Below are 72,089 nucleotides of genomic sequence, written 5' to 3'. Positions count from 1 at the left end.
ACCGTCTCTGGGACTTCCGGAGGGAAGTCAAAGCTCGGACTGGCTAAGGGTTCGGATCTGGCCTATCTTTTAAAAAGGTAGAAAAGAAGCATTCCTAAGCAGTTTTCTACTGCCTCTGTTTAGGGACTTGTTCTGTATCTCGACACAAGTGAAACTGATTTGTTGGTATTTTGTGGTATAAATGTGGCATGTACCTCGAAGTTCTTAATGGGGAATGTATCTAGTTATCGTGCCTATTTAGTCTTGATTTCCTTGTTCAATATGAGTACCGTTTCTATCTGGATGAGACATAGGTCAAGAATCCTGTCCTGGGATGTGGGAAAGGGAGGCCCCCACATCTGTTCCTGTCAGGCCCCCATCAGGGGACTTGGGTGGTGTTCCTGTTATCTGCTCAAGATCCCAAGACTGTAAAGGTACTTGTTCACTGAAAGGGTGTAAGTGTAAGTATTTATTTGATGTTTGTATGTCTACTTGGATATAATTATTTGTTCATGTAAGTGTGGAAGTCTGTGGGAAAAAAAAGGCAACACGCTTGCCCCAAGAGCGCTTGCTCTCTGTCAGAGGTGGAATCTGCCCGCCTAACTAGTAAACATCTCTGTCTGTTTGTTTGCTGGGAACTTTGATTTGCTCTGGGTTGGGATTTTGGAATTCTGGGGTAGATTTAAAAGGTATTTGTGGCTTTTCTAGTCTGATTGGGACATTTAAGGGTGGGGCTCACAGTTCCTCAGGGCAGAGATTCCATGTGCCCTTCCCCCTGCCTGTGCTGAATTAAATAATACAGGCCAGTGTTATTTGGCTTGCTGGTTAAAGGAAGACAATGGGCCTTAGAATCTGTAAAGGTGAGCAGGAATGAAGCTGGTCAAATGTACTGCAAGGGTTTGGTACCTGTTGCTGCTAGCAAAGGAGGGGCTGATACCCACTTCTAACGCACTCCCTTGAATGAGGCCTGGTTGCTGCTCTGCCACAAAGGGAACTGATAGAAAGGCCAAAAAAAGCAGATGGCTGTAGCTGATAAACAGTGTTACCTAGAAGCCATCAGGACTTTGAAGTTCTCCAAGAGAGGAGGAATCTGACTCGGAGACTGGCGAGGACTGGGTGGCTTTTCTTTAACAATCTCTTTCCTTGAGAGGGCTCCAAAGGGTGCACGAGGACATTTGGCCGCGCCTCCGCACCATCTACGAGACCAGCCCAACCCCAACTCCTCATTAGCACAGACCAGGAGATTGGGTCCACGTCAGAAGGCACCACCAGGAGATCCTAGAGCCACGTTGGAAGGGTCCCTACACTGTGGTGCTGACGACCCCCACCGCTCTCAAGGTAGACGGCATCGCGACCTGGGTCCATCTGGAAAGACTTCATCACCAAATGGAGCATCGATCGAGATCAACGCAACCCGCTCAAGCTCAAGCTACGGCGTGCTCGACCTGCCTGATGCCGGTAACATGACTTGGGATCACTCCTGTCACCAGGAGCCCCCACAATACTGTGTAATAATGCCTGCATCTTCATGGACATGGATCCAAAGAGACAAGGACAATTTATGGGATCACATGTTTAGTAGCAGAAGATTTGGCTGCCTGAAGCAGCCATGATGCCAATATTATGTTTCATTGTATTGATATGTTATATTAACCTTTGATTCTTTTGCAGGTTTGAATGTATGTTGGCTGTCCTGGAAGGGAGCTGTGTGGGGTGACCCCCAAAAGTAAAGGGTGCCTAGCTGCCAAGAGGGCAGGTGCCCAGCTGGGCAGGGAAGGGTGCCCATCAGGTTTTGGTCTCTGTTGAGAGACAGCTAACAGTTGGCAGCCTGTAATACTGTCTTGCAGACCTGAGTCACCATGTCAGGGTTAGTAAAGCTGGAAAAAGCCTGTTTAGAATAGAAGGTCTGAGGCATAGTTATGCATAGAAAGAAGGTTTTATACCAACAGTTACTGTTTTGTTTTAAATCCATGAAAAGGAATTAGCAAGGAAAGTCAGAAAATCTTAGAGCAGATCAGTATGTTTTTCTCCTTATGTAATTCCTCCGAAATCTGGCAATGCTAAATAAGTCATGGCAAATATCAGGCTTTGCGTAGATACAATAAGACTGATTCCTAATAGTGGTTTTATTAACGGAAAACTTTGACTGGAGTATCATGTTTTAAAGAGCCCTGTCTGAACTCTAAAGATTTGAAGCCACTAAGAATGCCACGAAGAAAGCCTGGTATCCTGCTTGGGAGCCCTGAAGATGGCTGGCGCTGGAGCGTCAGGCCCATGCCCTACCATCACTGGCAGTTGGTAAGAGTAGAAGGGGAGCAGTAAAGATGCCTCTGCATCCCTGCGGAACCCCCACACACTCTGGGCCGCAACAAGTAGGAGGGCTACTGAGATGGGCCTTAAAGCCTGGAGCGTGGGCTCAGGTGGAGTTGCTACAGGTGAGGGATTCACCTAACTCAGCAGATACTGCAGGCAGGCCTGATGGCAGCTGGATGGCTTGGCTTCCTGGCCCTACGGGGCACATTAAGGTTCAACCATGAAATTCCAGCAAAGGTAGTCAGTTACCATTCTTGTTGTGTTTATGCAAACATCAGGAATCTTGATTTGGCTTTTTGATAGTCATGGAGGAATTTTAAGAAGAAAAATCCTGTTTCAATAGAAGTTGTTAAATCTAAAATGGTTTCTTTCCCTTCCACCGGGCCATTTGTTAAGCTTATAGGGATAGTTCAGTTGATAGTTCTGTGTGCCCAGTATGGGCCTCTAGCAATGGTGGAATAGAAATGCAGTCCGTCTCATGATTGAGCCGGAAGTTCCAAGACAAGGGGGGAATGAAAGGGCGAGGAGTACGCCCTCCACCTTGCCCCAGGGTAAGGGCTATGCCCTTCATCTTAACTTGGCCATGTGCTCAGCAAGCTTCTTCCCAGAAGATAGTCAAGGGAAGTGCACGCCATCACTATGACCACATCCTGTGTACTCACGCCTGGCCAATCGGCAGGGCCCACAGTCCTTTCTCCTCCCCTTACCCCAAACCCCTATAAAACCTCTCTCCACACAGAGTTCTCTCTCTCTCGGCCACTGGAGCTTACCGTTGCATCGGTGAGTGTGGCAGGGGAGCCAAACCTAGGTTTGAAATGAATGACTCTTTGCTTTTGCATCGGACTCGCTGGCTCCCTGTGGGTTCTTGGGAATCATGAAATCTGGGCACAACAATATCAAAAATAAGGAATCACATGATAAACATTTTTGAAACAGACAGAAGTTAGTTTGAAACTAAATAGTCTTTGGGAAGTCATTTAATCTCTGTGAGCTTGTTTCCTCACTGTAGAGTGAGGATATTGCCTCACTTGCAAGGCAGGTAAGATGATCAACTGAGCATCTGTCCTGCTGGAAACCCAGCAAGTATTGTTTCCTCCATTAATGTTCATCCTACAGTCACTTCCTCCCTCCACTGCTGGGAGCAGTAGGGGCAGTGCCAAACGTGGGGCTTGGGAGGGGGCTGGTGCAGAAGCTTGATGCTTCCCTGTTGTTGCTGCCCATCCTGTGGTCACTAATCCTATGGTCATCACCAGTTCCGTCATCCCCTTGCCATTTTCTTGGGTCAAATTCCAACCTTCTTGGGTCATCATTCCAACCGAAACTAATGGGTGTAATACAGGCCACAAGTCACAGGCAACAATGGAAAGCTCTTAGTTCCACCAGAATGACAGTATAAAGCCAGGCAAAACAAAACCGAGCCTTTCTAAAGGGATAAGACCAAAGCAAAAGCCTGAAATCCAACATCTTGAAGTTCAATTTTCCAAAGCGTGTTTCTCCTTTTAATTTAAGAATCTTAAACCAAAACAAACAAAAAGCAGTTAATGGTCTCCTTGAAAGGATGAAGGAGTGTCTGTTTTAAGAAAAAATGACTGCTAATAACTATCTTGGGAGTGATTCAGGCACAAAGTAGAAGAAGAAGAAAGGAGAATAATCACTTTTTCAACTTTATAGTCCAATAAACAAATCCCACGCTAGGGCAACAAAATCACCCCAAATTAAACTTCTGGCTCAATTATGTTCACCTTTCCCATGACTTAGAATTATGTTTGTTTTATTCCCTAACAGCCTTTTTTTTTTTCTATTCCAGTTTAGCCAGTAGGAAGAATGGCCTACCATGGCCTTGCCTGCTTTTTTGATGTTTGGTTCTGAAAAACTCAAGCACATTTCCAGAGAAAATGCTAAAATCATACTTTATCAAAAATATTTTGGGATCATTTGCTTCTGTATATTTTGATTTGTACTTTATCATATCCATTTTGCTTAACTGCAGTACATGTGTCTACCATACACAAAAGAGAAAAAACAAAGTTTCTCTAAGCTTTTATTTTTACAAGGTATTTCTCCTTTCTGAGAAGAGAAATTCAAAAGTTATAGAATGTTAGTGCTATAAAGATGGAGAAACTGAGGCCTAAGGAAGTAAAATGCCTTGTCCACAGCCACACAGCCTCTCCACAGTTCTTGCCAGAGGATAGCTGTCGGTTTGTTTTGGATTCTGTATGAAGATCATTCAGCTTTCCTGAGTTAATGGATTATTGATTACTGTTTAGAAAAATGCACAAAGGAGATTTTTATGTTCCCCACTATGGGAACTTCTTTTTTTCCCTCTTGGTGGGAATGCTAAGAGCATTTGGGACAGGACAATTCTTTGTTATGTGTAGAGGTCCTAAGAGTTTCAGGATGTCAGCATCTTCAGTCCAATAATTGCAGCCAGAGTAATAGCAGTAATGCCCTCAGGCAAACACCTCCTAGGAGGGCAGTAGTGTTCTAAATTGATGCCCATAGCACCTGATGGGAATTCTAAGACCAAAATGATGAGAAGTCCTCCCCCTCCCCCTTACCCTGCCCCAGGGTCTTCTTTAATACTGTCCTCACTAAATAATCATTCATTTTGTCTTTGCAAGGTTTCTTGATCATCCAGGAATAGCCACTAGTAATGTTTATCTATTCACCAGCTTCAGGCATATGGTGCAACATGAAGCAAGAGGCAACTAAGCCCAATGTTCTCAGAACTCACAAAACCCAAATAGCTACTTACTTGTGGACGTGCAAGAACGTGCTCAACATTCTCCTTGCTTTCTAGTAATGTACTATCCAATAGGGTTCCTGGCAGGGGCAATCTATATGTATAGGATCCTTTCAGATCATCTAGCCCAAGAGCTTCCTTTGAAAACCAGAGCCTATATCCTAGGTCAGTGGTTCTCAAAACTTAAGAGTACATCAGAATTATCTGGAAGCCTTGTAAAAACATAGATTGCTGCACACACCTCCCCTCCCTTCCCTTCCATTTGTCTGGGTTGGGACCCAAGAATGTGTGTTTCTAGCAAGTTCCCAGGTGGTGCTGATGTTACTGGTCTGGCTACACACTCTGAGAACCACTGTTCAGGGGTGGCTTCAGTACTAGCATACATCCTCAGAGATTTTAATTCAATCAGTCTTGGGTAAGAACCAGGTCTCTGTATTTTTAAAAACATTTCCCAGGTGATCCTAACATGAAGCCAGGGCCAAGAACCACTATTAGAATCTGTTATGTCTCCCTCCCTTTTTTCTTAAAAGGTTCCTTGAGCTAGTCATATTTTGATTAATCTTTATGACCCAACCTGAATATTCCCTTCCTTTAAAACCAGGATTCTCAAATTTTACTTTACTTTAGAATTTCATGTAACTTTTAAAAGTCTCAATGTCTAGGTAGCACTACAGGCCAAGTAAATTAGAACCTAGGATGCAATCCAAGGATTTTAAAAAATTCCTCAGGTGATTCCAAAGTGCAGCCAAGTTTGAGAATGGGTGCATTACAACCGCCTTACTGATCTTCCCACAGTATGCATTTCTAAATTAAAAAACAATCTTTCCCATGGTAATTCCCAAGGTTTTCCTTTTAATACTGAAAAATGCACAAGATATTTTAACTTGGAATCTTTCCATCTTCTCTATCTACTCCCACTTACATCTGCATTCATGCCTCAATTGTATAATCGTCCTTTAGAGAGACAAAATTTTGCCACATTTGCCACTAAGCATTTTTTATACAAGAAAGTGAGGAACTTTTGGTGAGGAAAGGGTTAAGATGATAGCCTAGTTGCATGCTGGGAAGTGTAGTTCAATAGCAGTGCCTAACTAGTGAAGCACTGTGGGCATCCAAAGAGGTACCCAGTTCTCCACATCCCATCCCACACAGCCTTTTGGAGAGGCAGTGACCAGTAGTGGCTAATACCATGGACATCAGAGTCAGAATGCCAGGGTCAGATCCCAGAGCCACTCCTCACTGCAGCACCCTGAGCAAACTACCTAACCTCCTGGGCCTAAGTTTCCTTTCCTATAAATAGAGAGGAAATAATAATACACATATCTAGACCTTGGGGTTATTATGAGAATTAAATGAATATATATATTGCTTAGAACAGCAGCTGGCACACAATATGCATTCCGTAAGTGTCAGCTTTCATTATTATTGCCTTCACAACTTCTCTCTTGGCCAAAGTCCTATTCTCTTGGACCATAAGAATTGAAAATCCCCTGATTCACAGTCAGGACATAGGAGTTTAGCTGTTCTATGAGAAATTATATCTATTTGTCTTAATGGTCCTCTGGTCATTTCTCTTTAAAATCCTGAGGCTGGGTTTAAGGTGATAGGCTGGGGCGGAGGTCAAACATATTAGCTAACAGATCCTGGCATATATCCCATACTGAGTGTCCCTTGGTTTTGCTTGTCCAGCATCCATCCTCTCTGCTTCTGGTAGGAGCACCGAAGTTTCCTTTGGGGAGCCACCCCTCTCTCATCATGTGCTCTCTTGGTGGAATTGCCACCAAGGTGCTCTGCCTCCCCATGGCAAATAGGCGGGCACTGGACCCAGCTCAGTCCATTGGGCTCTCTCCTCTGGGGAGGAACATGGGGATGAGAACTGACTGGAGAGGATTCACCTGAGGAGACTGCCCATTAGTTCCTGCCACCTAGATCCCCAAGCTCCCACAAGTTTCTCCATTGCTGAAGCCTGGTTGGACAGCCCTTCCCTGAGTTCTGCCAGTCATTCTATTACCAAGGCAATAAGACTCTTTTATGTTTAGGTTGGAAGAGTCCATGTCTGTCACTTACTACCAAAGCGTCCTAAGTGACACCCTCCTCCCTCCCTCCCTCCCTCCCTCCCTCCCTTCCTTCCTCTCTTCCTTTTTTTTCATAAACGGATTGTAAGAAATATTTTACATCACACACACGTGTACACACACACACAGACACAGAGAGAGACACAACAGAAACAAAGGTTTCACAAGGCAATAGTTACTTTTTTTAAAGTATTTTTATTTCTTGATTTGAGAGAGAGAGAGAGAGAGAAATAGCAATTGTTCCACTTATTTATGCATTCATAGGTTGCTTTTTGTATGTACCCTGACTTGGGGTTGAACATACAACCTTGGCATATAGGGACAACACTTTGACCAACTGAGCTACCCGGCCAGGGCCAAAACTATTTCATTCTTTAAAATTCTGCTTATACAATCTGCTTATACTAGATTGATTTTGCAACTCACTAACGCATCTGAAGTGTAGCTTCGAAAACCCTGCTCTATTGAGAAAGCTGCTTAAGCTGACACCCGTTTGCATGTCTGAGTGTTTGCAAAAGGAGGCAGGGCCAAGATGGATCTTTCAAGTCTCATAATAACGATTTGTTTACTTGTACAAAGTGTGTTTCCTAGGCCACACCAGCCTGAGGGGAAAACTGAGATCAGAATCACGGCACAGGCTGTTCCTCTCTCTTTCTCTTTCTCTCTCTGCTCTCATTGGCTCTCGCAGAATCGCCCAACCCTCCACAGAGACCCCTTTCAGTTTCTGAGGATGCCTAGGGAACACTGCACATGTGCCCCCAAACATACACTCTATCCTTCATTTTCCTTCTCTTCTGCTCCAGCTGCCTCACGGATCATTCCCCAGTCCCTCTGATGTCTGTGGGGCTATCACTGCTGCTTGGCCACTAAGGAGGAGCTGCTTTTGGTGGAAAATCCAGTGACTTTGGTGATGTGTGAGCTGAGGGCCTGGAGAGGGATGCTGTTGGTCTCATATCCTACAGCATCTTTGGTGCTACAGCTCTGTAAGTAGTTCCTCCTGTCCTCAAAGGCAATGCCACGGTGCCCACCAAACTGGAGAGAACTCCTTTTACTACAAGAATCCCAAAGTGGATCTCTCTTACTTTCTCTAACTTACACATGTTCAAGGGCAGGGGGCAGGACACAATCTCTACCTTGCACTCAGACCACCTTCTCTTTCTCCAGCTCCAGACCTGTCCTTGGACTAAGATTGGATGTTGCTACTCTCATCCAAACTGGTGAGTTCTTTCTTTCCCAGGAGACTCCTTGGTTCCTCCATGCAAATAGATTCTTGGCAAGGCCACAGTCTGTCATCCTGCCCAGAAGTGCCTGCTTTCTAGAGTGAGCATAGATTTGAGCTAAACCCATTTTAATTTGAGAGCTTTGCTTCCCAGGTATCAGGAGTCACACGTTCAGCAATCAAATCCTGTTGCGATGATGATGATGATGATGATGATGACGACGACGACAAGCATGACAAATCTTTCCTGGGTATCAGACCCCTTGCTAAGCACATTAGATACATTACTGTATTCATTTCCTCAAGAATTCTGTGTGGCATATACTAGTATTATCCTCATTTTACACAGGAGAAAACTGTGGCCCAGAAAGGTTAAGTAGCTAGCCCATGGTCCATGGCTGGCCGTGAAGAGCCAGCCCTGGACCCGCTCAGCCACTCCTCTATCGCTGGGACTGGGCACTGAGCTGCCTTGGCCAAGGCCTTCAGCCTCCCTGGGCCTCCTTCCAGCTCTGTTTTCCTCCTTTCGAGGGCCCTCTCCCAAAGCTCCAGGTGGGTGCCAAACCTTATCCAAAGGTCTTCAAATGGGTGGAAATTCCTACGCTTCCACCCTCCCACTTCCCACAGCCCCTCTGGGCCTGGCCAGGGCTTCTAAAGGAGGACTGGTCAGGAAAGGAAGGCTCATCAGCAATAGACCCCACCCCAGACCCCTCAGGGCTTTAGTGTAGCAACTTGCCCTCCTCTCGGTAGTCCCCTCCTCAGACCCAATTCTGGAGGCAGGAGTGGTTTCTCCTCCCTAAATGGCCATCAGCATTCTGCATTACAGTTAAAATTCTGCCCGATCTTAGTTGAATAGGGAATTCAAGTCTGGGCTTAAATGCCATAGAAAAAGAAAAAGTTACTGTCTTTTCAGAATGCCCATTGTAACTTGTCCTTAGGGTCCCCCTTTCCCCCGCCCCTTTCTCCCCCCTCCTCCCCCCAATCACGGTCTTTTTCCACTTAAACTGACCAAATGAACCGCCAGAGAAATACAGCTGCACAGTGAATAGTTATGGGTATGATTTCTTTCCCTCATTCATTTGCCCTCCCAGCTTAACCAAGTCAGAGAGTTTGAAAGACCACTCACCGTTTCTTTGATTATGTCCACAGAGTACGAAGCCAAGGGCTGATGAAGCAATCTTGATAACTTGACACATTTGAAAGTGGAACATGGGGAGTGAATTATCCTGACTGACTATATCCACCAGTTTAACCAAGTATCTGCCAGTGTCACCCCATGCAGAGTGGTGGCTCTGCCACTCGCCATCTGTGTGACCTCTTAGTACCTCAGTTTACCCATCTGTAACATATGGGGATTGGATCTGAGAATTCTAAGGTCCTTCAAGTTCTCAGAGTCTTTATTTTATAGCTACAAAATACATCCTTTACAAGTGAGATAAGTTAGGGGGGATGTGATTGTTTGAATAAAAATGATCCTCTCTATAAAACTTTCACCACATAATTATTTTATAGAGCACGTTTTCACTGTGTACTTGATGCAGGATCCAATTTACAAAATACTGACTTTCGGCCAATTTTTTAAATGACACTTTTACTGTTGCAAGTGGGACTTGCCCGTAAGTCACAGTTTCTAAAAACACTATGATAACTCCCTCCCTCCAGGGAATCCTTGACAGTGAAAGCAGTAGAATCCATTCTAAAATCATTACTTCTCTTGGACGGTGTTTTTCTTTTCTTTTCTATAAAAATTATATTTATAAACCTTCAAAAACTGGCTTAATTATAATAATCTATTGGTCCTTTTGAAGCACAAAGCAGATATATCACTTTCCTGCCTAAAGCACTCCAGAGGTCTCCCATTGTTCTCCAGGGCCCTGGCCAGGTGGTGGCCAGGCCTCTGCATGTGCTGTTCCCTCCACCTGGAATGTTCTCTCCAACTCTCTCATCCCCCCTACCTTGGAACTCTGCTCTCTCATTACTTCTTCAGGGAGTTGTCAGATCCCTTTATGGTAACTCTGAGGTGCGATCTGACGTTTCCCGGGATGAGCACATCCTGACCAGTAGAGCCTTTCCACTCTATGGTTGCTCATGAAGGCACATGGGTGGCTCACTGCATGGACGACACTGTCCAGGCACTGACTCACAGCAGGATCTCTACCTTCATGGAGTCACCTGTCTTCCAGGTAAACAGTCGAGTACAAGAATGAACACGACTACCAACCACTGCTCTCTCCTCACAGAGCTTACAGAGAATTAAATGAGTGATTAGAGTCATTGTGGGCATGCTATGAGAGGAAATGGGTAGACTGTCCATGCTTCAGGTTCCCATGTAGGATGAATTTATGTCCTAATCACACATTTGCTCAAACAACCCTTTTACTACTTTCAATCTAAGCAGCTGAGAGAGAAAGATCATGGGTTGCCATCCCTGGGCCAGCATGGTAAGGGGAGCCAGGATCTATTTACCTCTCTCCATCCTATAAGTCTTCCCAAGCTCTTGGACTACACCGCCCTGCCCCAATGCCAGCACCTCATTTGTTTCTTCTTTAAATGAATTTCTGTTCCAAAGGTGCATACCCTTTCCCAAATATGACAGTAGTCCAGCCTACCATTTTGATTTCATGTTCATAATATTTATAGAACATCGATATCATCCCCACTTGAATAGATCCGGAGATGTGGGCTAGATCATGGCAGAACTGGGACCTCAAAGCGAGTCTCCGGCTCTTGGGCCAGTGTTTCCCCCACCCTGTCTCTGCCTCCTGGGCTAAGCCAGGCCTTTTTCAGAGCCCTGAGAAGCCCAAGTTGGCTGCCTCCTGCTGGCAGAGAGTTCCTGCCAGGCGTTGGGTGCTACTGCTAAAGAAGAAGGAGTTCCAGAAGCAAGAAAGGTGGATTATGCACAGAGCCAGTCTCTGCTTCTATTTTCCTCCCTCATCATGGGAGGAGGGAATGGCTGGCACATTGGAGGTGGGGGTGGGGGACTATGAAAACCAATAATTCATGACAATTGATAAATGTCAGAAAAGTACTTACTCACATTCATTCCCTGAAAGTCTCATTCTCCGTGTGTTCTTATCTGTCTTTCAACGGTGGCATTAGTCAGGTGAATTCAGCAAGAAAGACCAACGTTTTAGCCAAATGCTGTGGAGAGAGGGAGTTTGATTTAACTTCATTTTTCCAGCCAGGGCTGGGTCCAAAGCCAGTTTTTCTGACTGGGTTGTTTGCCACACGAAAAGCAAATTCCCAGAGGTTTCTGAGACTGCCGAGCTCCGATGCAAGATGACTGCTGCCACCCACCCGCCCACCCACTCACTAATAAGACAGAACGCCGTCCTATTTTTGGTAACAATTACAGGGCCTCCCGGTGCAAGCAGAAAGCTGTTTATTTTCTGTTACATCACTTCACTTTGCCTTCGAAGGCTGGTCTGCGCTCAGTGTTTTCCTGGTGATGCAAGTCGGCTCTCTCCTCTGGCAGTTGGATCCCTCCCATCTCGCAGCACCTCACAGGTCTCTTCCCCGAGCAGTGCATTGCTGGATCGAGGAGCAGCTCACGAATCAGCTGCAGGTCCCCGTTTTGAAAAGCAGAGATACAGAGGCAAAGGGAAAGGGTGGACTCCTATGTGACCTGATCTCAGAGCAAGACAATCACCAGCTGAATTCCAGAAGCCCTGTTCATGTTTGGGGAGATTTTTCCGACTGCGTGGAATCAGAGAGAAGCCAAAGGATGGGAAATGCCTGCATCCCCCTGAAAAGAATTGCTTATTTCCTATGTCTCTTATCTGCGCTCTTGCTGACTGAGGGGAAGAAACCAGCGAAGCCAAAATGCCCTGCCGTGTGTACTTGTACCAAAGATAATGCTTTATGTGAGAATGCCAGATCCATTCCACGCACCGTGCCTCCTGATGTTATCTCATTGTAAGGCCCGTAAGCATTTGCTATCTAATTTACGATTTAAAAATTCCAGCCAGTGTATTTGGGGCTTTGTATGTACTGGTAGAAGGGCATGGAGAGAGAGATTCCTCTCGCACACTTGGCCATTTGACAGTGCTAACATTTTGCTGCATTTAGAGATTTTGATTTTGATTAGCTGCTACGGAACATGCTTAGGAACCCCCCACCCTTGAACATTATTATGAGGAACCTGTAGCAGATTCGTTTCTCCTACTTCACCTGGGAAGGAGCAGTATGGTACTTCATAAAATAGTGTCAGAATAGTGACTTGTTTTTGCTAAACTGGATTAACACAAGGTTTGTTCTGTGTGTGTGTCTCTTTGTGTGCGTCTGTCTGTTTGTTTTCTTTCAGATCCTTTGTGAGATCTGGTTTTACTGAAATCTCAGAAGGGAGTTTTTTATTCACACCATCGCTGCAGCTCTTGTGAGAAATATTTATATCATAACTATTTTTAATATAGCATATATTTGGATAAGCCCTCTAGTAAAACAATCTTGATATTAATTTTGTTGAATGTGATTATATTTCTGGAGAGAAAAAGATTATCAGTAAAGTGAGAGGTCCAGGGGTTTGTTTGCAGCGTGACACCAACGGTGCAGGTTGATTCTTGCAATGGGAAATTTGCTAACCTGTAATGCTGTCTACTTTCATGGCTATGTATGAAGTTGTGGGAACGTTGCCACAATGATTCCAATTTCATTCCACTATTTTACTTTCATTTTTGACTTGGGAACTTTGGTTATTTTGCCCTGGAGTTTTTGAATTAGTCAATACAGAACCCAGCATAACATATGTGCTCAAGATGTTGTCTCCCAGGGATCTGGGGCAGGCTGCTACTCTGTGTGATTTACCATGGGGGTGGCGGGGGGGGGGGGGGGGGGGGGGGACGGAGGACTTGGTTCTTTCTAGGTAATTCTGTAAAAGATTCATTCTGGAAAGATTGTTTTCTAATCTTATCTAATTTATAATTAGTTCCCTTGCAAGAAGGGAAAGAAAATAATATAGGGTAGTGCAAAGGATTCATCTCTGCTGTTGTGTTTTGAGTTAGCCACGAGGGAACTACATATTCAGTCTATGTCTCAAAATAGTCAAAAAATAATATTTGACTCAGGTCTCTCCACAGGCATAATGTCACATGTACAATTTTTTTTTCTAACGTGTAATGTTTGGCTATCGAAGTGCTAGTTCTCAGAGTAGGACCATGTGGAAGTCAAAAGGTCCCCCGTGCTTAGATGTCAGGCAACATATCGGGCTGTCGTTAACATGCTTCAGGAGGGAATTGTCGACTAACTGAGTTTTGGTTATCTTAACTGCATGATTGAGGACCCAAGATTTTTTTTTTCTCTCTCCTTAACTAGCCATTTTGGCTGTGTGAGGTTATACACAGAGAGGCAAACAGCATGGTTTTGAAATTAGAGAGATCTGTGTGTAAATTTTATCACCACTTACTAGAAACTAGATTTGTAATCTTGTGCAAATGACTAAATCTCTCTGAGCCTCAGTCTCCTCATCTGTAAAATGGAAGTGATAACACATTAAAATATTGTTATCAGAGATAAATAGGATTTTAGTAGATAAAATGTTTGGCATAGGGTCAAATGGTTACACATTTTTAAAAAATCTTTATTGTTCAGATTATTTGGTTACACATTTTATAAATGGTAGGGTTTTAAATGTTTACATAAAGCTAAAAAATCCCTTGATCTATTGTTTTGTCTATATGAAATGCCAAAACTGGTTTGATTACTTTATTAATTCACAGATATGATCAGGTGTTTTGATATTATGTAACCGTGTTGGCTAATGCCCTTCTACTAGCTAATGTCTTTGAATGATTAACAATTAGTAGAATATTCCTAAGGGATTTATGTGTTTGATTAATGGCTAGTGATATGATTAGGGGAAGCGTTAGCATATTGAACAAACCCCAAAAAGATAGTTTTTAGCACTTAAAGTATCAAAGTCTCCAATGCTGAGATCCTTCCATACAATAAGAATTGATTGTATCTGAGAAAGTGATAAATTGTGCTGTTGTTCATTTTTTAAATAAATAAATGGCTCATTTAAAAAGCATCCTTTTTGCCCAGGCTGCGTGTGGCCCATTGGTTGAGTGTTGACCTTTGAACTAGGAGATCACAGTTTGATTCCCAGTCAGGGCACATGCCCAGATTGCAGGCTCAATCCCCAGTAGGGGATGTGCAGGAGATAGCTGATCAATGATTCTCTCTCATTATTGATGTTTCCATCTCTCTCCCTTCCTCTCTGAAATCAATAAAAATATATTAAAATTAATAATTTTTTTAAGTAAAAAGCATCCTTTTGATGAGCTAGGGCACCTCTCCCCCCATCCCTCCCACCTCCCTGGATAGTTAAATAGATAAGTCTTTAAAATTCAAGAGGTGTCAGTCAACACATACTCCTGATATTCCTACACTAGATGGACTTCAGCTCTGACACCGAAAGCCTGAATTGATCAACCTAATCAGTGAGCACATCTCCACTCTGCTTTTGCTGGGTGGACCAGCCTCGGCAAGCACAGATGCTGGACAACGTTATAGAAATAGTTCCCGGCTGCTGCAGGGTAATGTGATTACACGTATTTAGAATCACAGAGGGAGGCCAAGGAACTGGTTTTTAAATAGCCCACACAGAGTGTGTGCCATGCCCCTGTGTCCCATGCTCCGAGTTCCTATGGAACATTCCAGCCCTTATTTCTGAAAGCAGTTCAGGTTTCAGAAATAACAAAAGGGAGAGTAATTCCTACCCTGTAGGTCCTTACTTAACTCACATTGGCTAACTTCCACATGACAGATTTATGCTGGGACTGATCTTATGCAGAATGGCCAGGGGTCAAAGTCTGTCTCTAATCTCCAGGACCCTGTTTCTGAAAGATTTTGCTCCCATTCTTCCTGCCCGGCGTCCTCTGCTTCCTCCCATCTTTCCTGAGGAAATAGTAAGTTCATTTTCACTGAAGAAATAAATGCTAAGGCTCCAAATGTGAACTGCGCCGTAATCATAGCAGTGGTGGATATGGATAGTTCACAGACAAAGAGAGTTCTTCTGTGACACAGAGCCATCTAGTGCTCTGAAAACCCGCTATGGGCTGCCACCCCCATTAGGACAAGATGACCAATGGGCCCTAATTTACCTTTGCATGACTTTTGCAATGAATTCTAATAGCATTTGTAACAGATTACCAAACTGGCCTGTCATATCCTGCAAAGTGACAAACCTCAGAATCAATTCTGCTTGATTGACATACAAAGTCAATTGGTTTCTTGCCTGTTGTTGAGCAGGGAAATGTCCCATTCCCATCACCCACTCTAACAATCTGATAAATTCATTATGGCCCCAAATGCTTTTTCAGACCTTCTGTAGAGACATGATGAGAAGTACTTTTGGAAATGTCAGCCTGGGATACTGAGGGAAACAGACATGGCTTCTCCTTAAATTACACACAGTGTCTGGGGAAAAGATCCTGATAGGCCGTGGCTGACAGTGTGTGTGGGAGAATAACAACAACAAAAAGCCGACACTTAGTAGAGAGAGGAGAGAAGGAATAAAATTATCCAATAAAAATTTATCAGGTTAGTTGTATAAAACATATATTTTTTAAAATATCTAATTTATTATTTTAAACAACCTTTTCCAAGAAAATGCAATTCCATTGATGTTTTCCACAGGTCAGGTTGTGAAACATATCCAGTGAGAACAATTATTCATCCTAGTTTGCTTTTCGTGATAGGGAGTGATGCTTGTAATGAATGCAATTTACAGAAATGAATGTCTTTTCACAATTACAGTCCTGTTCTTCTCAACTACAGACTGAAATCCCCAATGATACATACTCATTACAGAAGTAAAATTCAAATTTAAGAGTATAAAATGTGGCCACTTTGCCATTTGTTTATAACATTTTTAGTAACATAAATGCCTCCAACTCTTAAGAGACTTCTAGCCCTAGCTGGTTTGGCTCAGTGGATAGAACATTGGCGTGTGGACTGAAGGGTTCTGGGTTCAATTCCAGTTAACCTGGGCATATGCGTGGGTTGCAGGCTCGATCCCCAGTAAGGGGCCTACAGGAGGCAGCCGATAAATGATTCTCTCTCATCATTGATATTTCTATCTCTCTCTCTCCCTCTCCCTTCCTCTCTGAAATCAATTAAAATATATATATATATAAATTTAATAAAAGAAACATTTTTTAAAAGAGAGAGAGGGTTCTATTTGCAGGAAGTAAATTACAGGGCTGGTGCTGGTAAGATGCTTAAAAAAAATCTGCACATAAAAATTCAGTGTGACCAGAAAAAAATTTCTATTTATTCTAATAAGATTTTATCTCATTTGAAGCAATAGAACTGACCCCTCTGGGGAGAAATTTTATTTATTTTTTTATTAATCCACAATCAACATAAGTTCATACTCCATAAAATATCAAAACTGAAAATAAAAATGCTAACAACATGAACAAGATAAATAATAAATCCATCCTTACTAAAGTTTTATACTTTAGTACTTCAAAATATAATTTGTCCAGGTAAAACTATCCATGGCCTATCTCACCTTTATAAGGATTAGCCTCTTTTTCTATTCATCTTTATATTACAAATATAAGAAAAATGTAGCACTCTTCAATGACTACTCAAGCCAGACCTATTGGCTAAGAGGGCTTCTAGAGGAATTATTAGCTTCTTATGGATGAGCATGCTTCAGTTTGTGCAGAGCTGATGCCCCCACAGACCAAGAAGTACAATGGACCAAGAAGTAAAAATTTTAATCATCTAGGCTGTTTTGTCTACAATTTTCCCAGTGACCCATAGCTTTGATTTTTAAATTTTTAAAAAATATATGTTTTTACTGTTTTTTTAGAGGCGGGGAGAGAGAGAAACATCAATGTGAGAAAGAAACATTAATTGGTTGCCTCCCACATGTATCCTGACCAGGATCAAACCCACAACCTGGATATGTGCCCTGACCAAGAACTGAACTGGTGACCTTTCAGTGCATAAGACAACCCTCAACCAACTGAGCCATGCTGGCCAGGGCTGATTTTTAACTGTTTAATTAATTGTAACTGTGCAAACTAGCCCTGTACAACAGATGTTTTCTCTGAAAGTAATTCATTCTCTCAATTCTTCAGGCAAGAAACTTAGGAGTTGCCTGTCCCTTCTCCCTAACTGTCCACTTCCAACCGGACAAGTCCCCTCTGGAACAGCAGGAGAATCTGTCACCTCCTCTGCACCTGAGGGCCATGGCCCTAACTGAGGCTGCACTCATTGTGTCACAGGCTGTTGTGGGAGCTTCTGCACTGGTCTCCCTACTTCCAGTTCCCATCCTACCCACTTCCTTAATGTTACCTTCCTAAAATACAGATCTCATCATGTCACCCCCATGGCTTGAAGCCTTTAATTGGTTCCTAGAAACAGAATGTCTGAACACCTGATATGATATGAACAGAATTTGGCTATTTGTCCAGAGTCCTCTCTGACAATATTGACACCACACACACACACACACACACACACACACACGCACGAAGATCAAAACAGACTAAAGTACCTAATTCCCTGGCTTCAGTTTTTTCATGTTCGATGGGCTTAGCTGATGTCTCTAGTACTTTCTGTCATTTTGGAGCTATTTGTGCCTTATCTGCCTATGTCTCTCATGAAGGATTGCCTAGAGCTAAGCTCCTAGATAAGAGCCTGGATATTGGAAGCCTAGACCTTGCTAACCACATACAGGGCGTCCCCCGCAAAATGTATAAACAGGTTAACAGCTGATAGCTCAATTTTGAAAATGAAATGTATTTTAATAGACATTGCCTTTGTAATTATTCAAAGTGGGGACATATTATACATTTTTGGGGACACATTATATTTGTTGAATTCAATCCATGTTTCATAGATTTTATACTAAAACTCCTGTTTTTCTATCAGTAGATAGTCTTGGTTGTGTTCACACTCCTATGTTTGGTTTTTGCTCTTCTATTTCATAGAAACTATTAGTTTGGAGGTTAGAAAATGGTCTGAACCAAAAAAAATGCGAGGAGATATTTGCTTATTACATTATGGCGTCAAACATCTTAGAGATTTCCAATGTGTCAGAACTTAGAAGGCAAGGTCCAAAGCCTGTCCTTAGACCCACTGGTGGAATCTTTTTTTGTCCCACTCTGACTTCCTTTATGCTTGTGACATGTAAAAATATCATATTTAGGCTCTTAGGTTCTTTTTGTTAAAATTGAACTTACTGGGGTAACTTTAGATAATACAATTATATAGGTTTCAAGTGTACAATTCTATAATACGTCAGCTGTATATTGTATTGTGTGGTTAGCCTCTTATGTTCTTCATTTGATTTTGGAGGCTGACTAGTCTCTCCTATGAAGAGCAGAATTCCCCTCTCTCCAATCTGATAGGACATCCTATGGGAAATGCTGGTTAAGTAAGCATTATGAAGATGAAAAAAATTTCATTAACTCAGGATAATTTCCTTTTTGACTTAATTATACTTGCTTAGATAAAACAAGTACTTATTCATTGTTTAGCTGCAAGCAGTAACAAAATGAAATCAAAAGCTTCTCATTTCAGCAAACACATTTGGGGTTCCACTGTGCAACAAGTACAGCGCTGGGCTTTGTGAAGGACACAAAGATAAGTGGCATCTTTCCCTCCCACCTTGATATGACAGCTCTCAGCTGGCAGTGATCTCTAAAAGGGTAAATTATGTTCTGCCTGTATTGTAAAGTACTGTAAGGTAGTCTTGATAAGCTATCTTGTTTTGTTCAAAATGTTATTCAGTTGAATGGTGGTGATGGCAGTGCTTGCCAATTATTGATCCTGCGGCTGCAATAGGCTACAGAATGATTGCAAGGGCTTTACAGTGACAGCTGTGGTATCAAAATGACTAACCCTAGTGAGCCAGCAATGTGGCAAGTAGCAAAGAACAAAGGTTTTTGTGGTCAGATAAACATGGGTTCAATCCCCACTCTAGTTCTTGATTTTAGATGAGCTTAACCAAGTCCCATTATCTCTATCTACAATATGGGGAATAACCATAGTACCTACTACATAAGATTACGGTAAGAATTATGTGAAAAAATACATGTAAAGTGCTTGGCACAGTTCCTATAACTTGATAAACATTCGCTTTCATTATAATATCTGAAGATCACTTTAATTTGAATGACCGTAACATCAAATTAGCACCTGATCATGTAGGCTGGGTTTGCTTACAATCCCAAATTGAAATTTTTGCTGTTCCACACGTAGGTATCCATCAGAACCTGCTAAGCAATCTTTCCTTCAACTACTTCTCATGGGAAAACATAAACAATTTACCTTTTGGGGGTAGAGGGAAAAGGGCTGAAATAAAACAACTGGCACCACATTTTGTAAAACAGATCAAATGTTGTTTACAAGATTAGCAATGGCCAGTCTTCAGATGAGTGGTTCTGTGGTAGGGTAGTAAAGGCCTGAACTAGAAATCATGAAAGATGGGTTTGAAATCCAGTCCAGCCACTAATGGGCTGTGTGACCATGGGTTGGTCACAAAATATTCCTGGGCCTCAGATGTTATATGTGTAAAATACCAGAGCTAGATTAAATTATGGTTCTCAAATACCAATGGGGATTGGGGTGATAAGGTAAATGAAGGAAACAGCTGGGTATAAAACAATAGAGAATGGTAGTGAATACAATAAGCCAGAGAAGACATGTCTTATCTAAAAATGACATCCTAGCCCAGGAAAGTGGCTCAGTTGGTTGAGCATCATCCTGTGTACTACAAGGTTGCTTGTTCAATCCCCAGTAGGGGAAAGTACAGAAGGCAACCAATGAATGTTTCTCTCTCTCTCTCTCTCTCTCTCTCTCTCTCTCTCTCTCTCTCTCTCTCTCTCTTCCTTCTTCTCTCTAAGCATGTCCTTAGGTGAGGATTAAATAAATAAATAATAAAAATAAAAATGGCATCCTCAGGCCCCAAACAATTATTGCTAATGAGAATGTGGTACATGAACATGAAGCCATATTTTCCTAATTTTCAGGGGAAGGCAGAAATCTGGAAGCAGATTTTGAAACAGGATAAAGACAAAACAAAACATAAGTTGGCATCTGAGAGCTTCACATTTAATTAACTACAGTCTCTTCCTAGCTTAAAATTTTATTTCACAAACAGTTACTATAATATAATATAGGAAAATGGTCTTGTTAAGGAAATGGACACAATTTATTGTATCAATTCTAACAAACCAGTAAATTAGATTGTTAATTGGAAATTTTTCATAATATGAAATTGGCTATTACGAAGTTATTATTATTTTTTAAATAGTTTTTATTGACTTCAGAGATAAAGGAAGAGGGAGAGAGAGATAGAAATATCAATGATGAGAGAGAATTACTGATCGGCTGCCTCCTACATGCCTCCCAATGGGGACCAAGCCCGAAACCTGGCATGTGCCCTCGACTGGAATCGAACCTGGGACCCTTCAGTCTGCAGGCTGATGCTCTACTACTGAGCCAAACTGGCTAGGGCACGAAGTTATTATTAAAATAATAATGTACTTCCCAATTTCCCAAGCATTGGGATTTTACCGGGACTTCTACATGGTGGTTGATGATAACACAATGTTTCAGTATCTCTCCCGCAGGGCAATGGGTGGAAAGGAAATGTTGGGCCCGTTTACATGGCAAGATGGCAGGTGTCTGCCTATGCATAATGTTATTAAAAAGCAATGAGACTTAAAAAAGCTAAACAGGTTAGAATTTATATGTACAAAGAACTCTTGACTTACAGAGAACTCCTTGTAGGAGGCCATAGATTCTTCCGCCTGTACTTCTGTGGCTACCATTTCTAGATCCTTCTTTGAGAATTGTCTTCACTGCCAGTATACAAGCCATGTAATTTTTTAAAGCAGTGAAGTTTCATTAGAGGGCATTTCTCATTTTTATATTGCCTGATGCTAAGCACTTTATATATCTTGTCTTTTCTTTCTCCATCACAATAACCCTGCGACGGGGTTTGATTATCTCCATGTTGAAGGTAAAGTACTGAGTCCTAGACGAGTTAAGTAACCTCCTCAATGTTACACCCCTAATAACTGACAGAATGGGGCTTAAATCCACATCCTCAATTTAACCACTTCTATTTCCTCTTGAACATGAGTCACTGGGCTTGACTTTGCATAGTTCTGTCCCCCAAATCAATTTCCCTTTCAAAGGGTCAGCCTCTGCCACTAAGGAGGGTATTCAGGAGAATGTGTCCTGATTCCTGCAGACAGTTACTGAAAAGGAGTTTCAAAAGCCCTTTCAAAGAGTTGGAGCGTTGCTGGCAAGAACATGTGGTTTCCCTAGGACTCAACTCTCATTTGTATGTGTAAGCTATGGTCCCAGGGGCTGGGGGTGGGAGGAAAGAGGGGTAGGGAGGGAGTGGGGATAGACAGAGAGAGAGGGAGAGACAGAGAGAGGGGAAGAGAGCAAAAGAAAAAGGACTCATTTACTTTAAAGTTACACCTTAGGCCAATGTTTTCTAACCTTGTGTCCCATCAAACAGGTGTCTTGAGAGAAAAGGGTTTTATGCTCACATAAATTTGGAAAACTGCACTTTCTCTCCCTGCTTGGCTATGAACCTTGGCATGGAAAAGGATCTGGACTTATTTTATGTTGTTTCGCTTTTCTTAAAATCCCATATTGGTTCTGTGGACTACACTTAGGGAATCTATGCCTTTGGTAGTCATTTTATTTATTGGCTTAATGATTTATACTTCACCTGTTCTAGAAAGTCTTGCTAGCAGAGCTTAAGGCAGGTAGAAAGAAACCCATCCTAAAAGCTACCTTAAGCCATCTGTCTCCACACAAGGAGTAACTGGCACTTCGGTTAGTGCGGGTTCATGAAGTGTGGTATCGGGAGCTCAGGCCTCACCACCAGGCTGTCCACCTGGTTAAGCAGCTCGGCACACACCAATTCTTTGGGGACCTCCCAGTGGATGCTCCATCTTTAGATGTACGTAGACTCTCACTGGCAGCCTATTCATTAGGAAAAAGACCCCTGAGCTTAAATAGACAATCTCACTGTTTTTGTATGGGGTGGGTTCCATCACAGCTATTTCCCAGACAGCTAAACCAACATTTCCCTGGATGCATTCCATGGAATATTCGTTTTATGTAAAGCTCAAAGATTAAAGGGTCCCATTTTCCATAAGACTGGGAAACTGCATATTTAGTTTCCTTCTGAAGAGTCTCGTTTTACTTAAGGATAGAAAGATGCGAGTAAGTAATAACCTCAATTAACTTCACTTTTCCCAAATTAATTAACTAATTAATCAATTAATCAATTAATTAATTCATGTAAAACCTTTCTACCCCAAAAGATCTTGCATTCCAGAGCATACACTCTGGGACTACTGGGCAAGGCTCTTCTAGGTTTGCAGCAGATGCGGGGCTGATCTGATGGGACTAAAAAGAGGAAGCACAGACTTGCCCAGGACTGTTACCAGCCACCCTGGGAAGAGCATGCCTGAGCATAGAGTCCCAGCTCTGCAGTTACAAGCTTCATACTACCTTACCTCTCTCACCTCAGTGAGAATATATTCTCAGTGGAGAATATAAAACCTACAGTATAGTGTTCATTTGAGGCTTTGAATGAGAACTCAGATCCTCAGAGGTGGTAAGCTGCTAAGGATGAGGCATAGTACAGAACAGGTTCTAGATAAAATTGAAGTCCCTTCTTGGTGTTTCAGGACCAGGGCGATGCAGATTGAATTTTTACAACACTGGGAGATGGGCTGTTTACTAGGAGTTATGCCAACTTCTAGAAAGGAAAAGTTTGACTGCCCTGGGATGAAAGGTAATAACTGAAAGCAAAGAGGGAGGGCCGTACTCAGATCTTTGCTGGTGGGCATGCCAAGAATAGTTGTAAGGGAATCTTTGCAAAACTAACACCTACATTCTCATCCTGGCCCTGCTCCTGACATGGGTTAAGTCATTTAACTTCTGCAGGCCTCACTTTCCTCACCTAAAAAACGAGGAAATTAACTATATATCTCTCTGGGGTGCCCCCACCTCAGATTTATGTGGAACTAAAAGTAAGATTATTTATTCCCCATCAACCCAGGTTGAAGAGGTGGTAGTAGACTAAAAGATCAGCTGAATTACACTGAAAATGTTTTTCAAGGACCAGAGTCAAAAAGAACTGTGAAGCAATGTGCTGCTGTGTGATGCTTTCCATTTTAATGCTTTCCTATCTTGAGAGCATATCTTTAAATATTCAAATGTAAATTATTCAAGTTATTCCCACAGTACCTGAACTTACTGTGCACATTTAACTAAAGTCATCAGCCTATTATTAATTATCATTCAACCATCCCTATTCTTTTGGAAAAAGGAGGATATTAGTAACAACCAAAGTGAATCATTCAGGCAGAGGCAACTCTAAACAAGTTGGCAAGTCCTCTAGCTGTGCCCACAAATATTCCAACAGCTGTAACCTGTGCATCTTGCTCTAATCTACATATAATGCACATATAAACATACAGACACACATATGTACCTGGAAGTATGCACACTCACGTTTATTCACACTGCCCGTGGTTGCCAATTCCATGGTGGTGCCTATCACAGTCCCCTTGGGCAGGTGACAGTCTTACTGAACCATTTTCCTAGCAGTAAAACTAAAGTCCTTCACTGTATCTAGAGTTCATCCAGCCCTGACATTTCATGTCAATCTGCTTAGATATTCTTCGGCAGAAGCACTGGAGACAGGCTCATATACATCATCTCATGCAAGTCTTAAAAATCTTCCAGGAAGTCTTTTTGTTATTACAATACTTATTTTAACAGGTGATGAAATATATTCACCTACTTAATGCCTCATGTGCATAATAAGTGGCAGCTACAAGATTAGAAACTAGATTCTTTATTCTATATCTAATCAATGCGGTCTTCAGTGACAGCCTGGTGCTCACTCTTCTCTTCTTCATCCAGAATGGTCCTCACTGAGGTGGGAAGGGAGAGGATACTGTATGGGACAGCCCCCTAAATTATCTCCCCTTCTTAGACAGGAGAATCTGCTTTGGATTGGAAGACAGGATACAGCCCACCCATGGGCCAATGACAATTCTGATGGTAATCAAGATGTCACAGATGACTAGACAGAATTTAAAGAAGTGGGTGTCATTAGAGCCATGGGACCCTGGCGTGACCATTTGAGCAGTCTGATTTGAGACAAAGAGAAATTTTATCAGCCGGGTTACCATTCCCATGCAGCCATCTGTAGACTTACCACTCCCCATGCAAAGCCCATAGCTACTATTCCAGGAATGAAGCCCACAACGCTGCAAGTAACGAATCATGCATCTCTCAAGTTAGAAGTGACCTAAAACGTTATCTAGTCTAGACCTTTGATTTGACGATATAGAGAGGAGGAGTGACATGCTCAAGGCCACTCAGAGGATTCACGGCCGTGTGGGAATTATAACCAAGGCTACCTTCAGAGTGCTCCTTCCTAGTCCCTAAAAGAGGTGAGAAGCAGGGTAGGAAAGTGATTCAGTAACCAATCAGGACACACATGTGCTTGTCCAGTACTTTCACTTCTGTGGACCCCCATCTCTGGCCTCTCTGCTGGATGATGGGCAGCTTTAGCTTTGACCTCCTTCTGATGTAGCTGGATCCTCATTCTCTGTCCTCTGCTCCCCAGGCATAGAATATAACCAGAATCCCTAAGGTTGAGAACAGGTACCAGTATTTTTAAAGCTCACCAGGTCATTCCAAGTGTGACCAAGATTGAGAAGTACTGGAACACAGATCTAGAGGGCTCCCTGCTCCAGCCTTCACACACACTTCCCTTTTGCACACACATCTCCTCCACATTGTGCTCTCTCCTAAGTGTGTCTTGTACACACTTCTGCGTGACATGGATTTAACTCAACCCAACGGCATCCTTTCTATTCAGCCCTTCTGCCAGCTGGCTCTATCTCTGCTGATTCCTAAACCCCATGAAGGGACTCATTTTTAGTCCAACTCATCTTTTTGACCCAGGCTACTTGGGCTATGCCATGCTGACCAACCTCAGAATTAGCTACTCTGGGTAAGAAACTGAGTCCTTTTTGCCCTGATAATCTGAGGAGAGAGAAAGAGGTTGTATGGTATAAAACACAGCTACATGGGCTGCCCCAAGTCTATTGTTTGTGCAGATGGGATGGAGTGGGCACAGTTTTTCTTAATCGGGACTGTGGGATTCTTTAACATATCTGATACAAAAACAAGTCATAATATTGAAATCAAACATATTCAGAAGAATCCATAAAATATATTAAGGATCAGAGTTTCGTCCACTTTATAGGACATGCGCTTGTTGAGTCTTTTTAGCTTTACAGGGGATAATAAAATGGATAGCCCACTCAACTGATTTAGAATGCATGTATAATTTTACACATCCTTATCCATGGAATCCTTGTCCACAGAAAACCACAACTGAATTTAGAATTGAAGGACTGATATTCATTATTATCTCAGACAAAGGGAAAATTTTTCACTTTTATAAGAAAACTTTTTATCGAAATATCATATACATAAAAGTGCAGGCCTGGTCTGTGTGGCTCAGTGGTTGAGTGTCAACCTAAGAGCCAGGAGGTCATGGTTCGATTCCCAGTCAGGCTAGATGCCAGGGTTACAGACTCGATCCCCAGTGCCGGGTGTGCAGGAGGCAGCCAATCAATGATTCTCTCTCATCATTAATGTTTCTATCTCTCTCTCCCTCTCCCTTCCTCTCTGAAATCAATTTAAAAAAATTAAAAATAAAGAAAAGTGCATATACCCTAAGTATACATATCAACTTTTAAAAATTAAAACTTCATATTTTTAGAGCAGTGCTAGGTTCACAGAAAAATTGAGAAGGCTTAGAGATTTCCTATATACCCCCTACCCTGACCCATGCATAGCCTCATCCATTACCAACTTCCCCCAGCAGAGTGATAGATTTGTTACCACTGGTGGACCTACATTATCGTCCAGAGTCCATAGTCTATATTGTGGTTCACTCGTGGTGTTGTACATTCTATGGGTTTGGACAAATGTATAATGACATGTATTCATCATTATGGTGTCATACAGAGTGTTTTTACTGCCCTAAAATCCTCTGTGCTCTGCCTATTTAACTCATCCCCTGCCATGATTTTTCAATAAAGTGAACATTCTTATAACCAGCACCCAGAAACCAAACATTACAACTATTGCCAAAGACTCCCTTAGTGTCTCCTTCTAGTTACTACTTGCCTCCTAGGGTAACCACTATCCTAACTTCTGCCAGCATAAATCAGTTTTGCTGGGTTTTGTTGCTTATATAAATACTAGAGGCCCAGTGCACAAAAATTTGTGCACTCGGGGGGAGGGAGGCCCCTCAGCCCGGCCTGTGCCCTCTTGCAGTCTGGGACCCCTCGGGAGATGACGCCCTGCTGGCTTAGGCCTGCTCCCGGGTGGCAGAGGGCAGGCCCAATCCCTAGGTGCAGCCCCTGGTCGGGCTCAGAGCAGGGCCAATTGGGGAGTTGGGGCGCCGCCCCCTGTCATGCACAGAGCAGGGTGATTGGGAGGTTGTGATGCCACCCTCAGTCACGCTCAGGGTAGGGCCGATTGGGGGTTGGGGCACCGTCCCCTGTCACACTCAAGGCAGGGTCGATGGGGAGGTTGTGGCGCCACCCCCTGTCACGCACAGAGCAGGGCCAATCAGGGGGTTGGGACGCCGCCACTCTCACACTCAGGGCAGGGCCGATGGGGAGGTTATGGCTCTACCCCGTCACACACAGAGCAGGCCCGTGGGGGGTGGGGGGGTTGGGGTGTCGCCCCCTGTCACACACAGAGCCGCAGAGTGATCAGGGGGTTGGGGAGCTCCCCCCTATCAGGCACAGAGCAGGGCTGATCAGGGGGTTGGGGCGCCTTCCCCTGTCACGCTGATCCTGGTGCCGGGAGGCCTCGCAGCTCTGCTGATCCCAGTGCTGGGAGGCATATTACCCTTTTACTATATAGGGTAGAGGCCTGGTGCACGGGTGGAGGCCAGCTGGTTTGCCCTGAAGGGTGTCCTGGATCAGGGTGGGGGTCCCCACTGGGGTGCCTGGCCAGCCTGGGTGAGGGGATGATGGCTGTTTGCAGCTGGTCACACACCCTTCAGGGTGGGGGTCCCCACTGGGGTGCCTGGCCAGTCTGGGTGAGGGGCTGAGGGCTGTTTTCAGGCTGGGGGTGACTGAAGCTCCCAACCGCTCCTTTTTTTCTTTTCTTTTTTTTAATTCTGGGCCAGCTTTAGCTTTGAGGCTTGGCTCCAGCTCTTAGGCCTCTGCTGCTGAAAGTAGGTCTCTGGCCTTTGCTTACAATGTTGCGATCCTGCTGGCTGAAGCCCGGCGGATTCTGGCCTTTGCTTACAATGTTGCGATCCTGCTGGCTGAAGCCCTGCGGACTAAAACAGGTTTCTGGGGTTTTGTTTAGCTTCTATATTTGTTACATAGTTGCTTAGAGTTGCAGCTCAGAGGCCTGCAGCGGCAGGCGGGGAACGTTGCAGTCCTCCGTCACTGAAGCAAGCAAGCCTCATGTTAGTTTCAAGCTGCCTGGCTGCCGGCCGCCATCTTGGCTGGCAGTTAATTTGCATATCACCCTGATTAGCCAATGGGAAGGGTAGCGGTCGTACGCCAATTACCATGTTTCTCTTTTATTAGATAGGATTATCTTATAGGTTCTATACTATTGGAGATACTTTATTGTGCTGTGTTTTCTTTCCCTGGACTTAAATTTGTAGAAGTCATTCATATTTTTGTATGTAGTTTAAGTTTTAACCAGAGGTTTAATCCTTGAAATCTAGTTCAACAAACATTATTCAGCCAGAAACTGTGCTCAGGGCTGGGGACACAAAAGCAAATAAGATAAGTCCTTGCTCTAAGGAAAATTCAACCTAGTAATGTGGTAATGCCCAGAATTTAATGTAGAGTGAATTCCTCTTTGTTCAACAAATATTTATTCAGTGTCCATTATGGCACATGTAGTATTATAGATGCTAGGGATAAGCAATGAACAAACAGATACAAATTCTAGTGGAAATACCTGTTTTATTTCCCTGACATGTGTGGGCAGGTTCTGCCCACTAATATACATTTCCCACTCTGTTTTACATCTGATTCAACATAAGGGGAACTAGTGAGAGAAGCTATTTCTTCTGGTGACTTGAAGTGCATGATTATGAAGTTGCTGGTCCACCCACGGGACAGTTGGCAAACCAGTGAGCATGGGAAGTATTTCTCTGTATCTAATTCTGCCTTATTCCATTCTCTCCATCCCTGATGCTGTCTGTACAGAAAGAAATGAAAATCTGGAGCCTCAGGAAGTCTTTGGATGTTAGCTTATCTTGGAGTAAGGGCACGTAATCTTCTTGTTTTACAGAACCATGAAGTAAGAGGAGGCAATTGCCAAAGTTGTGACTAAAATCATACACACTTGAATTTGTTTTAATAACTAAAGGCATCTAATGTATGACTATTCATCAGTGTTGACTTTTCAGTGGTGAATTACTTGAGTATAAAGCTATGACACTGGAGGGAGGAAAGTAAAAGAGAATACAACATCACTCCAGGATTGATAATTTAGGAAGAAGTGCAAGAGATCATCTAGTTTCGTTTGCTTGGTTCATGTTTCCCCCCATTTTTATGAAAAATTTCAAGCATATAAGCATATAAAAAGTAGAGACAGTAAAGTTCACTTCCGTGTACCCATTTTTCAGCTTCAAAATTATCACCTCATGCTCAATTCACCTCTAAGCCACTGCTGTCTCCTCCCCTGATTATTTTGAAGCAATTCCAGATATCAAATAAGCTATTCATAAATGTTCAGAAAGTGAGGTCTCCTCCTTTTACTCTCATTAGTTAACAGGCTCAGAGAGATGAAGTCACTAAACTAGCTAGTGTGTGTTATTTTTAATCGCTAGACTACAAAAGTAAAGGTCAAAAATATAATAACAGAGAATATTGAACTTTTAATAGTACAATTAAACAGTATATATGAGATGTGAATTGTGAAATCATGTCTAACATCTGGTCTGTCCAAGATCATGGTCACATTTTGGACAATAGTTACAGGTGGAATATGAGATTCCCCTGCACAAGAAACTTCACATGTAGACTGAATGTCATTTCAACCCGTTATAAATTTGTCATCAGTACATTTAAAAACTTATTTTTCATTTGTATCAATACTTTATCTAATGATTTCCAGAAATTAATGCTCACTCTAAAAATCAAAAACCTGCTTCGTGTTGTTTAGCCTATGATCACCTCTTTTAAGCCTCCCATTCAGAAAATCGGCAAGTTTTCCAAAGAGTTCAGCAGGGTGTGAGGACTGCTGGTTCATGTTCCCTTTCATTGGTAATTTTGAAACCAAATCCTTGTGGATTTTGAAATTGCAAATAAATTTGTTCAAGTTAGTTCTTTTCAGCTATTTAGTAATAAACTGGATCTAAGACTCTTCCTACACCTCATTATTTCACACCTTCAGCCTGTTCTATTTTTTAAGTTTATTTATTAATTTTTTAAATTTATCTTTATGTTGAAAGTATTACAGATGTCCCCTTTGGGGTTTTTTTTTTTTGTTTCTTTTTCCCCATTGATCCCCTCCCCCCTGCATCCACTTTTCCTAAGCCTTCACCACACTATTGTCTGTGTCCATGGGCTATGCATATATGCATATACATTCCCCAGTTAATCTCCCACCCCCACCCCCACCTTCCCTCTGAAATTCCTGTTCTATTTTCATAGAAGGAGGTTAGTTGATGTTCATTGATCCAGTGTCAATGGCTCATCTAAGAGATATCATAGCAGCTTAAAACCCAGAAGCACCATTGTTTGGGCTGGTCAGAATGTTCAGAAGTTTTTAGGGCAAAGAAAAAATTCCTAGTGTTTTTATTTATGAAAATGCATAAAATGTTGATTTGGCTGTCATAGTGCCCAAATTGTATCTCAAAAAGTTACCGAGTGCATGTGACATCCATCGCTGTGAGGACTGGGCCACAAAGCCCGCCTTCCTGGATGAGCATTTGGTGAGGAGATAACTGGGGATTTTTTAAAAAGCTACAAAAAATACCTAAATAAATAACACTTTAGAAGGCAGACATAAGACATTTTTCTGTACACAACTCCCACTCGTTTCTTTGAGAGATAAAGCAGCATAAATTGACAATCTGTCAGTTTAACCATTTTCATTGTGTACTTTTTCTGGGCAGGTTATTCACATCGAACTCCTTTGATGTGATCAGTGATGATGCTTTTATTGGTCTTCCACATTTAGAGTATTTGTAAGTAAAAACAACAAAAACATTTTTTAACATAATGATTCAGGACAAGTGCTCTCAGATTTTTACAGCTGTCTGACAAAAATGTTATAACCTATTGCAGATTCATAGAAAACAACAACATCAAGTCCATTTCAAGACATACTTTCCGGGGACTAAAGTCATTAATTCACCTGTAAGTATGAAAGTTGCTATTACTTCTTAAGTTTGCTAATAACCTGTGGTTAAAGTGAGCACTTTGTGGGTATCCACGAACATTTAAGAAAACCAAACAATTTCTTGCCATGCACATTTGTATCTCTTCATGCACACTTGTATTAGCCAGTGTGTGTCCAGGAAATTGACTGCTATTAATATGATGAGTCTAAACCAACCATATTTAGGAAAACAATCTAATGCAGGGCAATTGTGTGACTGAAATAACTTTCTTATTATCTAAATCATTATTCACTTCATGGATAATTATGGGTTGATTGTATAGCTTAATTTGATATTTTGCTGATTTCTTTTTCTGTATATGCCCTGACTTTATATATATTTAAACATATATTATAACCACAGGCAAAGTGTACACAGTACCTGACAACATGTTTATAAATTGAAATATTTAATTATTCAATGGGTGATTAGAGGCTGTTGTTTTTAACAGGAGGTGATTTTGCTTCCTAGGGAACATTCAGCAATATCTAGAGACATGTTTGGACATGTTTGGTTGTCAAGCCTGGAGGGTATAACTGCATCTAGTAGATGGAGGCGGCGATACTTCTAAATATCCTACAGTGCACAGAACAGTCCCCACAACAAAAGATTCTACAGCCTAAAATGGCATTGTGCTGAGCTGAGATGGAGAAATCCTGACCAACATGAACCAAATAACTTGTTTCTGCTGGCCTCCCTGCCTCCCCCCCCACACACACACACACACACTCACATACACACAGATGTAATCTTCAGAAAACTAGAAGGGCATGGGAAGAAAAGACATTAACATTTATAAGTGACTACTATTATAATGGCCATTATGCTTTATATCCTAGTGGACACACTAGGATGTAAGCTCAAAGGGCAGGCATTGTGTCTGCTTTGTTCCCTGCTGCACCTGGGCCTAGAGCAGAGCTGGGAATAAAGAAGGAAGGGAGGGAAGGAAGAAAAAGAGGGAGAGGAGGGGGAGGATAAAGAAGGGAGGGAATAAGAGGGAGGAAAGAAAAATCTGTACACACCATAGTGAAGAACATCTATTTGTTTGACTAGAGCCTATTATATCTATCAACTGAAATGGAAATTTAAATTTGGCTCATAATGATGCCTCTTCTGTAGAGGTATGAAGACCATAAGAAAGGGACATTAGTACAGCATGTACTTAATATTTAGACATTGTTAAGTTCAAGAGAACACCAAAGGCAGCCTTAAAAGAGAGGCATGAATCTTAAGGGTCAAACAGACAGTTCAAGGGAAATCCCACCTCTCTGGCCAGGTCCTAGATATGGGAAAGAGTCATTTATGGGAACAGGTTAAAACTGGCTGAGTGAATATAACCCTTAGATCTCTTGTATCTTTATCTAACATTGGGGGTTGACTCATATGGCACTGCCAATATTAGACTGTTTTTGTCTATAAAAATGGCAATGCCATATGATTCATCCTAAATAGTCTCTAGGATGTGCCACACAAAGATGAATAAGATCCAGTTCCAACCTGGAGGATCTCAGTCTAACAAGAGGAATTGGACAAACAAATATGTTCTCTCTGGTGCCTTTGGCCTCGAGCTATTTATTTCTGCTCTTTTCTTATTCTCTCCTTCCTCCCCTCTCTCCTTCCTTCCCCTCTTCCTTCTTTTCTTTTCTTCCATTTTTTCCTTTCAAGGAGAGATGATGAGTAGAGAGGATTTGAAACCCAAATGTTCCTCTGACTGCTCAGTACATCAAGTTCATTTTCCATTAATTACCACTTATAAATAAATCTGACATTTGTTTGAGCCATTAACTTCCTTTTTTAAGATTTTAGGTTTCAGAGTGCACTTTTCTCCACCTTAGACTAATTCTTCCCAAAGGCAGATACTCAAGCAGTGAGGAACAATCGCCTCGCCCTCTAACCTGCACATGCTGCAGGAAGAGTTTACAAAGCTTTTTCATCTTCTTGACCTCATATAGTTTCCTGATGGCCTTAAGAAAGAGACGGAACAGTAGCACTGCCCCTGCTGACAAATAAGAGCATGATGACACACTCTGAGTTTAAGGAGCTCCCACTTTAGTAAGCAGTAAAGCCAAAGTTTCCCAAGGTCTTCACTGAGCCACCCCGTGCCCTCTTCGCCATGTCAGTTGTAGCAGGACCAGAAAGCTCTCGAGCTAGTGGGATCCTTCCATGGCACATGATTTGAGGAGCAACCATGGCTATGGACGAAAGATAAGATCCTGAAGACAGAGGCCTACCCTCACTCTTAATTTTCAAAAGCAAATAGTTGGGATTACACATATATTTTAGATCCAAGTAGTTCCCATTCTAGCCTAACATTAAAAATGCTCTGAGGGACCTATCTGAGCATTTATATAAGTTCAGTTAGCTCCTAAAAAAGCAATGAACTAAAAAAAAAAAAAAAAAAGCAATGAACTTATCTCATCTTCTTATACATGTCTCAATAGACTTATCTTCTAAAGAGACATTTATAGACAACTTAAAAATTACTCTATGAACCCCTGCCTCCCAAGCTAACCCTTAAAAAAGGGAGAGTTTTTTTTATATTTAAGCCCTTACAAAGCAAGTCAAATCCTGGGACCCTCTCTCAATTATTTTATTTTAGATACTGTCCTAATGTTATATATGATTAACTTAAATGTTTGAATAGTTTATATATTTCAGCAAGGTTTGAATTTTTCTCATGACTGTGTATTACTTTTGAAATCAGGAAAAAAATAATTAAAAAATAGTTGATGGCCAATGATGACAAAATCTCTCAACATTAACTGGTTTCTGTTTACACCCATGAGTCTTTTAGTAAAAATTCCCCTGGGCATCCCATAAGTGTCACCGTGACTAAGGCTCAATGGAGGCGGGATATTTGCATACATTTGGAAAAAATTGTCATCAATCTATACATGCTGTGAAGCACCTCCTGGTTGCTCAGCACTGTGGGAGTACAAAACCCATTAACAGAAGCCCCCAAACTAAGGTGCCTGTGTGTTCCCAGTCAGGCAGCACGTCTTCATTTCAGTTCCACAAGGACATGCATGTAGAGAGGCAGTGAGATGTCGTGGCTAAGAGGGTGATCTGTGCACCAGACTGCCTGGGTGCAAAGCCTGGTGTTACCCCTTACCAGAAGAGGAAATCAGAGGTCACTTAGCCTCATTGTGCATCACATTTCTTTTCTTTTTTTATTTTTATTTTTTTAATTTTATTAAATCTTTATTGTTCAGATTATTACATTTGTTCCTCTTTTTTCCCCCCATAGCTCCCCTCCACCCAGTTCCCACCCCACCCTCTGCCCTTACCCCCTCCCCCCACTGTCCTCATCCATAGGTGCACGATTTTTGTCCAGTCTCTTCCCACATCTCCCAAACCCCTTTCCCCCCCAAGAATAGTCAGTCCATTCCCTTTCTATGTCCCTGATTCTATTATAATCAACAGTTCATTCTGTTCATCAGATTATTTATTCACTTGATTCTTAGATTCACTTGTTGATAGATGCATATTTGTTGTTCATAATTAGTATCTTTACCTTTTTCTTCTTCTTCCTCTTCTTAAAGGATACCTTTCAGCATTTCATATAATACTGGTTTGGTGGTGATGAACTCCTTTAGCTTTTCCTTATCTGTGAAGCTCTTTATCTGACCTTCAATTCTGAATGAGAGCTTTGCTGGATAAAGTAATCTTGGTTGTAGGTTCTTGGCATTCATCACTTTGAATATTTCTTGCCATTCCCTTCTGGCCTGCAAAGTTTCTGTTGAGAAATCAGCTGACAGTCGTATGGGTACTCCCTTGTAGGTAACTGACTGTCTTTCTCTTGCTGCTTTTAAGATTCTCTCTTTGTCTTTTGCTCTTGGCATTTTAATGATGATGTGTCTTGGTGTGGTCCTCTTTGGATTCCTTTTGTTTGGGGTTCTCTGCGCTTCCTGGACTTGTAAGTCTGTTTCTTTCACCAGGTAGGAGAAGTTTTCTGTCATGATTTCTTCAAATAGGTTTTCAATATCTTGGTCTCTCTCATCTTCTGGCACCCCTATAATTCGGATGTTGGTACTCTTGAAGCTGTCCCAGAGGCTCCTTACACTATCTTCGTATTTTCGGATTCTTTTTTCATTTTTTTTTCTGGTTGGGTGTTTTTTGCTTCTTCGCATTTCAAATCTTTGCCTTGATTCTTGCGCTCCTCTGGTCTACTGTTGGGAGTCTGTATAATATTCATTATTTCAGTCCGTGTATGCTTAATTTCTAGTTGGTTCTTTATCACAACATCGAGGGTCTCATTAGATTTCTTGTAGATCTCAATAAGTTTATCGGCGGCTTCTAGACAGTTCTTGAGAGACCTTAAAAGTGTGGTTCTGAACTCAATATCCTCCATTGACAATTTTGTCCTGTTTCTTTGTCTCCGCATTTTTTATGCTTTCTTGGTGCACCCCCTAGTGGTCTTTGTGCACAGTCTTGTTGTAGTTAAGCCTTGATTGTTGTAGTTAATACTAGGGGGATTTGACCTCCAGGCCAACTGGCTGTGAGAATCAGCTGTGTCTGCAGTGGGAAAACTTCTGTCCTCTAGGGAGGTGCTAATCTAGCCTTTGCCTGAGGCTATCTGGCAAATGGCTCTGCACAGGGCTTGGGCGGGTCAGGTCGCACGGGATCAACAGAGCGGGTGGAGGGAGCAGTTATGGCTGCTCTCAGTCCCGTCCCCAGAGGCTCTGCCTCTCAGAGTCCCAGCAACCGCTGCAAACCTCGGAGAGAAAGCTGCCCTCGCGTTCCAACCGATGCCAGACAGTCCCGCTTCTCCGGTTTGAGTCTGGGTCCCTAGAGACTCGCCCAGAACTGGAGCTCAGAATCTGAGACTCCCTCCTGATTGAAAATGACAACCACGCCCTCAGCTACCAGCCTGCTCTGCGTGTACCTCCGCACCTTTGTATTTTCCGCACTGTGCCTCCTCTGAGTCTTGTATGCTGTTCTCTTTCCTTCTAGTTGAAGAATTTCCCCTCAGCCAGTCTTCCTGTGGTTCTGGGCGATGTCCGTTCCATCTTTTAGTTGTATTTTTGAAGTGGTTGTTTACCTATGCCGCCATCTTGGTTTCTCCACATTTCTTATGTGTGAAATGAGCGTGATAATAATCATCTGTAAGAATGGGGGCTGGGAGAATAATGTACTTAGGAGTACCTAGGTCCTACGGTTGTTATGAGAGTGAGTTAATTTTTGCAAAGTGCTTAGAGCAGAGCCTGGTATGCAGTAAACTCACTGCCTAACCTCTCTATTGGTCCTCAATCAGAATTCCAAATGCTGCAGTGTATTTACGCCCTTTAAACATTTTGTATGCAATTAAAATAGCTGCACTTTTGAAGCACCACAAATTCAGTGAGACACCAACTCAAATGGAGGATCTGCACTGCGAGGAGTCTGGGAGCACCCAGATGGCTGTGGGCGATGCTTTCTTAGCAGCAGAGCCCAGTGGAACTGAAACAAACGTGCTGTCTGAGCCAGTCTGGTCTGCTTTAGAGAGAAGACTTCCCAGTAGTTTCAACAGTCATTATCAGAGGTTTTCTCAGGTTAACCATGAACACACCGAAGTGGAAGAATGGTCACTATCTCTGCTGGGAAGGAAAGGTTGCCATTGAGAATGCTTGAATTTTCTCGGCTGGCTCAAAGCAACTAGATGTTCATTTGGGGTGTTTTCTGGGTGTTTTGAAGAATGTTTCTTTTCTTTTTTTTTTTGTGGTTAAATCTTTTTATTTATTTATTTATTTATTTATTTATTTATTTTTTAATTAAATCTTTATTGTTCAGATTATTACATTTGTTCCTCTTTTTTTCCCCCCCATAACTCCCCTTCTCCCAGTTCCCGCCCCACCCTCTGCCCTCACTCCCCACCCACTGTCCTCATCCATAGGTGCACGATTTTTGTCCAGTCTCTTCCCGCATCTCCCACACCCCTTTCCCCCCCAGGAATAGTCAGTCCATTCCCTTTCTATGTCCCTGATTCTATTATAATCAACAGTTCATTCTGTTCATCAGATTATTTATTCACTTGATTCTTAGATTCACTTGTTGATAGATGCATATTTGTTGTTTATAATTTGTATCTTTACCTTTTTCTTCCTCTTCCTCTTCTTAAAGGATACCTTTCAGCATTTCATATAATCCTGGTTTGGTGGTGATGAACTCCTTTAGCTTTTCCTTATCTGTGAAGCTCTTTATCTGACCTTCAATTCTGAATGAGAGCTTTGCTGGATAAAGTAATCTTGGTTGTAGGTTCTTGGTATTCATCACTTTGAATATTTCTTGCCACTCCCTTCTGGCCTGCAAAGTTTCTGTTGAGAAATCAGCTGACAGTCGTATGGGTATTCCCTTGTAGGTAACTGAGTTTCTTTCTCTTGCTGTTTTTAAGATTCTCTCTTTATCTTTTGCTCTTGGCATTTTAATGATGATGTGTCTTGGTGTGGTCCTCTTTGGATTCCTTTTGTTTGGGGTTCTCCGCGCTTCTTGGACCTGTAAGTCCATTTCTTTCACCACGTGGGGGAAGTTTTCTGTCATTATTTCTTCAAATAGGTTTTCAATATCTTGCTCTTTCTCATCTTCTGGCACCCCTATAATTCTGATGTTGGTACGCTTGAAGCTGTCCCAGAGGCTCCTTACACTATCCTCGCATTTTTGGATTCTTTTTTCATTTTGCTTTTCCAGTTGGGTGTTTTTTGCTTCCTCGCATTTCAAATCATTGACTTGATTCTTGCGCTCCTCTGGTCTGCTGTCGGGAGTCTGTATAATATTTGTTATTTCAGTCCGTGTATGCTTAATTTCTAGTTGGTTCCCCAATATAAGATCGAGGGTCTCATTAGTTTTCTTGTAAATCTCATTAAGTTTATCGGCGGCTTCTAAACAGTTCTTGAGAGACCTTAAAAGTGTGGTTCTGAACTCTATATCTTCCATTGATAATTTTGTCCTGTTTCTTTGTCTCCGCATTTTGTTATGCTTCCTTGGTGCACCCCCTAGTGGTCTTTGTTCGAAGTCTTATAGTTAAATCTTGATTGTTGTAGCTAATTCCAGGGAGGGTTTGACCTCCAGGCCAAGTGGCTATGAGAATCAGCTGTGTCAGCAGTGAGAGAACTTCTGTCCTCTAGGGAGGTGCTAATCTAGCCTTTGCCTGAGGCTATCCGGCAAATGCCTGTGTGCAGGGCTTGGGCGGGGCGGGTCGCACAGGATCAACAGGGTGGGCTGGAGAGAGCAGTTATGGCGGCTCTCAGTCCTGTCCCCAGGGGCTCTGCCTCTCTGAGTCCCAGCACCCACTGCAAAGCTCAGAGAGAAAGCTACACTCGCTCTGACCAAAGCCAGACAGTCCCGCTTCTCCCGTTTGAGTCTGGGTCCCTAAAGACTCGCCCGTATCTGGAGCTCAGAGTCTGCGACTCCCTCCCGATTGAAAACGCCAACCGCGCCCTCCGCCGCCAGCCGGCTCCGTGCACTCCGCACCTCAGAATTTGACTTCAGCACTGCGCCTCCTCTGAGTGTCCGTATGCGTTTCTCTTTCCTCCTAGTTGTAGGACTTCCACTCAGCCAGCGTTCCTGTGGTTCTGGGTGATGTCCCTTCCGTTTTTTGGTTTCACTTTTGAAGTAGTTGTTCAAAGCAGCAAACTCCGGCGTTAACCTATGCCGCCATCTTGGTACTCTCCTGAAGAATGTTTCTTAAGTAGACTCTGAATCAGGACTTAGAGCAAGGTGCTTACTTGAAGACACACTTTAAAGAGCTTCTCCATTGCTTTGGAATTATTACCAAGGTGAGGCTAAGAGGAGGGAGGGCACTTTGGGGTCCATATGACACGAGGGTGGGTGACCATGGTAATTCACAGGGCTCTGCACTTTCTCCTTAGCTCAGTGCCTTGGTACAAGGGGCCTCTGCTCTTTTCTTTGTCTGGATTGGTGCCCTTCCTTTCCTCCTCTCCAACCTGCCCCATTCATTCATGTATTTCAGTATCTATTGAGGGCTTACTTTGTGCCAGGCACTGGGGAGGCAGTGGAAAGAGTCCTTCCAATAACACTACATAATCATCCTTAAAAAATTAACATTGATGAAATGTTTCTCAAACTTCTCATTGCTTTATCTTCACTCCTCTCCCAATCAGTCCTACTCATCCACCCCCTTCAGATATTCCAGTGCACTCCTGCCCTCTATAAAAACCCATGGTCAGACTCTCTGACTCTTATCTATGGAGCTTAAAGTATTAACTCTATGAGTATCATTTTATTATTATTAAAGATGAAGCCATATGCCTCCCACAGTGAAAAGTACTATAAAGATGTGATTTTAGAACTAAAATAGAGCCTGGATATCATTCTGACCAAGTGATCATTCCCTTTGTAGAAAGGGAAACAGCCAGAGCTCAAACCCAGATATGTGATTCCGGGCCCCATACTGTTTGCACCATACTCTGCTGCTGAGTCCAGGAAACCCTGAAGTCAGGCTGACAGGCAGTGGGTCAGCTTGGGCAGTAGCATAGTTTCCTTCCATCATACCATGTAGAAAGTCTTTTTCCCATCAACTCTAATAGCTACCTCTATGTCCTTGCCTCTCTCTCCCTCGGTATTTTAAGTTTTCTTCCTCTTATTGCTGACAGAACTCCTATTCAGTTTTAATATCCAGCACTGACGTGAACCTTGCCCAGCAAAAAGACTTGCAGAGGAAGCTCTTCCACATCAATCCAGGATTCCACTAGAGGAGACAGAAGAAGATCTTAAGGCTTGGGGAGTACTAGACTGGCTCTCTGGACACACTTGTTTTCCACATTAATGCCCCCATGAGATGGGCTTTGTATTAATGATTAAAACAAAATATGACAAAATCTTAACAGGGGTTGTCTCTGCCAGAATAATTATTTTTTTTCTCCTTTAAAAAATTTTTTCTTGTACTTTCCAAATTTTATTGAAGAATAATAATAGCGATTACATGTTTGTGTTTATAGGTATGTATATATCTGTGTACATGTGGTATGTTACACATAGATATAACAGATATCAGTAAAAGATGGGACATTTAAGAATACAAGGCATAGAGTTCTTTCTACTCAAAAAAGACAGAAAGTTGATCTCATCCTCCTGAGTGGAGCATTTAGATGTGCTTAGATATTAAATATTACTGGTTTTGACATCAACCACAATGAAAAAGATTGATTTTGTGGTCTTGACATCTGACATAGGCATAAAAATTCAGCTGCAGACCCCTAGCCGTTTTGGCTCAGAGGATAGAGCATCAACCTGCAGACTGAAGGGTCTTGATTCTGGTCAAGGGCATGTATCTCTTTTGCAGGCTCAACAACCGGCCCCCAGTTGGGGTGCCTGTGGGAGGCAAGCAATGGATGCATCTCTCTCACATCGATGTTTCTCTCTCCCTGTCTCTCCCCTTCCCTCTACTCTCTCTAAAAATCAATAGAAAATTATCCTCGGATGAGGATTAACAAAACAAAAAAATATTTATCTGCAGATACAAAATTTTTCTGGAAACCATTTCAAAGTATGTGTATAAAAATATTTGTAGCTACAGGTGTTAATTTTCACAATAAATGAAATAGGTTTTCTTTGCTCAGTTTTGCAGATGTCAAGACAGAAACCCAGAAAAGTTAAATTAAGTTGTCTAAAGACACACTCCTGAAAGTGATGAAGCTAAAATTTAATCCCTTATCTACTTGAGACCCAACTACTACACTGCTCTAAATGATGCAAATAAAATAAAATACAATAATAGCTACAACCAGTTTTACCAAAGATACAGAACATATTTCAAACAGCGCTTCCACTGAGGAAAAGGGAACAATAATAATAATATTAAATTGTTACTCTGTGAAAAAGGAGGGCAGATGAAGGGACAGAGGAAACTGAGGAAATTTAATGAATTTGATTTTCCATTTTGCTTTCCAGTGGCAAAACTCAATGTAGAGATGGGATCTGTAGTAAATCCATCCACCATTCTTCCCTCTGGCACCCCTCATACTGCACTGCCTCCCTCATCCTTTGGTTCCTTTGGGGAGAGCCTCCCTATCACAAGACGTCCTCAAGAAGCATAATGCCTCATTTTACAGTCCATCAGGCCAGTTTGCTTCATCAGCCCATCTCCCAGATCTGTTGATTATAAGTCCATCTTGCCATGAAAAATTACCAACTCTCTATTCCAGAAGCCCCAGAGCTCCAAGTCTCTATCTCTGACCATCTCACCAGCTGCTTCTGCAGTTAGCATGTGAGGCCTACAGCTGTACTCCTTTGGGCAGGAAATAAAACTGCTAGATTCCTCCATTGTTTAAAAGAACCACCTTGGGCCGCAATGCAAACAAAGTGCTTCTTCCTATGCAGCCCTAGTGGCAGCAGTAATTCAGGACTTGCTGTTTCATGCCCACTGTCCCCTGACCAGCCTCCTCCAAACTCCTGCCCTGAAGCCAATGACAGTGTGCTGGTTTCTGGGGGAAGTATGTCCACTGAGAAGTTAGCATGAGAACTTAAGGCACGTGGTGCCAGAAAGTAAATTGAGACACATAACTTGAGAGTGACTCTGAACTGGTCGAAATCTCTTCATTCAACCACCAGGCAGTAAGGTGAGTTATGGAAACATTCTCTTGAATAGTCTTCTTTAGCATTTTATTATTACTATGCAGCAGTTCATTCGGATGGTCAGTTTTCTCAATGCTGTGTCTTGGACAATGGACAGGCAGAAGGCCTTTTCCTTCTTTTCCCCGCTCTCTCCTCCAAGCTGCCCTTTGAGAGTAGTCCAAAAGCCAGATACCATCCTGAGTTATCTCATTTACTACTTCTGACAATCTTATGACATGAGTATCATTCATCCACTTAAAAATGGGAAAAAAAAAAACTGAGTCTCAGAGAAGATGCACAACTAAAATCACACAACCAGTAAATAGTGGACCCAGAATTCAAACCAAGCTCAGAATGACTCCACATCCATGTCCTTCTTCACAAAATAGACTGTCAATGAGGTGGGAACAATCTGACTCAGTTCTCATTCTTATGTGCCAAGGCTCATTGAAAAAGGTCTTCCAATCTAGTTGTAATTTCCAAAACTCAGAAAAGCAACATAATTAACTTAAAAATATGTTTTAAAAGTCCTGAATGTTTACACTGGAAAATCTCATATTAATTAGTTAGGAGGTGGAAGACACAGACTTTTAAGAGTGTTTTAAAGGGAATTTTCATTCTCAAGGGTTTTGGAGGCTGACAGCATAGCCTTTTTTTGTTTTACTTTTTGATTTTTATTGTGAAAAAAGACCACTTCTAAGAAGTTTATGAAACATGAATATGTACAATGCTGGTTAAAAAATAGAAATTTACGAGTAACTAGAACCCTTCCCCATCAGACAGCATCTGCTCTTTGCTTGTTCACATTTCTGCAATATAGACACATTTCTCTTTCCTTGATGCTGTCAGGACTCTTTGACTTTGGTTAAAATCAAAGTTGGAATCATATGTGGAAATTTAAACTATCTAGATGTGTAGTTTATTATGAACATGAACAAATAGAAGGAGAAAGAGAAAGAGTCAAGTGTTTTCTCCTAAGCCTAGTATTTAAGTTCAAATCAGTAAACTACTGAAAAACTTTGATTAAAATCATTCTAGTGATTCATGAAAGAACAAATAGAAGGAGAAAGAGAAAACAATTCCTGTGGTAATAGGGCATTTGGGGATAGACCCTGTCACCCATTTAGTCATCCTTTGGGAGACATCCCTTAGACAATGTCTGAGAGTGTGAATCTTATCTGTTCTAAACAGAAAGATCAGTTCCCAGGCATCATTTTGTTACTGGTATTTGGGGGTGGGGAGGGCATGATAAACATGATACATGAAGTACCATTGAGTGTTGAAACAAGGAGGCAAGGACTGAAAATACAATTGCAGGAACCTGACTAGTATCTTAGCAGAAGAAGTAATTTAGTATAGCCTGGGAAGAACAAAAGGGACTCATAACAAAGCTTTATCATAAAATACATTTATTTAGTTTATGACTACAGTTTACTTCACTCTTTTTCTTTCCCCCCAGGAGCCTTGCAAACAACAATCTCCAGACGCTCCCAAAAGATATTTTCAAAGGCCTGGATTCTTTAACAAATGTGTAAGAGGACCTGATTAATTAATTAATTAATTAATTTGTAATAGTTACAAAGAAGCCTGGTATTGATTATTAAAATTTTTAATTGGCTTTAAAATTAAATTAGAATTTTAGAATTTAAGTTGATTTGAATTTTAAATTTACTTAGACTAATGTTTTTTTTCTATGATTTTTACCACTAGACATTCTGAAAATATAGTGCCCAGACATTCCTTTGACAAAGTGTGTGTCGGTATGGAAGGGAGTGATGATAAGGAAGTTTGAGGGAGAGGGACCAGGAGGCCCAGATAGAAATCTCAAGATGCCTTTTTCCCCATGAGGTCCAGAAAATGGGGCTACAAAGGAAAATGTAAAGGAGTCTGGGAAACAGAGTAAAGATGAAAGGTTACACCCATGGGTTGGTCAGTCTACAGAGAAATGGAGCAGGAAATGGGGGAAGGGAGGAAAGTTTGACTTTTTTCTCATTAGACTGAACAACAACTCTAGGCTTAATCCCCAGGAATTTGGCTTAAGCCCCGGGAAGGGAATGAACTTAATTATTTTTGAGCCCTTTTCAAACAAAAGAGCTTTCAAACTTTGACTTTTAAGCCTCAGAGTGAAAGATCTTTGTAAGGAATTTGTATATTTTGCTGTAAGCAAAGCAAGTAATATATGCCTAAAGCTCTCAAAAGCAATTTAGCTTCATTAAGTGCCTTCCAGAATATTTGAAAGGTATTTAAATTCCATAAGGTAGAATTCAGGAACAAATGAAAGGACATATGAAAACAAAAGATTTCTTATTATTCAGGTACTTTGCTATAGACTATTCAGAACAACTTTTCTCCAATAACAAAAAGTCTGAGTCAAGTGTTTTCTCCTAAGCCTAGTATTTAAGTTCAAATCAGTAAACTACTGAAAAACTTCCTTTGTTCCTTGTAGTATTCCCCCAGCCCCTCCTCCATGCCTATTAGCCCAATTCCTGGTTTATTTCCAAGAGAGTGCAGGGATCAGGACATTTCCAAGAAAGTCTCTAACAGACCAGTTATCTGCTCTGGTTAACAATAGCCCAGAAAAGTTGACACATTCTTCTGGGTCAGAATATGCTTGGGAGATGAGGTCAGTACTGACAATGTCTTAGAAGTTAGATGACACCTCAGGGCTGACTTGGGGATACAGTTTATTTGGAGACCCTTTGTCTTATCCTTATGTCAGCCTGTACCTCACACTAACAAAAAATAAAAAAATAAAAGCCATTTGAAATTGTCTCAGTCTCTCCAGGGAATTCTATAATGGGTTTGGCTTCTTGGGCCTACTTTGATATTCTCAAATCAAGAATTGTCTAAGAAGTACAGGATTATGCCAACTTGACGTTTAGTGAATTTCTTGGTTTTCTTGACTACGTCTCTGGAGAAAAATTTTAAACCTTCAACATTTAAAAAATGTTTATGTGCTGTGTGAAGAGTAGGCAACACTTACTGTACAAATTTTGTGTGATGAAGAAGGGTTTTAGGAAGGAGATGGACTTTATGAACAACAGCAGTGCAAATAAATAGAAGTTGGTAAGTTGGAATCATATGTGGAAATTTAAACTATCTAGATGTGTAGTTTATTACGAACATGAGCTATTGCATGTCTGCGTTAACTCTGCTGTGTCAAAGTCATTTCCTATTAAAATTGAATTTGTAGACCATGAAATAAGGTCAGGATTAATTATGTCTGTGAGGAAGAAGAAAAGCAAATAACTCACTCCATTTAATTAAATATGATACAATAATCACTACATACTTTCCTCTAGACCTGTGCTGTCCAGTATGGTAGCCACACATGCGGTCACTTGAAATGTGTTCCTAGTGTGATTGAGAAGCTGACTTGTAAATTTTACTTAATTTTTTTTAAATTTAAATTTAAAAATTGATTCTCAGCTCAATTATTAGAAAACTTTTAAGTCTCTTTGCAACAACTTGGGCGTGTGAGTTTATTTTTTTTAACTGGAAATTTTATTAAATCTAAGGACACATCAGGTATTTCTGATGAAAATTTAGCATCCAAATTGAGATATGCTATAAAATGAGTATAAAATATACATTAGACTTCAAAGACTTAATATAAAAAAGAATGTAAAATATTTTATTAATATTTTTATAATGACTACATATCAAAATGATAATATTTTTTATATATTGGGCTAAATAAGATATATTATTAAAATTAACTTCACCTGTCTCTTTTTACTTTTTTAATGTGCCTATAGAAAATTTTAAATTACATATGTCGCTCACATTATATTTCTATGGACAGCACAGCTCTAAACCCAGCTACCTTCGAATCCAAGAGGGAGTAAGTTAGCAGGTTCCTTTGACTGGGGTGGCCTGTAAGGGTACACTGTGGTAATTCTAAGCTCAGAGTGAATTAGTCAGGTTCAAGGTGGATTCTGGGGCATTCTGGCACATGCTAATGGCTGAAATAGAAGTCATACTGTGAAGGCAGGACCCTCCTAGAGCAAAAGCAGCTGAAGTTTGTCTTTCAGGGACCTCAGAGGGAATTCATTTAATTGTGACTGTAAACTGAAGTGGCTGGTGGAATGGCTAGGCCACACCAATGCAACTGTCGAAGACATCTACTGCGAAAGCCCTCCAGAATATAAGAAGCGCAAAATCAATAGCCTCTCCTCCAAGGATTTTGATTGTATCATTACAGGTAATGTATTCCAAGTTATTCCACCTCATAAAATTAAAAGAAGGGCTACACTTTTTTGCATGTGCAGGAACTGATATTTTTATATCTCAAAAACCAACTAAGCAATTTAATTTTTAAAATATTATGAACCATTAAAATGTCATGCATTTAAAAGCAAAGTAAAATTGTCATTTTACTACTTTTCTAAAATAAATGCATTTGTTATGGACATTTGAGATCTAGCCAAGGAGCTAGACTTTAGCACACAGTTACTCATTGTCACTTCCTATTTTTGCAGAATTTGCAAAGTCTCAAGAGCTGCCTTATCAATCACTGTCCATAGACACTTTTTCTTATATGAACGATGAGTATGTAGTCATTGCTCAGCCTTTTAACGGAAAATGCATTTTCCTTGAGTGGGACCATGTAGAAAAGACCTTTCGGAATTATGACAACATTACAGGTATGAGAAGCCTAATCATATTTTGAGTGAAAAGTTAAGCTGCTTGGACCAAGGGCAACAGGGAAAGATGAGCGATATTGGGAAGGCTTTGAGACATCTGAATCCCAACTCTGCCATTTATTAAGTGATCTGGAATTGTTCCCTAAACTTTAATTTTCTCACTTGTAAATCTGAAATATTTACAAGGTTATCAAAGATAATGCAAGCATATATTCAAGAAACTTACCATAGTACCTAGTCTAGCAATAAAAGGTGGATAATTTTTCCTGGATGAGAAAGTATTGGACTAGGAATCATGAGTTCTAACCCAGGTTCTGCCACAAACTGGGGATGCTACTCACTCTCACTGGGCTCTCTTTTTCTTAACTTTAAAATAAGGTTATTTTAGACCAATGAGTCTCAAACTTTGTTGAACAAACATTACTTCTGTAAAATATTAATGTATGCTTGTGGCAAAAAGGGTTTTGTGGTCAAATACATCTATGAACCATATCTCCCTCTTGGAGATTCAGAATAATACTCATTAGAGGCTCTGAGAAGTTCTAACAGTGAAAAAACAAGCCTCTTTCCAGAATTTTTTGCATTTAGTTTGACCATGGAAACCAACTTTTTTTTTTTTTTTGCCATGCAAACTTTTACTCAGGTGATCTCTTAGGTTCCTTTCTCATTTCAACAACTTGAAATTTTTTAAGTCATAAATTAAACATGGGACACTCTGTGAAATATTTACATCAGCTTTAGTTCCTAATACTTTTAAATCTACTCCTAAAAGCTCCTAGACAAAACTGAGAGGGTCATAATTAGATTTTGTTGGTGGTCCTTGGCCCATTGCTCAAAGGATCAATACAGGTCTGAGCTTGCTTGAGACAGAGGTACCCAGATGAAGGAATCCCCTCCTAACTGATACCCTTCTAGAATCCTCCTTCTTTCTCAAGGAGAAAGGCTATGCTTCCCTTTCTCCCTAAGCCTTCCTTGTTTTCCAGTGGATTACAGTAGGCATTCATGTAATCTAAACCAGTTCTTTTTACCTATGTGCAGTCCATCAATTGCTTTGTTGTTGTTGTTAATCCTCACCCAAGGATATTTTTTCCATTGATTTTAGAGATAGTGGAGGGGAAGGGGAAAGACAGAAGGAGACCAACATCGATGTGAGAGAGACACATAAATTGGTTGCCTCCCACATGTGCCCTCATGAGACCGGGGATGGAGCCTGCATTGGAGGTTCATACCCTTGACCAGAATCTAACCCCAGACCCTTCAGTCCATGGACCAACACTCTAACCACTGAGCGAAACTGGCTAGGGCTTGAATGAATCTTTAGATGAGCACTTGAGAGAAATGAATCATGTACTTGCAACTTCAGAATGCATCATCTAGTATAAAATGACAAACAGATGTCATGTATATGATCAACATCCTGTCCCTCACCCCCAGACAGACATTGCTAATCCACTGTGGTGCTCTTTCTTGCAGAGTGCAGCAGTGGCCACAGAATCCTTCTCAACACAGTTCTCCAGGCAGTCGCTCTTATCATCATCAGTCAGTCATTATGGGTACATAGGTAAATCTAGTGACCAGCCCTGATCTAGTTTCAACCCTCTCTGTACAAAAGAGAAAACTAAATCCCACAGAAGTTAAGTAACTTTTCCAAGGTCACACAATCAGTTGAGTCCTGAAAAGGGTCACAAATAGAATAATTCTGTCTCTGGATGGAGTCAATTAGTAGAAAGAGTTGATGCAGAACTTAGTGCCTCAGAGCCCCCTAGGCTGCAGGCAGAAAAGACCAGGGTCCTACATTTGACCCGCTTCTCTTTGGATTTCCTAGAATCAAGCTCCCTTGAGGAATTCAGAATATATTCATAAATATTAAACTCTTACCAAAAGGATGCTGAGCTAGGCCACTGACAGACCTCATGTTGGTCTCTAATATTTCCCAAGGTAACATTCATGAGCATCATCTATGTACTCCTCCCCCTTCCTTCTCTTCTCTCCTGCCACCAGTGACCCAAAGATGCAGAAAAATGCCAAGTGGCATCACTTTCCTTTCTCAGGGGAAAGTCAGGTTATTCAAGAAGTAGTTCGCACTTAGAAGAAACCAATTACAGACAGAGCTGTGGGCTTCCCAAACCACCATTCAAACCTCCTAAAGCCTTGTGGGATCTAAGCCCAAGATGGAAATCCTGGAATACCTAGCTGTCCACCCCATAGCAATGCTGGTAGACCTGGGTTTGAATCCCAACTCTGCCTTCTCCTAGCAGCATTGAACCTCTCTGAGCTTCAGCCTGCTCATCAACAAAAAGGGAGATAATAATATTTATTATTTAACCTTTTAGAAATTTTTAATGAGATGATTTGGCAACGCACATAGTAGGTGCTCAATAAATGGCTGTTTTCACTACAATTACAAAGATTAACTCATGATGTATTAGGGAGAGCAATGCTTTCTTTCTGCAAGAAATGAGAGAAGGAAACTCAGGCTATAGCCATGTATCCTAAATATCTAGTGCAGGTTGGATGTAACATGACAACGTCTGCATGCTCCAAAAGAGGATGACCATCCAGCTAACCTCTCATTTGTCTTTTCCCAGGCACGTCCACTGTAGTATGCAAGCCTATAGTCATTGAAACTCAGCTCTATGTTATTGTGGCCCAGCTATTTGGCGGCTCTCACATCTATAAGCGAGACGGTTTTGCAAATAAATTCATAAAAATCCAGGATATTGAAATTCTCAAAATCCGAAAACCCAATGATATTGAAACATTCAAGATTGAAAACAACTGGTACTTTGTTGTTGCTGACAGTTCAAAAGCTGGTTTTACTACCATTTACAAATGGAATGGAAATGGATTCTACTCCCATCAATCCTTACATGCGTGGTACAGGGACACTGATGTGGAATACCTAGAAATAGCCAGAACACCTCAGGCATTGAGAATGCCTCATTTAATCCTGTCCAGTAGTTCCCAGCGTCCTGTAATTTATCAGTGGAACAAAGCAACACAATTATTCACTAACCAAACTGACATCCCTAACATGGAGGATGTATATGCCGTAAAGCACTTCTCAGTGAAAGGTGACGTGTACATTTGCTTGACGAGATTCATTGGTGATTCCAAAGTAATGAAATGGGGAGGCTCCTCATTTCAGGATATTCAGAGGATGCCATCACGAGGATCTATGGTGTTCCAGCCTCTTCAGATAAATAACTATCAATATGCAATTCTTGGAAGTGATTATTCTTTTACTCAAGTGTATAACTGGGATGCAGAGAAAGCCAAATTTGTGAAATTTCAGGAATTAAATGTTCAGGCACCAAGATCATTCACACATGTGTCCATTAATAAACGCAATTTTCTTTTTGCTTCCAGTTTTAAGGGAAATACACAGATTTACAAACATGTCATAGTTGACTTAAGCGCATGACACACAAATTCTGTGGCTGCCATCAGAAACTTTCTACAGTACATGGTCCGGATGAACTCAATGCATGATGACTCTTCTTACCCCACTTGCAAATGAATGCCTTTCAAACACTGAGACTGCTAGAACCAAGCACTACCATATCCCCATCTTTAACTGTCCAGTCCAGTGGTGTGGGAAGTTACCTTTTATAAGAGAAAATTGAATTGTGTAACTGTTCTTTGCAGTGAAGGTGTATAAATAAGCATTTAATGATATCTGTTACTCCAAAAAGAAATATTAATATGTACTTTTCCATTTATTTATTCATGTGTTCATAACTGCCAAATAAAATGTTTACATTTTCTTTCATATCCCAAGGTAAGTACTTAAGGGAGTTTAGTTTTTTTCTTGGTGATGGTGTATTTAGGAAATAGTTTTATACCATAAGGTTATATTTGAATCAAGAGTTTATGTTGTGACTAATGAGTGAAGATGAAACACTGATATTGATTATCCATAATTTATGAACAGGTTCATCAGTTGATTTTGAACATTCAAAGGTGTTTCCAAAAGTCGTGACTTTTAGGAACACTTTGAGGTAAAGTGGTGACAAATTAAAAGAAGGGTAGAGAAATTTGCTTATTACAAGAAGACTAATTTGAAATAAAAACTCTAAGATCCATCCTTTCCTGTCCAATAGCTCCAGCTACAGCAATCCTTCAAACAACTTACAGGATAAGTTAAAGCCAAGATTTGGGATTTTCAAAAACCCTATTTAGGGACTTCCTAAATGTCTGACTCTAGAATCATCTGACAGCTAATTGAGATTGTAACCTTATAGCACTTGCCTCAACTGAAGGCCTCTTGATCTGACCAAGGACTTCTAGAGACCAAGTCTGATATGTTATTGACATGCTGCAGAGTGCCCAGGAGGATCATATCTGATTTTCTAAAACCCTGCCTCTGGATCACAAGGGTCGTAGCAAGTAGCACAGTGCCTGCGCACTCTGTGGGCTCTAAGAGGTGCACATGTCTCCTCCTGTTATAATAATAAACTTTATGAGGCCCTTTGATCTCATCGGTCAGTATGTATGGAGTACCTAATAACGTATCATTCCTGTGGTGTTCAGGGGAGAACTGAAGGAGAGAAAGGCACCATCCTTGCCCTCTGAGTCCTTAGAAGGCTCATTGGGGGTTTAGGACACAACAGAGCAAGCAGTAAGTGCCAGTTATCATCTGAACATTCAATTGTAAGTTTCAGGAGAGCATCAAAGATGTCTTCCTGAAAGAAGTGGGCCTTGTTTGAACTTAAGGGAAGATAGGAGTTTAAATGGGTATCATGACAGAGAAAGTATTCCTGGCACTTGGTTCTGCATGCTGCCTTTACGGAAGGGAACAGAACTTCCTCCAGCCCACTGTTCCCCAGAGTCTTTGACCAAACGATTGTGGGAAGGTGTGGGTAGGGGGACGTCAACCTCTCTGCCAGCCCTTATCTGGCAAACTTGAGGCATCAAAGGTACACACATCGTTATAGAGTCTCCCAGAAGCAATACCTTAGGGCAGGGATCCTCAAACTACGGACCGCGGGCCACATGCGGCCCACCGAAAATATTTATCTGGCCCGCCGGGTGTTTTTGCCACCGCTGCCTGTTGCTTAGCAGCCGACTAGTTTTTCTTTAAACTATAGTCCGGCCCTCCAACGGTCTGAGGGACAGTGAACTGGCCCCCTGTTTAAAAAGTTTGAGGACCCCTGCCTTAGGGAGTTATGCACAGGAACCTGACTTCTTTATAACATGGTAAAGATATTAACTCTGACATCAGGGTTATGGGGGAGGAGAAGAAGGCTTACCCACTCCCGATCCTGCACAGAGGGAGAACTGGCCTTTGAATGCATTCCTTTCCTCAGTTCCTATTTTCTGTAAGCAGCCTATATGCTGTTGGAGAACACCTGATTTGTAGAGACAGGGATCAAATCCAGCCTTGCCATGTACTGGCTTTGTCCGCAGACAAGTTACTTAACCTCTCTGAGCCTCAGTTTCTTCATCTGTAAAGGGACAATAATGCCTACTCCAAGGACATGGAAGAATTAAGGAGCACATGGCAGATTGAACTTTTCTAACATGTGCTATGAGAACCTTGCCCTCATCCTATCAAGAGGTGGTGCCTAATTCCTCTGTTCTTAAATCTGGACGGGCAACCAATAGAATGTGGAGGAAATTATGCAGTTTGACTTTGAAGCTGGGGTTACAAAATGATGATGCTTTTGCCTTGTGAACCTGAACTGACATGTCAAAAGTCCTAGCAGCTTGAAGCCACCATTCTGTGAGGAAGCCCAGGGTTTGGTCAGCAACCTCAGCTGAGGTCTCAGCATCAACCACCAGTCATCTGATAGCTCCAGGGGATTCCAGCTCCAGGCTGTCAAGTCACCACCAGCCATCAAATCTTCCCAACTGAGGCCCTGGATGTTACGGAGCAGAGACAAGCCATCCCACAATCACCTACTCAAATTCCTGACTCATAGAATCTATACACATAATAAAATGGTTGTTTTAAACAGCTACGTTTTGGGGTGCTTTGTCACACTGTAGCAGTACTGGGAATAGCACCTGAAGTGCTTAACCCAGAACTGGCGCGAATTAGCACTCACCAAGTGCTAATGGTTCCACACCCATAGCATGAGTTTGGGTCACACTCTTCCTTTACTGTCTTAATGTAATTCACTGTCATTTTATTTTTAAATGCTCTCTCCTGTTTTCAATATGTTATCGTGTTCTTACTCTGTGCCAGGCACTGTGCTGAGTTGAGGGATGCGGACATTAAAGACTTGCCCTGCTTGTTTTCATAGGAGCACTGACTATTCAACTTGGCAAACCAAGTCTCTACTTTACCTTAAATCTGAGACCCAGAGATGTGAAGCAAGTGGGGTGAAGTAGGCTACAACCCAGGTCTCCTGACACATGGTCCAATCCTTGGTCCATAACATGGTGCCACCTTTCAAAACTGCCTCCTTCATTTCAAACCTGGGATGTGGATGGGGACAGAGGTGAGGAAGCTGACAGAGAAAATAAATGTTAAAAAGACTGAGAAGGATAGATGGTAGGGTCCACTTTTTGTAGGAATTGACCAGTCTTTTCTGTGAGTTGCCCTCTCTGCCTGTGTCCCTCATCTCCTCTACACTGTACCACTCTCCAGCCATAGACGATTGGGCCTGGAGTGAACTCCTGATCCAGGTGTTCAACCCAGAAGCTGGGTGGGCTCATATCTAGTTATCCCTTCTGGATATTTGGCATTATGTCTTTAGCCATGGCACCAGATTTGAAGGTGATGATCTTATATCAGGTTCCCTCAAAGCAGTGGGATTTACTGAGCAAGTCCTTTATCTACATCTGAAAGATAGTGAGAGGGGCACAGGGCAGGGAAAGATGCCATTTCAAAACTCTGGCTTCAGCCCAACCCCATGGGGAACTCTAGAGCATGAATTGTACCACAGAGCATATCCTTGAGGCAAGGATGATGGACTTTTATAGCCACTCATCTGATAGTTAATGTCCAAAAAGTGTGGGGCATAATCTCTTAGGCATCTCTAGCAGAGAAGGTTGGCTAAGGGCAGTGCTCCACAGAAGGGTACAACTGTGAGCTGTTAAGTAGAACCCACGTCAGCTGCAGGATGGGTGCATCAGCCTAGTAAAGGGCATGGGGGTGGGATACCAATAGCATAAGCCACAGGGACACTGACTGGGGAGCTGAAGACACCATTTTGGAGCAGCCATGATTGTCCATGTACCAGAGGAGCAGAGAAGGTTGATCTCAAAAGTGAGTAGGGAATGATGTAGAAGCTCAGAAAGAAGCAGAAGTGAGAAGCTACATAGTCTGAGGGATGGAGGAAGGGAAAGGGGTAAGAAAAGGGAGAGGAAGAGAGGGAAAATGGGAGTATAAAAAGGAAGTGGGGGAGAGAGTGGGGGAAGATTGGGAAGTATGGTGTCCCAAGTTGGGTCACCTGAAAAGTTAATGCACAGATCTTTATTAGGTAGTACCCTTGAGAGCAACATCTGGAAGGGAGGGGAAAGAAGAATTTGGCCGAGAGAAGCTGAGCTGTGATGCAGGTCCCATCAAGGTAACCCTGTAGGGAGCTCTAGAGCTGAGACGTCTCTTCCCAGTTGTCCCAAGAGGACCAGAGCTTTATACCTTTGTGTTGATTACTCATTAGATGTGGCCATCCTTGGGAGAAAGTATGGCTTTAGATGGGGCTGTTTTCTTAGCCAAGGCAATCCCCAAAGACGACAGACAGCAGAGGCTCATCTTACAGCCACAACTGGAAAACAAATCCTTTATTCTTGAATGAGGATGGGTGGTGCAACACAGTCTCCATTGCAGAGGAAAGAGACAGAAAGGAGGGTGAGTGAGAGAAAAGGGAGGAGTGGCAGCCTGGATTCCATTTCCTGCTTCATCCCTCATTAGAATCAGTGGCACCCCCTGCCCTTGAATTCCTTTAGGTACTTCTGTAGTCTTCTAATAACAACCACCCCGCCCCCGCCCACACACACATATACACACTTTATTTTATTTTATGTTAGTTTGAGTAGATTTCTGTACTTACCACAAAGTTATCTTCAACTAAGTCTGAATGTTTAGGCACAATGGACTATAATATAGATGTGTATAGATGTAATGATAAGTACTAGATATTTCAGTCTCTGCTATTCACACTGTAAAACTTCTATTAATCTATCCTCAAGTTCATCAATTCTTTCCTCTATTACCTCCAACCTCAACTTTCTTGAACAAGTAATATTATTTCAATTAGATCAGTGCTTCTCCATGTTAAATTTTTTTTCCAATGTTTAAAAAGGTTTGGACCATAGAGATTTAAAAATCTCCAATGCATTTTAGGCCAATGTAATCTGTTTGTATTGTGAACCAATATTTTTGGAAGTTAGAATAAAAGTGAATTACTAGGAAAATGATCACTTGCTTGGTTATTGTGGCCATGTCAAATGGCCTATAAAAGTTTCTAAGTGTTTCCTCTCAAGTTCTGTGCTTATCTCATCCCACACTGATTCTAAACTTTTCCTAGACTGGCACTGGTCCTAGGACCACATCTATGGGTACACTAAACTAGTCAACTAGAGCTCAACGCATTCATCTCAGCCTTACAGTTATATATCAGTTTTAAAATGGGATATACATGCATTTTAATATGGTTGCTATCAAGGCTATGAGGCATCAAGGGATACCACAAGCCAAGAAGACCTACAAGGCCTTAGAAAGTCCTGAAGGTGGAATTTAAAATCTAGCCCAGCTTCTCCTCCCACCCTCCTTTTCACCCACAAGTTGCAGTTACCCATGCAACTTCACAAGCCCTATTTATCTAAGTGCGTGCTTCTGTGCCCAGGCTGCTCCCGCCACCTACAATGTTCTTTCCCCACTCTTCTATTTTTAAAAAAATATGTATGTTTTTATTAATTTTAGAGAGAGAGGAAGGGAGATAGAAACATCAATGAGAGAGAAGCATCAACATCGATTGGTTGCCTCCTGCATGCCCCCTCCCCCCACTGGGGATCGAGCCCACAACCCATGCATGTGCCCTGACTGGAAATAAAACCGATGACCTCCTGGTGCATGGGTCGACCAGCCGGGCTACTTTTTTAAATCTTAGTCCTACTCCAAACAGTTAGATGGGATTTCTCCTTTCTCTAGTTTTCTCAGCCCATTGCTTTTACCACGAGCAAGGCTCATAATTCATTTTGCCTTGCATAATGGTTAGTTGTTATATCCATCTCTCCACCAGGTTACACATCCCTGAGATCAGGACTGTGTCTTAGGCATATGGCATTCTTTCTTCTATCTCACCCCACCTTCCATCCCCTAGAACAGCCCTACTTTGCAGAAAGTCCATCAAGTTGGTGGAAATGAAATAGCTTTAAGCACCTTCAGCCTTCCTGTTTGCATATCTGAGAAGCGGCCACATCCCCTACTGTGAATTCCCAGCCCTACAAAGAATCTTGGCTACAGATTACCCCAAAAGAATAGGCCTGCCCATGCCTACCTGCTTCCCAAGAGTAATCGACTGAGCTGGAAGATGAAAGAGACAATATTTCTGGGGTAAACGCTTATTGACCAGATTGTAGGTCTATCTAAAACCTGGTCCACAGAACTAAAGAATGGGAACTGATTTAATTAATCTATGGAAACCCAAAGAGCAAAAAGCTTCATACTAACACTTTCAGAAAATCTATGCCCTTTGAAATTTGTATCCCTAGAGAGGGATCCACATCCTTGGTCTACACCACTCAGAGATCCCCAGAGGGAGCATCTTGCCTGGCTGAAGTTTTTAACAATTGTTCCCAGCAAAACTGTGTCCCAGAAATCAGTCCTCTACAGGGCCTGATCCCAGGACAGCTGTCCTCTGTACTTCAGGCTCTTGATCCTATCTATCCTCACATACTTAAAAATTCTAAAACAAACAAACAAAACAACTTTAATATGGAAATATTCTTTAATATTTTCATGTAATTATAATAATAAATGGCATTTATTACACACTTACTCTGAGCCAGGCACTATATTACGTGCTTTATCTACAGTATTGTTCCATCCTCTGTAATATTACAATAATAGTATTATTTGACAAATGAGAAAGTTGAATCTTAAAAAAGCTAAATAACTTGTGTATAGTCAAATAGTTAAGAAGTAGAGCCAAGATTCATTCAGATAGTGTCCAGCAGTGGCACCATGCTATGAAGTGCTTAAAGACAAAATATATATTAATAATTCAGAACTCTGTGAACTGCCAGATGGATACCCCCCCTCAGGAGTCTGGAGTGCCTCCAGTACCCTAAGGCTATTGATTGGTATATTTACACCTATGGACACAATGAGCTCAATTTCATTCAAGACACTTATTGAACACCTACTACATGCAAAGCATTATGGTAGGTGATACAAAGAAAGCAAAAATGAGCAAAAAGTTGTCCCTACCCTTAAATGATTTACACACCACTAAGGCTTATTTCTAAATTTCTTATTTGCAGCATCCAAAAAAATAAAAGAGGCAAAGTAAGTTCTATAGGGATCTAAAGGAGAAGTGAAACATGATCCATGTTTTCCTGCTTTTTGCCTATAGGTCTATCCAGCTGGTGCCTACAATATTTCTCTCTTTGGAACAGTGGACATAGTGGTCAATAGCTTGTGTTTTAGACTCAGGCAGACCTGGATTTGCATCTCAATGTGGCCACCTACTAGTTCTATGACCTTGGGCAAGTTAATAAATTTCAGCTGTAAAATGTGAATAATGATCATCATAGAGTAGGATAATAGATTTAATATAAGCGTTCCAACTATCCCAGGAAAAGGTTACTATTAATACCTACATTTTACTGATGAGGTTAGTAACTTGATGACGTACACACAGCCAGCAAGCCTGACCTGGGAGCCTGTACCTCACCACTCTATTCTGCTAACTTGGGGAATATTGCAAAAGTGGTGTATTGCTGTATAGGAGCTGTAATCATTGTCAGGTTAGGCAGAGGACTCCTGTGTACCATCACATCCTTCTCTGTGAGGGCTGAGGTTGTCTGAAGACTTCTAGAAGATGTGAGACAAAAATTCAGGTGATCCTGCCATCAGAGGCAGCTGAGCCCTCTAAGAAAGGGGCAGACAGATAGCTCGAGTGAAGTGAGCAGGTCACCCCAGCAGCATCCCCGGCTCCAGCATGGAAGACAGCAGGAGTCAGGCATTCCTACTGAGGAACACTGAGGAACTTGGGCCCCTAGGAAATTACCTATGCTTTCATAAAACTTTCTCTTATTAAAATGTGCTCAATGTTTTTATCAGTAGAGGGAACACTGTGTGAAAAATGTTCAAAATAGCACTCCAATTTTACTTTCAGAAATCACCCTTACCTCACTCTCATTCCACCTTGGTTCTCATCTAGGGGTTCCAGGGTGGGCACATGACCCAAGTGCTAATATTCTGTCTGGCTTTTGGATATAAAAAGCCAGAATATTATCCCTGAATGATAAAATGAAGCAATTTCAGCAAAGTCATATTAAATGAGGAGACATTTGGGTGTAAGTTGCTGAAATCCAACTAAGCTAGTTAAAACATGAATATCAGCCAAGCTTCAGAAATACTTGGACCAGATACTCAGGTGATACTTTCTGAATCTGTCTTTCTCTTGACTCTATTTTCCTCTACATTGACTTCTTTGTAAGTCAGTCTCTCCTTTCACAGTGCAGAGATACCCACCAGCATCTCCAACATTACATCTTGCCAGTTTGGAAACACAGTGCCTCTTTCCCCGTAGTCCTCGCAAAAGTTCAGGGCTGGTGCTCATGGCCCAGTGCCTGTCCCTGAGGCAATTGCTTTGGCAAAGGATAGAAGGCTCTGATTGGCCAAGCTTGGGTCATGTGCCCACCCTGGAACCCCTGGATGAGAACCAAGGTGGAATGAGAGTGAGGTAAGGGTGATTCCCTAAAGTAAAATTGGAGTGCTATTTAAAAGAAGAAAAGACTGCTGGACAGGAAAAACAGCAGTCATCAGCAACCTCTACATGAGAACCTCTGCTCAGAAAGTCAGTTACCAAGGAAGAGGCCACACCCTCAGATGTGTCACTAAAAGGTTTTGAAAAGCCCTTCCAGTTCTTATTTTGCAACACTTGACAAAATATAATCTCCCATCTTTGTCTGTTATTCATGATAATTCACTCTTACAATTTCTATATACTGTACATTTTTTAATGGTGTTCTCTCAAATATTCTGTTTTAAAATACTTAAATTGATATCCTTTGTTTCAAAATGATGTTCTGCCAAGTGAAGTCTAGCTGCGAATTCCGAGTGAGTGCCCCTGTGCTGGGAGATGAGGCAAAGAGTTCCTAGATCACTGCCTGTTCCCCTAGATGTGTTGCCCTTTCTGATGAATCTCCATCTGGCCAGGGCAGCTCTCTCCTTGCTTTTACCACCTTGAGCTTGGCTTTGCAGATTAAAATCTTAGAAGCTCCTTAGTGGCCCAGGACTTTTCCTGACTTAGCTTTCCAGCAGGTATCTAGCCATTAACTGAAAATCATCATAGGTCAATCTCAGCAAAGTAGCACATGAAACACTGACTTCTGTTAATAATGGTTCTCCAATCTGGGTGTTCCCCAGAATCAACTAGAAAGCAATCCACAGATTCCAGAGACCCCATCTGAGACCTACTAAAACTGAATCTTCAAAGAATGGGACCCGGGCCCTGCCAGTGTGGTTCAGTGGTTGAGTGTCGACCCATGAACCAGGAGGTCACCATTTGATTCCCAGTCAGGGCACATGCCTGGGTTTCAGGCTCAGTCCCCAGTAAGAGGTAGCAGGAGGCAGCCCATCAATGATTTTCTCTCATCGTTGATGTTTCTATCATTCTCATCCCTCTCCGTTTCTCTGAAATCAATAAAAACATATTTAAAAAAAGAAGAAGAATGGGACCTGGGAAGTTTTGTTTTTAAACATCCCTTAGGTAATTCTGGTATTGACAGCCCATCACCAGTCCACTGACAGGGATTTAGGGGCCCCTGCTCTAAATAACCGCAGTGGACAGACCAGCAGAATGTCAAGAGCACCAAGCCTATGGGAACAAAAGTTAGCCAAGAGCTCTGAAATATGCAAGCTTTAAGTATTACCCTGGACAAGACATTTGAGGTGGGTATTTTTGGCCTCAGTTTTCCCTGTAAGATATTGGGACTGGGTCAGGTCATCCTAAAGGTCCTTTCAGCTCTGAAAATTCTGTAACTCTCTGTTATAAAAGGAACAAAACATTAGCTTGGGAGTTTGGAGATCTTGGGCCAGTAAAACCACCTTTATAGTTGTGTGACCTTGAAAAGGCACTCTCAGTGCCTGGGCCACACTTTCCTTTCTTTAAAAATGAGTTTGTTGCAGTACATGAGTTCTTTATTTTTATAATTCTAAAGTATCTCTGTGATAACAATTAAGCCTAGATAATCCTTCAGAATAATCTGCTGAGATGTTAAATATGAACAAGCTGAGGATTATCATAATTCCCTGTTGACTTGGGTTTGCTGCATTGAGGATCTGCCAGCAGCATTTGGTATGTTGGTGTTTAATGGATATGACATTTCACTATACCAAATGGGAATGGAATATTTTTAGCACAGAATCCACCAAGGTTCAGTAAAGAGGGCTTATTCACTGAATGGAGTGTGAACAGCCGAGATACTATTTTTAAAAGACCAGCTATAAAAACCCCTTCACCTCCACTATCACAAAATAGTCATATGTGCACTTATTTTCATCACAAAGCTTGAAGAACTTAACTCCTTTCTACATCTTCTAAAAGACAGTATTCTGGGAGAAACCAAGATGGCGGCATAGGTAAACACCGGAGATTGCTGCCTCACACAACCACTTCAAAAATACAACTAAAAGACGGAACGGACATCACCCAGAACCACAGGAAGGCTGGCTGAGGGGAAATTCTGCAACTAGAAGGAAAGAGAAAAGCATACCGAGACTCAGAGGAGGCACAGTGCGGAAAATACAAAGGTGTGGAGGTGCGTGCGGAGCGGGCTGGCGGCTGAGGGCACAGTTGTCTGTTTCAATCGGGAGGGAGTCTCAGGCTCTGAGCTCCAGTTTCGGGCGAGTCCCTGGGGACCCAGACTCAAACGGGAGAAACGGGACTGTCTGGCATCAGTCAGAACTCAAGGGCAGCTTTCTCTCCGAGGTTTGCAGCGGTTGCTGGGACTCTGCGAGGCAGAGCCTCTGGGGACGGGACTGGGAGCAGCCATAACTGCTCACTCCACCAGCCCTGTTGATCCCCTGGGACCCGCCCTGCCCAAGCCTTGCACAGAGGCATTTGCGGGATAGCTTTAGGCAAAGGCTAGATTAGCACCTCCCTAGAGGACAGAAGTTCTCCCACTGCAGACACAGCTGATTCTCATAGCCAGTTGGCCTGCAGGTGAAATGCCCCCCCCCAGGATTACCTACAACAATCAAGGCTTAACTACAACAAGACTGTGCACAAAGACCACAAGGGGGTGCACCAAGAAAGCACAAAAAATGCGGAGATGAGAGAAACTAAGATGGCGGCATAGATAAACACCGGGAAATTGCTGCCTCCCACAACAATTGAAAAATACCGCAAAGGACAGAGCAGACATCATCCAGAACAACAGGAAGCCTGGCTGAGTGTAAATTCTACAACTAGAAGGAAAGAAAAGCACACTGAGAGCCAGAGGAGCTGCGGAGGTGAAGTGCAGAGGTACGGTGGCTCATGTGCGCGCGGAAAGGGGGTGGCACCTGAGGACGCGGCTGTTTTTTTTGAATCACAAGCTCCCGACTGCTCTGAACTCCGGTTCCGGGAAGTCTCTGGGGACCCAGGACTCATACGGGGAGAAGCTGGACTGTCGGGCAGCGGGTGAACGTGAGTGCGGCTTTCCCTCAAAGGTGCTTGCAGCAATTATCGGGTCACTGAGACCCGCGACTCCAGGCGGAGAATCAGCCATAGCTGCTTGATCCGCCCTTTGACTCCCTGAGACCCCGCCCCACCCAGGCTGCGGCAGAGGCTTTTGCATGTGAATGTACCTAACTGCAGCCGAGCCAGGCAGACCTGGAACTTCCAAGAGAAGGCCCACAGCCCCGCAGTGGCTTGCATTGCTTCACAGCTGAGCCTCTTCGTGGCTCCTGCTGTGTGGCCTCAGGCAGAGGCTGAATTAGCACCTACTTAGATCCAGGAGCCACTGTACCCAGTGGTCAGAGGGGGACCATCCAGATTGCAACTCCTCAGATCCATAAGGGACACACTCAGGGAGCAGACTCAGTGAGCACCAAAGCCCCACTGAAGCAAGTCTTGCCCCAGAAGGGTGTCTTCAGCACAGAAGTTCTCCCACTTCAGACACAGCTGATTCTCACAGCCAATTGGCCTGGAGGTCAATTCCTCCCAGTGATCCTACAACAACCAAGGCACCAAGAGTGCACCAAGAGTGTCCACCTCAGGTAACTGGGGAGGCTGAGCCACTGGGCCCTACAGGACACCTGGAGCGCAGGGCCACTCTATCAACACAGGGAAGCAGCCAAAATGCGGAGACAAGGAAACAGGTCACAAATGGCAGAAATGGAGGAAAGCAAATGACTAGATATAGAGTTCAAGGCCACGTTTATAAGGTTTTTCAAGAATTTTATGGAAACTGCCGATAAATTTAATGAATCCCTCAATAAGTATAGTGAGACCATGGAGGACATGAAAAAGGACCAACTAGAAATTAAGCATACACTGACTGAAATAAAGAATAATTTACAGAGATCCAACAGCAGACAAGAGGATCCCAAGAATCAAGTCAAAGATTTGAAATACAAAGAAACAAAAAATACCCAACTGAAAAAGAAAAAAGAAAAGAGATCCCAAAAATATGAAGATAGTGTAAGGAACCTCTGGGACAACTTCAAGCATACCAACATCAGAATTATAGGGGTACCAGAAGGAGAGAGAGGGCAAGATATTGAAAACCTTTTTGAAGAAATAATGACAGAAAACTTCCCCTACCTGGTGAAAGAAATGGACTTACAAGTCCAGGAAGCGCAGAGAACCCCAAACAAAAGGAATCCAAAGAGGACCACACCAAGACACATCATAATTAAAATGCCAAGAGCAAAAGATAAAGAGAGAATCTTAAAAGCAGCAAGAGAAAGATAGTCAGTTACCTACAAGGGAGTACCCATATGACTGTCAGCTGATTTCTCAACAGAAACCATGCAGGCCAGAAGAGAGTGGCAAGAAATATTCAAAGTGATGAATAGCAAGAACCTGCAACCAAGATTACTTTATCCACCAAAGCTATCATTCAGAATAGAAGGTCAGATAAAGAGCTTCACGGATAAGAAAAAGCTAAAGGAGTTCATCACCACCAAACCAGCATTATATGAAATGCTGAAAGGTATTCTTTAAGAAGAGGAAGAAGAAAAAGGAACTCTTACCATTTGCCACAGCATGGATGGAACTGGAGAGCGGATAAATACCACAGGATCTCACTCATTTGTGGAATATAATGAACAACATAAACTGATGAACAAGGACTGATCCAGAGACGGAGAGGCATATTGGACTGTCGGGCCTTGGAGGGAAGGTAGGGGAGGGGAGGGGTAAGGGGGAAAGATCAACCAAAGGACTTATATGCAAGCATATAGGCCTAACCAATGGACACGAACAACGGGGGTTGAGGGCATGAGCGGGGGCGGGGGGAGGGGTAGAGGGTAACGTGGGGACAAGGACACATATGTAATATCTTAATCAATAAAAAATATATTTAAAAAAAAATGCGGAGACAAAGAAACAGGACAGAAATGACAGAAATGGAGGATACAGAGTTCAAAACCACACTTTTAAGGTCTCTCAAGAACTGTCTAGAAGCCGCCGATAAATTTAGTAAGGCCCTCGAAAAGACTGGTGAGAGTGCCGATAAATATAGTGAGATCCTCAAGAAATCTAATGAGACCCTCAATATTGTGATAAAGAACCAACTAGAAATTAAGCATACACTGACTGAAATAAAGAGTATTATACAGACTCCCAACAGCAGACCAGAGGAGCGCAAGAATCAAGTCAAAGATTTGAGATGCGAAGAAGCAAAAAACACCCAACCGGAAAAGCAAAATGAAAAAAGAATCCGAAAATGCGAAGATAGTGTAAGGAGCCTCTGGGACAGCTTCAAGAGTGCCAACATCCAAATTATAGGGGTGCCAGAAGATGAGAGAGAGCAAGATATTGAAAACCTATTTGAAGAAATCATGACAGAAAACTTCCCCTACCTGGTGAAAGAAATAGACTTACAAGTCCGGGAAGCGCAGAGAACCCCAAACAAAAGGAATCCAAAGAGGACCAAACCAAGACACATCATAATTAAAATGCCAAGAGCAAAAGACAAAGAGAGAATCTTAAAAGCAGCAAGAGAAAGAAAATCAGTTACCTACAAGGGAGTACCCATACGACTGTCAGCGGATTTCTCAACAGAAACTTTGCAGGCCAGAAGGGAGTGGCAAGAAATATTCAAAGTGATGAATGCCAAGAACCTACAACCAAGATTACTTTATCCAGCAAAGCTCTCATTCAGAATTGAAGGTCAGATAAAGAGCTTCACAGATAAGGAAAAGCTAAAGGAGTTCATCACCACCAAACCAGTATTATATGAAATGCTGAAAGGTATCCTTTAAGAAGAGGAAGAAGAAGAAAAAGGTAAAGATACAAATTATGAACAACAAATACGCATCTATCAACAAGTGAATCTAAGAATCAAGTGAATACATAATCTGATGAACAGAATGAACTGTTGATTATAATAGAATCAGGGACATAGAAAGGGAATGGACTGACTATTCTTGGGGGGGGGGGGGAAAGGGGTGTGGGAGATGCGGGAAGAGACTGGACAAAAATCGTGCACCTATGGATGAGGACAGTGGGTGGGGAGTGAGGGCGGAGGGTGGGGTGGGAACTGGGAGGAGGGGAGTTATGGGGGGAAAAAAGAGGAACAAATGTAATAATCTGAACAATAAAGATTTAATTTTAAAAAAATGAGAGAAAAAATAAAAGACAGTATTCCATCTATTTTAATAACTCTACTGGCTCACACACATCGCCTGTCTTTACATGGCCTGCATACTTATATTTATTTATTTATTTATTTATTTATTTATTTATTTATTTATTTATTTATTTTTTAAATACATTTCACCGATTTTTTACAGAGAGGAAGGGAGAGAGATAGAGAGCCAGAAACATCGACGAGAGAGAAACATCGATCAGCCGCCTCCTGCACATCTCCTACTGGGGATATGCCCGCAACTCAGGCACATGCCCTTGACCGGAATCGAACCCGGGACCCTTCAGTCGGCAGGCCGATGCTCCATCCACTGAGCCAAACCGGTTTCGGCTGCATACTTATATTTAATAGGCCAAAGACACTGTTAGTGATTGAAGGCAATAGTAATAGCTATGATTTATTGAGCACTTACTATGTGCAGGACATGTGCTGAATATTTTACATGTATTTAGTCATTCAACCCTTGCAATGATGTTATTATTACCACTATATTCTAGAGAAGGAACTGAAGTTCAGAGAGGTTCTGAAGTCTACTCGTGGCACGTTGCTAATCGATAGCAGAGCCAGGATTCAAACCCACGTCTATCTGAAATCAGTGCCCTAGGAATTGACCACTATATTTACATTGATTGTGTCAGTCAAGATAGGCTGGGTTATTGGTAACCCTTTGGTAGTGCTCCAGTATGAATGGTTTAAAATAACAAAGATATTTCTATGCAATTGAAAGCACTGTTTCAAAGCATCACCATCTTTATACACTGATGTACGCAATGATGGACTAGCCACTATATGGGACATTACTAAGTAACTACATCAAAGGGAAAGAGAGCCATGGCAAAGCCTATACTGGATGCTACTATTTTTAATGGAATTCCTTTACTTGATTTAAAAATATATTTTCATATAATGCTTGGATACTTTTTATCTATTTTTTAAAATATGTTTTTATTGATTTGAGTGAGAAAAGGAGAGAGAGAGAGAGAGAGAAACATTGAGAGAGATCCATCGATCAGCTGCCTCTTGGACACCCCCTACTGGAGATTGAGTCCACAACCCCGGGCATGTACCCTCACCAGGAATAGAATCAATGATCTCTCAGTGCATGGGACAACACTCAACCAACTGAGCCACAATGGTCAGGGCTGGATAACTTTTTAAAGGGACTTTTCCCCAAATAGAGATTAAAAGGGATTAAGCTCCCTCTCCACCTCATGCTAGTCATCTTAAAGATGCCACTGTTGGTTTGATAAGAATTTTGCTGTCTCATCCTCCTAATCTGAGGCCAATAAGCCTTGTAGTCATCAATGATATGGGCAGATGTTTATAATATTTAGACTGGTGTGAGAGCAAAGTGTAGACCACTTTTACAAGTAAACACACGCATTTGCTAAAAGGCTCTTCCATGGCAAAGAAGAAAGGCTACGTGGTAGGTGTATCCTCCCAAAAGTGCATCTCAGACACTGCACTGCCAGCCTGCATCGGAGTGTTTGAAGGGCCAGAGGAGCCGGCCCCAGACTCAGAGGAGATCTATATTATAAAATAAAATTGGGCATATATTATGGTCCCTAATGACCCAGCATGTTGGGGTATATAAACCTAGTCTCTTTTATCTCCAGGGTATCTGATTTCATCTCCATCAGCATCTTTCCAAATCTCTCCTTCACTTTCAGTTTAAAGGGTCAACCTAATGCTGATATTTGAGATTTCTGCAATGCTCAGCTACCACATCAAGGATGTGGTAGCTGATGAATCATAACAATAATTATTATTATGCTATAGCTAGCGGCTTTGTGTTTAGAAGCCCCCTAATAGGACTATCACAATATGTGGGAACAAGGTCAAGCCATATCATCGTTTGACAACAAATCAAATGAGAGTCAGGGCATAGCTGATGAGCTCAGACATTTTCTGACCATATTTCAGGGCCCTTCCCAGAAATAACCCATTATGATGTGTTATCCATTATGATGTGTGTCAGACTCATTCACCTGAGCATGTTAGATAAACTCTACCTGGAAGCTGCATCATGGTCTCATGCCTCAGTCCTTAATAATAAGAGGGTTTGGTACCTGCTAAGGACTGCTGAGGAAGGGGAGTTTGGGGATAGGAATTGCAGCCTTTTGGGGAGGGGGACATGACCCAATGGCTAACAGGAAGAACAAGCCCACTGTGGCCAGCAGAAGGCAGCAGAACTATGCTGCCACTGCAGGTGGCCCCAGTGACCCACAATGTGGCAGCTGCTATGGATATCTGTGTTCCAGGAGATATGAATCCCGGGGCACGGGGGGGGGGGGGAGGGGGGAGGGAGGGTGCTGGTCCCCAGAAAAGGTACAGCTAAAATGGAAAAGGATGTTTGGGGAAAGAGATGTCCTTCCCAGAGAATGGCCAGCAAGGCTGTTCTAGACATTCCAATAACAAAGGCCAAGGGCTACCAAGGTTCAAGAACTGTAATGATGATTAAAGTCTTGCTAAATAAGCTTTGCCAAAGTCCTACGTCTGCCAGTTGAAGAAGGCAACAGGGGCCAGAGGAAGCGTGTGAAACTGACGGAAATATTTAGTACTAGCATCTTGCTTTGGTATTCCAAATAGACTTTCTCTGTTCTTCCCTGAAACCAGTCCACTGGCTTGCCTCCTGAGAGACTGGATTAATCCTTCAAAGCCAGGTCATCCTAAGAGGGACAGTCAGAATAGCAATTTGAATCATGCACAGCTGAACACTAGAACATAGACTCCCAATGACTCAACCAAGATATAAACAATTAATTAAGTCCAGCCTGGAACAACTGCCCATCCTTCCCTGCCTGCCCCAGCAGATTTACCACTGGGTCTCTTGTCACAAATGCCTACCACCTCCCCAACAAAGAGGGGGCAATACAAACACTTCGCTCTCATCTTCCCACTAGATGTCCTGCCTCCCATCCCTTCTCTGGAAGATCAGTGTTCTCAATCAGGTGACGGTGAGCAATGCAAGGTTGGTACATACAAAGAGAGGGTCTGCTTCATGCCACATTAATTGCTTCCCTTTCATCTTTGGTTAAACCAGAGATGACTGTAGTTGAATTTTACTGCCTTTGAAAACAGCAAGACTCACTGAGCTATGTGTGTAGGGTCAAGAACAGAGTACCACTCAGAGTTATTGCTGGTTGAAATGACCATCCTAATGGGTCTGCGCAAATGCTCAGATGCTCAAGGTTATCTAACTTCGCTATAAAAAATATTAAGTCTAACAAGGCAAAATTGCTGCTGCATTGGTATTCTTAGCTCTTCCCCTGGCCCTAAAAGCTAAAGAAGATTCTGTTGTCACCTACTCAGTTTCTCCTTTTCCCACTGTCCTCCCAGCAGACTCTTGTTTGGGGGGCTCTCATGAAGCAGAATTGGGAGGAAGGTACACAAAGAAACTCACAAACTAGGTTGATGAAAGCTGTTCAAATCTGCGTTTTTTAAGAGAGGCCCAGAAGCAGCTGTGTAAGGGAAGTGGGTGGGCGAGGACTCTAAGAAAGTGTTTCTGTGGGTTACAGTCCATGACATTAAAAAAAAAGGAAGAAAAAAAAGCTTGCTTGATTGTGTTCATTTGATGCAAGTCTTCTTTGATAATGGAGCCCATGAATCTAGAATTATAGAGGAGACTAACATAATTCTGCCTCTTCCTTTGAATGGGTATTTGCATAATTTGAGTAGGTTATCCTGTAGCTCAGGAAGATCATGAAACATTACCTAATTCACAGAATCAAGCAAACCAAAAGCCAAGTATTTATCAAAATTCTATTGTTTATGATCTTTGCTGCCATCTTATTATACCTAAAGCTTTCTGCAATAATTTTTGCTGTTTTAAAAATGTTGGAGTCATTTCCACTCCATATCTCTTGGAAACTTTCTTCTTCTGGGTGCCTTTGGCTTTAACATATCATTACATGGCTCCAGCCTGCTGAGGGGAGAAGAGTTTGCCACCCCAAAATATGCCTCTTTGGGATATTGATTCTTTTTATTTTAATTTAAATTCTTTATTGTTGAAAGTATTACACACGTCTCCTTTTTCCCCCATTGACCTCTCCCGGGCCACTCCCACACCTCAGCACATGCCTTCATGGGATATTTATTCTTTTAAGCTGGTTATTTTTAGGAGAAGAAATATTCAGAAAAAAACTTTTGATCTCCCCCACAACTGCCTAAAAGGAATTTAGATAGAGGACGTGCTCCAGGAAGGGAGATATCATCACAGGTAACTATAGTTTAATATGCACTCACATGTGCTAGACAGGGAGGAACCTAGCCCTTTGGTCTAAGTCCTCTGTGTGTCCCCTTGTTACAGATGTTCAGGCAAACATTTATTTACCAAACAACTGCTTTTCTGTCTCCACGTGAATTGCCTTTGAAGTCCCAAACCACATCCCTCCTTCTCCTTAGCGCCAGAAGGCATATAAGCCCAATACACTTTCAGGTCATATTCCTATGGCACCCTACTCCCACCCCTGCATGTACATCTTTAATACATTTTGATCATATTCTCTTGTGAATCTGTCTCTATTAATTGGATGACTAGCCCTGTCGTAAGAACTCAGAAATGTGAGAGGAGAATTATTTTTGCACCCCACCCTGTCCTCTGAAACCTCTCACTGCAGCAGGGACTCATCAGGCTGATGTTTTCTTAGTTGATGTCTCCCCCATGCGACATAACCATATTCTTGGTTCAGTTCTTTTTTTCTGTCCCAAAGGGACCCTTTTCAATCCCAGAATTGGAGGCATTTAAAGAAGAAAACAGTTGCTCAGTGTTATTATAGCTACAAGGTCAAAGGGTGCTTCGTTAACTGCTGAATGTGGATTTAGGTTGACACCAGAGCAAGAGGCGTGGGGGTCAGGAATGGCTTGCCTAAAGAAGAACAAAAAGAAGAGGTAACTGGAGAAAGTCTCCTGGCTATAGATAAAAAAAATTTTGATATCTGAGATGCTGGGATGTACTCTTCTCTCTCTCTCTCTCTCTCTCTCTCTCTCTCTCTCTCTCTCTCTCTCTCTCTCTCTCTCTCTCTCTCTTTCTTCATTGAAGGAGGATAAGGGCAGAGAAGAGTAGGAATTCACTGGGAAAATTACCTCAGAAGCAGGCTATAGAATAGGGCACCACAGAAAAAGGTCCCCATGTAACCATGGTGACAAGCTGAGAAAGGAAGGGGTGGGAGAGAGGGAGCAAAAAGCCTACTGGAGAGAGGGCAGGAAGGAATGCAGGGAGGGGAGGGGACACCCAGATCAAGGGAGTGAGTGACAGAAACTGTGAATCTTCTAAGCCAAATTCAGGTTTTTAAGGGAAGAAAATTGGTTTATGACTGTAATTAACTAGGAAGGCAGGAAGCATGTTGTTGCATACTCTTTTTACATTTAGAAAGGGTGTTAAATGCTTCTTTAGAGTTCAGCTATTTTAACAAAGCAAGATTACAAGTGAGCAGTGGAAAGTTGTGGTTTAGTTAGGGGTGGGCTGGGGAGGGTTGGAAGAGGAAGGAAGACAGACTTTGAGCAACCTACAAGCCCAGAGAGGCCTTCATCTGAGTGAGCACAGCACCCAGCCGCCTCCTGGTGGCAGCTGTCTAACCGGAGAGTAGAGAGCTGGAATGGCAAAACCAGAGCCATAGAGGCAGGATGGCCAGACTCAGCAAATAAAAATACCGGACCCCCAGTTAATTTTGAATGTCAAAATTAACATTTTAGTATGTTTGTTCCATGACAACCGTAATAAGGTGGTATCCACTGATTAAATATCTTCTTGTTTTTCTCATCCCCTATATCAGTGATGGCAAACCTATGACACACGTGTCAGAGGTGACACGCGAACTCATTTTTTTGGTTGATTTTTCTTTGTTAAATGGCATTTAAATATATAAAATAAATATCAAAAATATAAGTCTTTGTTTTACTATGGTTGCAAATATCAAAAAATGTTTGTTCTTTGATGGCCCCCAACTCCTGACTCCAGCCACAATCTAACTAACACTGTAGAAAAGACTAGAAACAAGGCAAGAAATTGGTTCACAGAGCTCCTTAAAACTTTGTTCAGATCATAACATTCTGTTTAAAACCTACCTTTGCTCTCCTGTTACATTTAAAATAAAACTCAAAATGCTCACGATGGCCTACGAGCTCTGTGAATTTTCCTCCACCCGCAAAGCTCACTCTATTCCTCAGTCGCTGAAATTCAGCCTCTGGGAACCCCTTTCTGTTCTTTTCGTTTTTAAGCACACTTGTATGATACAACAACAACAACAAATGGTTAAGGACAATTTCCTCTCTTGCATTGTAATAAGCACATTTATATTATACATTTTAAAAATTATTATTTTTAGTAGATGCACAATATTACATTGAGTAGTTATGTTTATGAAATATTTCCCTGCTGTTGGGAAGTATTTCCAATATATGCAGATTTTTATAACCAAAAATAATTACCTTGAGCATAAAGCTACTTTCCCTTCCTTAAGTAAGACTTCCAGATGCAGAATTACTGGATCAAAGGGTATTTTCTTTGAATTCATACACATATTGCCATTCTCACTTTTTAAAAGGCATGAAAGCCTCTGGATAAAGGTCTCAAAGTAAGGCAAGAGCATACAACGGAGTCAAGACAGTGTCTTCAATAAATGGTGTTGGGAAAATTGGACAGATAGATGCAAAAGGATGAAACTAGACCACCAACTCACACCATACACAAAAATAAACTCAAAATGGATAAAAGACTTAAACATAAGACGGGAAACCATAAAAATACTAGAGGAATCCACAGGCAGCGAAATCTCAGACATATGCCGAAGGAATTTCTTCTCTGATACTGCTCCTAGGGCAATGGAAACTAAAGAGAAAATAAACAAATGGACTACATCAAAATAAAAAGCTTTTGCACAGCAAAGGAAACCATCAACAAAACAACAAGAAGACCCACTGCATGGGAGAACATATTTGCCAATGATATGACCAATAAGGGTTTAATCTCCAACATTTACAGGGAACTCATGCAACTTAACAATAGAATGATAAACAACCCAATCAAAAAATGGGCAAGGGACCTAGATAGACACTTTTCGAAAGAGGACATACAGAAGGCCGAAAGACATATGAAAACACGCCCAAAGTCACTAATTATACGAGAGATGCAAATCAAAATGACAATGCGGTATCATCTCACACCTGTCAGAATGGCTATCATCAACAAATCAACAAACAACAAATGCTGGAGAGGATGTGGAGAAAAAGGAACCCTTCTGCACTGCTGGTGGGAATGAAGACTGGTGCAGCCACTGTGGAGAACAGTATGGAGCTTCCTCAAAAAACTAAAAATGGAACTCCCATTTGACCCAGTGATCTCACTTCTATGAATATATCCCAAGAAGCCAGAAACACCAATCAGAAAGGATATATGCACCCCTATGTTCATAGCAGCACAATTCACCATAGCTAAGATTTGGAAACAGCCTAAGTGCCCATCAACAGATGAGTGGATTGAAAAACTGTGGTACATCTACACAATGGAATTCTACGCTGTGGTAAAAAAGAAGGAACTCTTGCCTTTTGCAACAGCATGAATGGAACTGGAGAGCATGATGCTAAATGAAATAAGCCAGTCAGAGAAAGAGAAATACCTCATGATTTCACTCATTTGTGGAATATAAAGAACAACATAGACTGATGAACAGGGACAGATCCAAAGACAGAGAAACATTGATCAGACTATTAATCCCCAGAGGGAAAGTAGGGGATGAAGGGGGCAAGGGGAAGAGATCAACCAAAGGACTTGTATGCATGCATAAAGCCAAACCAATGGACATGGACAACAGGGGGATGAGAGCATGGCGGGGGGCGGGGGGGAGGATGGGGATTTAATGGGGGGAATGAGGACACATTTGTAATACCTTAACTAATAAAGATTTTTTTTAAAAAGGGAAAAAAAAGGTCTCAAAGTAAATACATTCATAATCTTTCCTGTACCCCAAATCCATAACAATGAGATATGACATTAAAATACATGTTTATATGCTTCTTTCAAAATATAAGAAGAATATCTCAACAGCTCAAAGTGAGAATAAAATTTAAACAATGAACAAAGTATAAAGCACAGGGGCAAAAGGTAGGACTGGAGCCAGGCAAGCAGGGCTGGAGT

At 42.0% G+C, this 72,089-nt stretch overlaps 1 protein-coding gene across 1 annotated transcript; it reads left to right on the top strand.

The window, feature by feature from the left end:
- The first annotated feature begins 11,714 nt into the window (after nt 1–11,714).
- Nucleotides 11,715–51,939, top strand: LGI1 (leucine rich glioma inactivated 1). Its single transcript, XM_036336557.1, has 8 exons — nt 11,715–12,241; nt 12,630–12,701; nt 30,516–30,587; nt 30,688–30,759; nt 42,790–42,861; nt 45,365–45,534; nt 45,812–45,976; nt 48,565–51,939. Exons 1-8 carry the CDS (start codon nt 11,775–11,777, stop codon nt 49,398–49,400), a joined length of 1,926 nt encoding a protein of 641 aa, XP_036192450.1. The 5' UTR covers nt 11,715–11,774; the 3' UTR covers nt 49,401–51,939.
- The last annotated feature ends 20,150 nt before the right edge of the window (nt 51,940–72,089 follow it).

The sequence above is a fragment of the Myotis myotis genome, unplaced genomic scaffold, assembly GCF_014108235.1.
Source record: "Myotis myotis isolate mMyoMyo1 unplaced genomic scaffold, mMyoMyo1.p scaffold_m19_p_15, whole genome shotgun sequence".
Classification (NCBI taxonomy): Eukaryota; Metazoa; Chordata; class Mammalia; order Chiroptera; family Vespertilionidae; genus Myotis; species Myotis myotis.
Note: the sequence above shows the minus strand (reverse complement) of the source record. Positions and strands in the feature narration are given on the sequence as shown.

Excerpts from the sequence above, each read along its gene's own strand:
- LGI1 (XM_036336557.1), top strand. The coding sequence starts at position 11,775 with ATGCAAGTCGGCTCTCTCCTCTGGCAGTTGGATCCCTCCCATCTCGCA. Across the intron at positions 12,702-30,515 it reads ACACCATCGCTGCAGCTCTT|GTTATTCACATCGAACTCCT; the intron begins GTGAGAAATATT and ends TTTTCTGGGCAG. Across the intron at positions 30,760-42,789 it reads CTAAAGTCATTAATTCACCT|GAGCCTTGCAAACAACAATC; the intron begins GTAAGTATGAAA and ends CTTTCCCCCCAG.